Source organism: Thamnophis sirtalis, unplaced genomic scaffold, assembly GCF_051295495.1.
Source record: "Thamnophis sirtalis isolate CommonGarterSnake01/CBP01778 unplaced genomic scaffold, rThaSir2_p1.2 scaffold_4, whole genome shotgun sequence".
NCBI classification, from domain to species: Eukaryota; Metazoa; Chordata; class Lepidosauria; order Squamata; family Natricidae; genus Thamnophis; species Thamnophis sirtalis.
The window spans coordinates 118,803,895-118,864,842 of NW_028261384.1; the positions used below are offsets into that span (position 1 = coordinate 118,803,895).

Consider the following 60,948-nt stretch of genomic DNA (forward strand, 5'->3'; position numbering starts at 1 on the left):
CGAGATGATAGATAGATGTGTGAGATGATAGACAGACAGATACATATAAAGCTAGAGAAATAGATGAGAGAGAGAGATGATGGATGGAGAGAGATGATGGATTGGAGAGAGAGAGATGTGAGATGATAGACAGACAAACAGACAGAGATAAAGCTAGAGAAATAGATGAGAGAGAGATGATGGATGGATGGATGGAGAGAGAGAGGTGTGTGTGAGAGAGATGATAGTTGGATAGATGGATGGAAAGAGAGAGAAAGTGATGTACGAGATGATAGATAGATGTGTGAGATGATAGACAGACAGATACATATAAAGCTAAAGAAATAGATGAGAGAGAGAGAGATGATGGATGGAGAGAGATGATGGATTGGAGAGAGAGAGAGAGAGAGAGAGAGAGATGTGAGATGATAGACAGACAGACAGACAAAGCTAGAGAAATAGATGAGAAAGAAATGATAGATGATGAATGGATGGATGGCGAGATGGATGGAGACAAAGAGATGTGTGTGTGTGAGAGAGATGATAGATGGATGGATGGATGAATAGATAAATAGAGATAGATAGATAGATAGATAGATAGATAGATAGATAGATAGATAGATAGATAGATAGATAGATAGATAGATAGATAGATAGATTTGTGTGTGTCTTTAATCAGCCAGGTGTTTTGTTTTTTACTAAGGAACAGCAGGCGCACCAACTTCTCAGGGCAAACAGTTTCAAAACCTGGTTTAGTTCACCAATATGAAAAGAGCAAAGATTATTTGACATTTGTTCTACCAGTGCCTCATCTGATGCCTTCTAGATCTTTTGGACTTTTAAAATTCCTATCCCTCAACAAGATGCATGGGCAGCAACTGTGGATGATGGAGGCTGTGACCCAACATATTTGGAGAGCATGAGAATTGTTCTTGGTATTATAGGGGCTGTTATGATTTTCACAGCTGCATCATAGGCAGAAATTCAAATATTCCCCCTTTGTTATTTATGGCATTTGAGCCTTGCTGAAAGAAATAACAGCATCCAAACGGCTGAAACCCTTCCAAGATATATTTTTTTTGGTACTACTGTAATGTCCAGCACCCGGTGACACTTCACCCTACTAAAAAGGCTCCTTTTCCTTTGCTCTCTAAGAGAGATCAAAATAAAACCACCGAAAGGTGTCAACCTGGGAGATAAAACATATAAAATGACAGAGTTAAATTACCTTTGAGTGGGACTTACAATCTGCCACCACCTTACCCTCTTTGAATTTTAGTGCCAGGGATCTGAGGCTGAGCTCCGACAAATCACAACCTCACCTTGAAGGCAAGGCTGTTTTCTGCTACCCGTGTGTAAAGTAGCATTACCTCTGTGATACTCTCCCTGCAGCAGCCTGCAGCAAAGCCCACCAACCTCCTTCATCTCTGGCTCTTGCTCTTCCTCCCTCTTTCCAAATCCGCTCCCACCCTCCACTGCCGGCTGGCTCTGGCACCATCCAATCATTGCAGCCAACAGCAGCCAGCTTCAGCTGCCTGCCATCCGAGTCTGCCTGCATGCTGTCTGCTTTTTCACATGATGGGATGCGACCCTCCCGCTCGGTTGCACACGGCATGTCTCTGGCTGAGCTGCGGCAGCCGGCAGGCTTCGGGACATGCTTGTTAGCAATTTATGATCCTGCTGAGGATAGATGGCAGCCTGCGGGGCTAGGCTTCACGAGGAACAGGCAGGGCTGTGATCTCCAGAACAAAAGCAGGAGGGAACGAATTGTCTTCGGGAAGCATGGGGAGCAGATGGTTCTGTGGTGGAAATATTTAGTCAAGATGGAAATTGGGTTCAAAACAAGGAGCCAATGGGACTGGGAATTCATCCAGCTGGGTGTGTGATGTACACGTACTTTTACTTGGTGGAAGGATGTTCTGCCAAATAGGAATTCTTGTTAGCACACCTGTATGCCATTATTCTCTAAGCTCCCTGTTTTTTTATATTATTATTATTATTGTTATTATACAATTGTATCACAGCGGCCAGTTGTTTCGCCGGATTTGGCATTGGTTACTAGTCGGGCCCCACCCAGGGGCCTAGGACGTCATAACGTATTTTCGTAATATGTGTGCAGATCCAAGCAGTGCGGCTTTTTGCATTTGACTGATGGTGATTTTGTCCATTTTTAACTGTTTTAAATGTAATTCCAGTGCTTTTGGAATAGCACCCAGTGTGCCAATTACCACTGGAATTACCCCTGCTGGTTTGCGCCATAGTAGTTGAATTTCGATTTTTAAGTCCTAGTATTTTGCGATTTTTTCATGTTCCTTCTCGGTGACCCTGCTATCACCTGGTATTGCGATGTCTATGATTGTGACCTTATTTTTCTCAACCAGTGTGATGTCTGGTGTATTATGCGCCAGTATTTTGTCTGTTTGTATACGGAAATCACACAAGATCTTGACCATCTGATTTTCGGTGACTTTTTCAGGCTGATGTTCCCACCAGTTTGTTGCTTTTTTAATATTATAATTTTTGCACAAATTCCAATGGATCATTTGTGCTACTGAATTGTGCCGCAATTTATAATCAGTCTGCGCAATTTTTTTACAGCAGCTAAGTATGTGATCAACAGTTTCATCAGCTTCTTTGCAAAGTCTGCATTTGGCATCATCAGAGGATTTTTCGATTTTGGCCTTAATGGTATTTGTGCGGATAGCTTGTTTTTGCGCAGCCAGGATTAGTGACTCTGTTTTTTTCTTTAATGTACCTGTTGTTAACCATAACCAAGTTTGTTCACTGTCCACTTTATCTCCCCCCCCCCCCAGAAATTGGCCATGCAATGCTTTGTTCTGCCAACTCTCCATTCTTGATTTTATCACATCTTTTCTGTATTCTTGTTTTGTCTGTTGGGCCTTCAGTAGATTTTTGTTCTTCACTTCGATTAATAGATGTTCTTGACTTTCTTTTAAATAATCAGCCAGTGCATGTTTTTCTACTTCAACTGTTTGCTTCACTTGTAATAATCCTATATTATTTCTTCATTCTCAAGTTCTATTCCATCATCTTCTATGACCTTGCCTGCTTTGGTTCCCATTGTTCCCCATTTGTCAATTCCAAACTGCATACCAATGTCTTGGCTAAATTCTTTTGTGCTTTCAATTAATAAATTCAGTTCAGCTTTTGTTTTACCAAACAGCTACAAATCATCCATGTACACCAAGTACGAAATTTTCAGTCCTTTCTCTGCAAGTTCGTATTCATAGTTCACCTTCTTCAAAATGATTGTCAGTGGTAGCATTGAGAGTATAAATAGTGGAGGTGAAAGGGAATCACCCTAGAAAATACCTCGTTTAATTTCAACTTCACCCAGTACTTCTTCATTAGCTATAAGCTTCGTTTTCCAGAGGTTCATTGAAATTTCCATTAATTTTTATATGTTGCTGCTGATGCCAAAGATTTTCAGGCATTTCTTGATCCAGCTACGGGGAAGTGAATCAAACGCTGTCTTATAATCTATCCAAGCCATGAACAGTTTGGTTCGTCTTTTCTTTGAATTCTTTAGGATTAGTTTGTCAATCAGCAGTTGGTCCTTTGTTCCCCTTGAATTTTTGCAGCATCCTTTCTGTTCTACAGGAAGCAAGTTATTTCTTTCCAAGTATCCATAAATTTGGTTTGCAATGATACCAGTAAGGAGCTTGTATGTTGTTGGCAAACAGTTGATTGGCCTATAGTTTCCAGGATCCTTTCCTTTTTCTTTAGCTTTTTGGATCAAAAATATCCTTCCAGTTGTCATCCATTCATCATTTTCAGGTGTTTTAAAGATCTGGTTCATTTGGGCTGCCAATCTTTTGTGCACACTTGTAAGTGCCTTTAACCAGAAGCCATGTAACTCATCTGGTCCAGTTGCACTCCAGTTCTTCACTTTTTTTGACTGTCTTTGCACCATTTCTTTTGTTATTTTCACATCTTCCATTTTATGCATTATCATCATCATCATCATCATGGAAACTAAGTGGAGAGACTTGGCTCTAAGACAGATCTAGGAACAGTGGGATAAAAATTTCAGGAAAAGTCAGTTCTTTAAATACAGTTTGATAAGCTACACAACTAAGGGCCCCAGTGGATCCAATAGTAGTTATGTTTAGAGTAGATTTATTAAAGGAAAGAGCGTTAATGGGTTGACTCAAAATATAATTAAACCTGGAATAATTTCTGACCTCTATGGTCTGTATATTCTTAAGGAAGTATTGATGGTGAGATAGGATCACCTTTAGAACAGCAAAAAACCCAAAATTTTTGCAAGCTAGTAGACAAAAGTTAATTTGAATTTTCCTCCTAACCCTGAATGGGTACACTACATCTGGACTACAAAAATCAGGATAATCATTAACAGAGATAGAGAAAAGCTGTTTTGCTATATAATGGATGTTCTGATCTTTGCAACCCAGATATAATAAGCCTATTCTAACCGTTTGAGGAAAGGCATAATATATTAGTAGGTTATGAATTCTTGTGCACTTATTGGCAAAGGTATTTTATTATTTATGGATAGGATGGTATACAATTTTCTTATGAATTATTTCAGTTATGATTGGAATATGCGGATTCTGGGATTTGATGATTAGATTTGTTATGATTATAGAAAGATCCTGCATTGTTGGAGTTTAATAGATATATATTTTATGTATTGGTTCAAATTTAAAATAGACATTACAGATATTTGAATGTGTGTGTGTTTTAGTGGAAGGGTTATTGTGATGTATTTATGGCTTATATGCTTTATTTAGAATAAAATACTATGGCATTATATAATAATATTATTATTTTATTAATAGATATATATATAGCTTTTATATTTTAGTTTTGTATCCTTTTTTGTTCAACTAAAACAAGAGATTATTTAATCTATAATTGTATCCTTATTGAAGAGGGAGAAGTAACTTTTTTATGTTGCCCCCCTCTCTCCCTCCCTCCCTCCCTTTCTCTCTCTCTCTAACTTTCCCCATTGTTCTCACTCCCTTTTTTGTTGTAATTTTGCATTTTAATTTTTTATCTTTAAAAAACAATTCTTAAAATTCTAAAAATGATACAAATAAAACAAAGATTGGAATACACTTAGATTTAGTATTGTTGACAAGTAATGTGTTAACAGCAGGGGAAATTAACAGGTTTAGAGACAAGTAGAACTACAAGTAAGTGTTTTGACTGCGGCTTCCCGAGAGCATGAAGCCAACTCCTTGTCCCGACAAAAACCCCTTTTATTATGAAAATCTTTCAAGAGAGGATTTACAGTCACAGACCTTATCCGGCTTGGAGAGCTGACAGACCAATATCTGTAAAACATGACAAGGAGTCTCTGAGAGTCACGAACCGAGTATTCTAATTGTCTCCTGCAAACTCCACTCCCCCTTCGCTCCTCTTTTATTTTCTTTGGGAGGGGCCATTCATCATCCACCTGTGGCCTTACTCCAAAGTCGACCCCTGTTCTTTAGCTGTTCCCTTCGTCTGGCAACTCTGTGCATGCGCACACTGGAAACAGGCTCCAGCTGTTCATCTGCCTCACTGATGTCTGACTCTGAAAGCAGCTGATAACTGGCATACGGCTCTGGCCTCCTCTCTGCCTCTGACGCAGAGCCCTCATAAGAGCCTTTCCCAGACTCCAGGACTGGTCCATGTCCCTCCCCAACCTCCTCACTATCCGAATCTGCTGCCAGCTCTGCTGGCCACTGGCGGGCTACAACAGTAAGTCCCTATTTTCATATGTGGACTACTGTAGGTAGGTAGGCAGTTTGCCATCTACATGCAACATGCAACAGATAGGAACTGAAGGAAAAGGTTTGGCTCTCTTCTGCAACTATCAGCTCTTCTTAGATGGCTTTGGAAAAATTAGATAAAAATTTGGGAAGTTACAATCCAAAGTGTTTGAAGATGTGATACTGAGGGTAGCTGACTATATTCCTGGTCATTTCCCCTCCTATTGGCAAATACAGGTAGTCCTTTACTTACAACTAACCATTACAATTACAGCAAGTAGGGAAGGAAGGAGGGAAGGAAGGAGAAAAGGAGAGAAGAAAGGAGGGAAGGAAGGGGGGAATGTAGGAGAGAAGGAAGGGGGAAGGAAGGAGGAAAGGAAGGGGGAAAGGAAGGAGAGAAGGAGAGAAGAAAGGAGGGAAGGAAGGAGGGAAGGAGAGAAGAAAGGAGGGAGGGAAGGGGGAAGGAGGGAGGGAAGGAAGGAGGGAAGGAAGGAGAGTAGGAGAGAAGAAACGAGGGAAGGAAAGAGGGATGGAGGGAAGAAGAAGTAGGACCGTTGTAAGATAAGATGGATCTATGGGATGGTAAGAAAGCAATTTTCAAGTATATTGTCAACTGTAGGAAAAAAATTGTTATAAATACATATTTTTAGTAACAGTTATGAGATCATATAATTGTGAATGTATATATAAAATTGATAAAATAATTTTTTTTTAAAAAACCAATTACAATTAATTCCAAAATTTCCATCCCTAGGCAACGCAGTTGTTAAGTGAGTCATTCCACATTATATGTCCTTTGCTAAGCAAATCACTATAGTTAAGTGAACCATGCAGTTGTTAAGTGAATCTGGCTTCCTCCAGTGACTTTTCTTATCAGAAGCTCCTTAGGAAGGTTGGAAAAGACAATCCAGGATCCCGGGACACTGCAACCATCATAACCATATGCCAGTTGCCAAGCATTTGAAGTTTGATCACATGTATTGTGGGTATGCTACAGCAGTATAAGAACTAGTATGAGTCACTTTTTCAGAGCTTTTGCAACTCTGAATGATCATTAAATGAATGGTTAACTCTAGTGTTCGTTGTGACTTTTAAGAATTACATGACAGGAAGATATTCAACAACAGGGCCAGCTTTCCCCACCACTGAATTGTAATGAAAATTTGTCTCCATTTAATGTCTTTCTATCATGCAACCATTAAAGACATACATATTAGGATTTGGTCTGTATGATCCGCTAACACTGGGGATGGAACAGTTCAGCAGACTCATTGAGAAGGCTTGAATAGATGACATAAACCTCTGATCACATCTACCTTGAGATAGAGATAGTCTTCCTGCTCTGCTTCAAAAGCTCCATGTGCCAGTAGGTGCTGAACTATGCAACGTCTCTCCTTTTTCTTTAATTTGATTTATGGAAATCTGCCCTCCTATTAGTCACTATGTAGAGCTGTTCCTCTTCCCTCTAGTTATATTTGGAGGTTTGTGTCCATGAGAAGTGCATGAAGACCTGGCTCTGCTAGATGGTTTGGGGCCCAATGGGGGAACTTCATATTGGAGATGGTTAATTAATTAAATTGAACCCCATGTGTCCAGCGCCACTCTTTGCCATCTTGTGCCCAGGATTTTATTTGTTCGTGTTTTTTACCAGCTGTGGTTTTTTTATGATGTATGATTTTAATGTTTTTCAGTCTTTCTCTGTTGTAAGCCTCTCAGCATAATTGGATACGAGATGGCCAGCAAATAAATTTTATAAACAAACAAACAAACCAATAAAGCCTTGCTGTGGTCAGGGAGACTAGTGAACAATGGGTCTTTCCCCCTCCAATGGTGGACCAGTCAAACCAATCTTTCTTTTTCTCCTCCCCCCTTCCCCTGGTCCTCCGTCACAAATTATGTTAGTTTCCCCTTCTAGGCAAGTGCCAGGGAAAAAATGGTCTGTGTATATATATTTTCCCATTTAATTTGCTGGATGGAAGAACATCCAGGATGAAGGGAATCAACAGAAAATGGCTCCAACAATTGAATCCATCGGTTCACAAAGGCAGTTCCATGAAAATAACTGATGCTCACTTTCCAAGCACAGGTAATGGTTAACATTGTTGCCAGAAGAGAATAGAAACAGATTGGGAAGTGACCGTGGAGGTCCTAATCCAATCTCCTGTTCAAACAGGACATCTATACCAGTGTTGGTGAACCTTTTTGGCACCGAGTGCTGAAATGGGAGCACGCGCATGCACTGGAAACTGGAAGAGCAGCTCCCCTGAGTGCATATGCACACCAGGAAGCTGAGCTTCCAGTTTCCAGTGCATGCGCATGTGTGCTAGTCACCTGGTCTTCCAGTTTCTGGTGTGCACGTACATGCAAAGACCAACTGGCTGGCGCACATGTGAGCGCTGTAAACCAGAAGCTCAGCTCTGGCCTTCCGATTTCTGGCGCTCCCGCACGTGTGAAGAACAGCTGGGGAGTTCCATGTGTGTGCCAGAAACCGGAAGCTCCATTGCCCACTGCTCTTCCGGTTTCTGGCACTCCCACACATGCAAACACCAGCATACAGGAACCTGGAAGAGCAATGGCCGACAGCTGGCATGCCTGGAGAGATAGCTCTGTGTGCCACTTCCGACATGAATGCAATAGGTTCGCCATCACGGATTCGTGATTTGTCCACATTCTGGACAAATAGCTGTGTCCAATCTCTTCCTAAAAACCTCCAGTGATGGAAGGTTGAAGGAAGAAGAAAAGATTATCTTGACTACCTTTCTTAAGGTATCTTCTTTTTCAACTGATGTGAACAGCAGAGACAGTTCCTTAAGGCTGCCATACAGAAGTATCCTTGATGTCCATATAAGGAGAGAGAAAATCTTTGTTCCAATTTTTCCTGCTACTTGGTCATTCCAACTTGCCATGTCACTCTTTTTTGCCAAGTCTCCTTCCCTTTTTTAAAAGCTATAAATCTGAAGGTTGTTTCAATCCCCCAAAGTGTCTCCAAACCACAAGAGATTGTTCATAACGGTTGATGGTACTTCACAGGCTTCAGGTTCAGCACCAAGAGTGTTTAATTTCAAGAGACAGAAGCTCTAATCCAATGTTTTTCAACCTTGGCAACTTTAAGGTGGGTGTATTTCCACTCCCAGAATTTTCCAGCCAGCATGACAAATACTGCTCTAATTCATTCTACATTTATAATTCAACCAGGGTTAGGTGATCACCCAGAAATATGATTAAGACAACATTGTATGAATAACCTCTAACCCCTATTATTTATACACAATTCTAATCACTGGCAACTTCCTAGTTTCCTGTTATACATAATTCAACAGGAAACAAAACACATCAATTTATATGTCATGCTTGAATTCAGAAGATGGATTTTTACGCAAGAAAGGGGGAAACACTTGTGAGAGGCTAAAAAAGCATTTACATCTATAAGAACTAAATCCTATGAATCAGGAAAGCTCACTCCTGGATAAATTGCAAAGACTGGAGCCTAAGATAGGCTTTATGGTGAAAGAGGATAGCTATTCTTTAGATAATGTTTTTCAGCTGGAACAAGAAAAAGTGGACTTCAACTCCCAGAGTCTCCATCCAACATACTGGAGTTTAAGTCCCCACATATTAAAATTGATAAGGTTGAGAAACATTGCTTGCTGGAAGTAACTAACTGTACATTCTTGCAATAGCAGCTTCGTTTCTCAGAAAGTAATGGAGTGGGTTCAAACTTACACAGAAAGCACAATCTTCAATGAGGAAATAGTTTTTTTCTCTCCAAAATATCTGAAAATTGGGGTTGCATAAGGGCACTCAAGTGCTGTACATATTCAGAGACACCTATTCCTCTGTCGTGTGCCTTATGAGCTTTGAAGCTTTTTGTCACATGCATTGATGTAGTTTGTTAATTTTGTATTTCTGTCCAAATGGTTTGTACACATATTAAGAAATCTTGGCAATCCCTGATCTTTTGATCTGGGCTTTGCTGTTGTCCACCAAACAATGACCAACCAACACCCCCCCCCCCAAAATCATTTTATATAATTCACTACATTGGCTCAGAATTGCATTTTGCTTTACATATTGTATTTTATGTATTGTATTGAATTATATATATATTACATATATACATATGTACATATACATATATATATACGTACATACACACATAGATACATACATATATATATAATTTTCTGTTCAAACCCAGAAATACGACGAAGCCACTAGAAGATGATGCTAAAGCAAATATAATTACTGCTATTATTAATGCAAAATGTTTAGCTGGAAAACATTAACAGCTGAGCCTGAGAAGAAACGTCTCAAGTGGGAGATATTGCAAGCCATTCAGCAGCCCTTTTAAACCTAATTGATATGGCTGAGCTGAACTCTCCGTTACCATGGAGATTAAACCAACTGGACTTCTGGGGGGTATCTAAGTTGCGGTGGAATCATCTACCCTTTCCCAAAATGTCGTTTCTTGTCTCTGCCCACATTGAAAATGTCCTCTGTGAATCATCTGTATCTGTAAAAATATTACAGAACTCTTTATTCAAAGATGGCTGCCCACTGCCCTTTTCTAAGATGGTGGCCTTCCAAAACAAGGCAGGCACCACCTACCCACAGTCAAAAGGGTGGTAGAGCTTTAAGGTTTTTGAAAATGAATGGGAAGTGTTCATTCCTGGATGAGACAATGAGTTTTTGATGATCATCCTGTGCTTCCCTTGAGCAACTATATCTACTATGCAAAGAGTTTGCCCTAACAAGTAGGATGCTATATCTTTTCCTTTAAGCAACATGAATGTACTTCTTTCAAAGTCTTAATTGGAGTGTCAAGAGGGAGAGAGACAAAACAATGCTTACACACTATGATAGATGATAGGTAGGTAGATAGGTAGGTAGATATAGAGATAGAGCTTGAGAGATACATGAGAGATGAGAGAGAGATAGTGATGGATAAATGGAGATGGGTGGATGGATAGATAGCTAGATTAGATAGACAGACAGTGTGAGAGATTATAGATGACAGTCAGTTTCAACATATATGTGTTGCAATTCAAAGTCCAGCCCGTCTCAATTTCTGATGGCCATATGAGGGCACAACTAGGGACAGAACGGGGCTCTGAGCCTTGCTCCTAAGAGGAGAGGGGCTGGAGGCGAGACTACCAGGGACTTGTGCCCTGGATCTCCGGAGAGACACCTCCCTGGTGTCGGATTGCAAACAATGCCCGGCTTTCCTGTTCGGACTTTGACCTAAGAACAGTGTCAGTGTCTTCAAAGGATGCAAGCCATGGAATGAGAGCTACAGCCACACTCGGACTTATCAATCAATCAGAACAGAGCTGGAAGGGACCTTTGAGGTCTTCTAGTCCAATCCTCTGCTCAAGCAGGGGCCCCTATACCATTTCAGACAAGTGACTGTCTAGACTAGACTCTTCTTTAAAAACATGCAGTGATGAAGCACCTACAACTTCTGAAGGCAAGCTGTTCCACTGATTGTTCTCACTGTTAGGGAGTTTCTCCTTAATTCCAGATTACTTCTCTCCTTGCTTAGTTTCCATCGTTTCTTGTCCTGCCCTCTAGTGCTTTGGAAAATAAGTTAACTCCCTCTTCTTTGTGGCAGCCCCTTAGATACTGGTATACTGCTACCATGTTCCCCCTAAAACTCCTCCTTTTCTCTACACTAGCCAAACCCCAAATCCTGCAAAAGTTTTTCATATGTTTTTGTCTCCAGGCCTTTAATCATCCTAGTTGCCCTTCTTTGCAAATCAAATTATTGGGTGTTTTTAAATAAAATAAAAAATCCGACTAAGATGCATGTCTGCATATAAATATATGTATGTATACTGTATACAGTTTTATGCATTTATTGAATTTCCACAGGTACGCCGCCCATCTCTGAACAGCGACTCTGAACGGCTTGCAATTAAAAGTCCAGGCACATAGGTACACACCGGCGTTCTCCCTACATTGGCCACAAACTCCTCTCTGCAAAGGACTTTTCAGAACTCGGGGAGTTAAAAATAACAGATGCACCTCAACTTTCTTTCTTCACACTCCCTGCGTCACTCCTCTTTTTCGTGAGTTAAAGAGTTCATCAAACCTCTGCATCTCTATATTTGGAATATGCTGTTTCGGAAGCAAGTCATTTCTTTACAGCACTGCACTCTGTAAATCTTTGCCTCTCCACGGCCCATATTCCATCTCTAGATTTGCTAAACGTTTTAAGGGCGTCGTATCTCTACGATGCTGAAGTCAAAGCGCGACGAGAGGGGCGGAGCTTGTGCCCTTTTTCAAGATGGAGGAGTCCTGCACGTGGGAAGAGGAGAACCCTGCTTCTAGCAGCGACGGCGGCAGCGGCAGCAGCGATGAAGTGGAGGAGATGGAGATGGAGGAAAAAGAGGAGAAGAAACAAGGGAAGTCTCAAGCAGGAGTTTATGTGCCGGGGAAAGGTCCCCCACCAGCCCCTGGAGAAGAGCTGGTGATGGACGAAGGCGCATATCGACTCTACCATCGGGCAGGCACGGGTAGGAAGAATCAGGCAATTCTCACGTTAGGTTGGAGAAAGGCGTGATCACGGGCAAAGGGAGGGGGGAGAAACGGAGTGTGAATCGCTAATAATGCAAACTGAAAATTAGGGTTAGGCATTTGCTAGCAATCTAAATGGAGGAATTTAGATAAATTTAATATAAAAATAAATATAAATAACTAATATACAATATAATATAAATAAACAAATAATTAAAGAAATATACATAAAGATTAAAAAATTAGGGGCGTGCATAAACGTACCAGCGTCCCTGTCCTACTGTCCCCATTTATTTGAACCCATTTCATGTGTTCTTATTAATGTTTATTCCTATTCCTGTTATCTTGTACATGAGTGACAAACTAAGTAAACAAATTTAGGAATTCAGCTTTCCATCTTCCCGAGGTCGGTAAAATGCGGACCTAGATTGTTGGGGCAATATGCTGACTCTGTAAACTGCTTACAGAGGACTATAAAGCACTGTAAAGCTGTGTATTAAGTCTAAGTGCTATTGCTATTGTTAACTGAGTAAAGTGAGGTATAAGTGCTATTGCTAATTGAGTTTAGAATTTGTGTTCCTGCTACCAAAGTGTTGGTGATAAATATGTCTACGATCCTACTGAGAAAACGATGGCTTTTACAATCACACTTAACTGTGGGAGTCCAAAACTGATGATAGTTTCCCCCTTGCTGTGGCTTGAAGTTTGTTGCACTTCAGTTCCCATAATTCCAGGGATCAGTTTTGGCTGGCTGGTAATTGCATGAATTGAACTGCAGAGGGTCAAGAAAGGATCAGATAGCAAAATAAAAGTAATAGAAGTTCCATTTAATCCTGAGGTATCAGGCAGAAGACAGGGTAAAGTGCCTTCCAAATACTTGGGAATGTGTAGAATCTGTATTGCAAATAGAACCTGAGAGCTATTTTGTAAGACTATATACTCGTATGTCTGATAAAATGCAACACAATGTTTGCATATTAAGAAAGAAGATGAGGCTAAATTGTGAATAGGATAGCAAAAATTAGAAGTAAACATTTAGATAAATGGCCCAGATAAATGAAGTCCTTCTGTTGCTATGAATTCAGGGGCTCCTTGCCTGAGCTTCGACATCTTGCATGATGCCCTTGGAGACAACCGAACTAGCTACCCACTGAGCCTTTTCCTCTGTGCGGGAACACAGGCCGAAACTGCCCAGGCGAACAGGTGAGTGCTTGGGATGGATCAAAGCATTCGTTTAGCAACTGTTCAAAGTGACAGTCGAACTGAAAAAAGTGATCTTCTACCAATTCTCACAGTTATGACTGTCACAACTTCTCCGCGGCTACATGATCAAAATTTGGGCATTTGACAACTGGCATGTATTTATGACATTTGCAGAGGCCTGTGGTCATGTGATCACTATCTCAACTGACTTAAGACAAGAAAGTCAATGGGGAAGTTGAATTCACTTAACAACTGTGATTCACTTAACAACTGCAGGAATTCGCTTAACAATTGTGGCAAAAAATTGTAAAATTGGGCATGGCTCATTTAACAACCGCCTTGCTTGGCCTCAGATATTCAGGAGCCAGTAATGGTCCTAAATTGAGGACTACCTTATTGTTAGCTAAACTAACAATCAGCTGAATGAGCAGAAAATAGAGTCTTCCATAGTCTTAATACCTACTAAAAGTATTTGATTTCAACTCCCATCCTTCCCAAACCACAAGCCCCACCGTATGATGGGGCTTGAAATCCAGTACAACTGGATTTAGGTTGGGGAAAGGTAACAATCTTTTCAATCAATTTAATCACGTTTTTCCTCCCTCCCACCCTAATGAACACACAGGTTGCTAGTGATGAAAATGCACAATCTCCATGGGACCAAGTCAGCTGGCAAAAGTTCTTCTGATTCAGAGAGTAGCAACGAGAGTGAAGATGAAGATGATGAAGACAAGAAACCCCAGCTAGAACTGGCCATGGTTCCCCACTATGGAGGGATTAACAGAGTGCGGGTATGGAATGTTTCCCATTTTTGCTTCCTTTGATAAAACTATTTTCCCCTTAAGGCTACCCTGCTATTTCCCCCCTTTTTAGGTGACAGAGCTGGGAGAGACTCAGGTAGTTGCCGCTTGGTCTGAGAAAGGGCAGGTGGATATATATGATCTTCAGCGCCTCTTAGTGGCTGTTTCTGACCCCCAAGCGATGACAACCTTCTTGCGAGACGAGCAGGCCAAGATCAAGCCCATCTTTTCATTTACTGGACATATGTCCGAGGGCTTTGCCATGGACTGGTCCCCTAAGAAACCAGGTAATGGGAGAATGGGAAGGGAAAGATAGATGTAGGAGATGAGAATGTATGAAGTCTGGATCATGATATTTTGGATATTGTTTGATTAGGCACCCTTTTGACTGGAGACTGCAATAAAAATATCCATCTATGGACACCCAAGGAGGACGGGTCGTGGTTTGTAGATCAGCGTCCTTTCACAGCCCACACAGCATCAGTGGAAGACATACAGTGGTCCCCAAATGAAGCTACAGTAAGTTATCGCTAATTCGGTGTGTGCAATTTTGCAAATAATCTTGCCTATAAGGAAGAGGATGTTTCAATAAACTTCATTTATTTTAAGAGACACCATAATAATAATAACAACAACCACCACTGGGATCATCAGGTTCAGAAGGTTTTAGAGAATGAGAAAGTCAAAATCTTGTGGGATTTCAGAATTCAGACTGACAGGCACTTGGCCTACAACACACCTGACATAATAATAGTTTGGTATGATTCATTGACATTGCAATACCTGGTGATGCGCGAAGTGAAGATAAACAGCAAGAAAAAAAGCACAAAGTACCAGGACTTGCAAATTGAAATTGAGTGACTGTGGAAAAAGAAATCATGTGTTGTCCCAATTGTAATTGGAGCCCTTGGAGCAATACCCAAAGGGATACCTCACTATTTGGAAATTTTAAATTTATCAGACCTGAACATTCTGATTCTACAAAAAAAACACCCTACTTGGAACAGCTTATATCCTCCGACGTTACCTTAACAGTTCCTAGGTCCTTGGTTAGGACTTGAGCTGTTGAGCTACCAACCAGCCCCAAAGGCTGTGAGTCTCACCAAAGATTAACCACATTAATAAAATAATATTATAATAATAATAAAATTAATAGTAATAGTAATAGTAATCAATGCCAAGTCCGGCAAAACAACTGGCCGCTGTGATACAATTCTGTTGTTGCGAATAATAATAAATAATGCCATTGTTTCTCCATCTTGGAAATTTTTAAGATTTCTGCACCTCAGGTTCCAAAATTTCCTAGCCAGCATTGTGTAAACTTTGGGACCTATTGATTTTTATTTGGGAATAAATATAACTGAACACATTAGGACACATTTCCAAGTAAGAATGCCTAACTGTGCTGCATTTTGTTGCATTTTTATTTCTTTCTTTTTCTTTCTGAATGAGCTTCATGGGATACACCAAGGCACAGTGGCTGAGCTTGTCGATCAGAAAGGTTGGCAGTTCGATGTTTCGAATCCCTAGTGCCGTGTAACAGAGTGAGCTCTCATCACTTGTCCCAGCTTCTGCCAACCTAGCAGTTCGAAAGTGTGTATACAACTTGCAAGTAGAAAAATAAGGGCCACTTTTTGTGGGAAGGTAACAGCATTCCGTGCGCCTTCGGTGTTTAGTCATGCCAGCCACATGACCAGAGATGTCTTCGGACAATGCTGGCTCTTTGGCTTTGAACGGAGAGGAGCACTTCCCCTTAGAGTCAGGAACGACTAGTACATATGAGCAAAGGAAACCTTTACACACCAAGAAGGTGTAGATAGATGAAAAATCTATTATTATTTGTATAAAACAACCCTTTGGAATTGTGGAAATTCCAGGGAACTTTGATTCAGAGGTCTGTTCATTTATTAAAGACATTCACATGCAAAAGTAAATTAGATCTCTTCTTCCTTGAGGAATATGCAGCAGAGAGAAACCGCAGCCTATTGCAGACGTAAGAGAGCTTAGATCGCCTTGTTGAGAAGGAAATGTTTTTTTGTATCCCTGGGTTAGGTTTTTGCTTCATGTTCATCTGATGCTTCCATCCGCATCTGGGACACACGGGCTGCACCAGGAAAAGCCTGCATGCTGACCACCAGCAAAGCACACGATGCAGACGTCAATGTGATTAGTTGGAACCGAAATGAGCCCTTCATTGTCAGTGGCGGTGATGACGGGATCCTAAGGATTTGGGATCTGAGACAGTTCCAGGTGAGCCAATCCTGCTGCCAGGTGAAGTATGGAATAATCACAACTTATGATGCCTGAGGCATCTGGTTGGTTTGGACCTAACAACTACTATAGAAGTGATGCGACCTTGGTGACTTTAAGATGTGTGGACTTCAACTCCCAGGATTCTCCGGCCAGCATTGCTGGAATTCTGGGAGCTTAAGTCCTTGAAGCCACCAAGGTTGAGAAACAGCCATGGGGCATAAATTGAATATTGCACATTCATTTTGTGATTGCAACATCCTTTACATTCCCTCTCCCTCTAAAATCTGACTTCTACTGAATTTGGAGGCTTAAGACTTGCAGATGCCACTGTATCTTTTTTGTGCCTTAAAACTCCCAAAGTGAGCTTTATCCCACTCACCTGGAAGTATGGCTCTCAACATGCCCCTTAAAAGCTGATGTGGCCCTCAAGCCAATAGAAGGCACATTCCCTCTCTCTCTCTCTGCTCTCCGCCCATCCATCTTTTGTTATCATAGTGGTACATTCTTGTTTTTTCGTTGTTTATTTTATTCTATTATTTTACCTGATTTGTTTACATTCTTTTAATTTTTTTCTTTTTTATTGTTGCAAGATCCTAGAGCAGTGTTGGCTAACCTTTTAGGCAGAGTGCTGAAATGGGAGCACACGGACGTGCACACAAGGGAGTGCCGGAAACCGAAAGAAGAGTTTCCCAGCACACACATGCGCAGTAGAGAGCTGCTCTTCCGGTTTCCCGTGTTACAACATGCATGAAGGCCAGATGGCCGGTGCAGACGTGTGCACCAGAACCCGGAAAAGCAATGGGCAACAGCTGGCATGCCTGGAGAGATAGATCTGCATGCCATAGGTTTGCCATCATGGTCCTAGAGTAGCTCCATGATGAGATAGGTGGCAATTAAATTTAATAAATTATAACTTTTGCTTTCTGTGTTGTGTGATCTATGAGTAACTGGGTTAATTAATGAACTATTTCCCTGAACATGGGCACCCTCTGCCCCCATTCTTCCTTATTATCTTGGCTTATAATAATGGTCACTTTCCTCCCACAGAAAGGTTCAGCGGTTGCCACCTTCAAACAACACACTGCGCCCATCACATCAGTGGAATGGCACCCCACCGATAGCGGTGTCTTTGCTGCCTCTGGGGCTGATGACCAAGTGACTCAGTGGGACTTAGCTGTGGAACGTGACGAAGGAGGAGAGGTTGAGGACCCAGGCTTGGCTACCATCCCACCCCAGCTGCTCTTCGTTCACCAAGGAGAGAATGATATCAAGGAGCTGCACTGGCACCCACAATGCCCTGGCACCCTCATCACCACCGCCCTGTCTGGGTTTAACATCTTTCGAACCATCAGCGTCTGAGGAAGGCTTTCAAAATGGCCACCACCCTCTAAATTCAGGTGGCATTTGCAGAGGTGGTCAAAGGAGCCAAGATGGTGCCCACCTTTTTACATGCATGAAGAAGCTTATCATTCTGCTATAAAAAAGAAAAAAATTCAAAACAGGCTTTATGTCTATAGAACTGCCCTAGGGAATATGTCAGCTTCTATATATCTATTATATCCCATAATGTACACTGGGAACGGAAACTATTTTGAAATAGATGCAAAAAATATGTTTAAATTATTTTGGAAATAAAATTCTGTGATTAAGCACTTTGAATTTTGAGAAAGATCTGGGTTGGGTGCATTAAAGCCTCCATGCTTTGTTAGATGTTCAGAAAGGCTAAGAAGGCTGTACACTGGCGGAATTCAGGCGGTTCGGACTGGTTTGGGTGAACCAGTTGTTCAGATTTTGCACAGTTCGTAGAACTGGTAAAATCAACCACAGGCTAGTCCTGCCGAATATATTACCTTCCCTTTGCCAGGTGGTCCAAACCGTCCAGCTAACCTCTGTCTCTCGCCTGCTCTGCTTACCAAAGGTAAGCATGCTGCCCACTCACCGCCTACCTTGGTGCCCAGGGACATGCAATGCCCGGCCTTGCCCCAGAGCTGCTGCCTGCTCGCCCCCCACCTCAGCTTAGTTGGGAAATGGGCCATTCCCTGATCCTGTCGTGACCCACAGCCCCCCCCCCCCCCTGGCCTCAAACTACGCTCCCCCCCAGGGCCGAAGCAATTTATTTGGCCTGTGACCTGCTGCGCTAAGCTGAAGGGCTGCTGGCGGGGCAGCATGGGCACAGGAGGAACAAAGCGGTTCGGGAATGGGCTGGATGGTTCTTAACTGTAAGAAAGCCCCACCCAGAAAGCGCTGCAGCGGAGATCTTGCAGCTGCTTCTTCCCTTGCCAAGCCTCAGTGGCTCATGGAGATTCTCCATGTTCTCTCCAGGTTGGCAGCTTCTTCTCTTGCTGGGAGAGAGAACGTCACTTGTGCAATTCAGCAGCTGTGAGCCTACACTTTCCTCTAAATCCCATCCGGAAAGCACTGTGGCACAGAGAACCAGCATTCAACATGGCTCCTGCTTCTCTGTCTGCTTGCTTTCCGGAGGGGGAAAGCAGTGGCTCACAGCTGCTAAATTGCACAAGAGACGCTCTCTCTCCCAGCAAGAGAAGCAGTGGAGAGAAGCAGCTGCTGCCCCGGAGAGCAGAGATGGAGTGGAGCAGGCCCCAAAAGGCTGTTAGGTCGATCCTCGCCGATGCACACCCACATTTTCAGCGAACCGGTTGTTAAATGGGTTGAATTGCACTACTGGTTGTACACAGAAGACCTAGAGTGAAAGGAAATATGTCTCCAGAAAAGAGAAACAGGCTTCCTGCTGAAATAGCTTTATTTTGTACAGTTAGTCCTTGACTTACAACATTTGGGATGAGAATTTTGGTTCCACCACAAAACCGCGCTCGACTAAACCGCGCTCGACTAAACCACGTAGCTGAAGTCATCAACAGGGCGACAACAGCGCAGAGACAGAAGCACGCTGTAAATGCTAAACCTAAAATTAACGCCCCCCTAAACCTAAACCTAACCCCCCCTAAACCTAAACCTAAACCTAACCCTTAACCTAACCCTAATCCTAACCCTTAACCTAACCCTAAATCTAACCCTAACCCTTAACCTAACCCTAAACCTAACCCTTACCTTAAGTTGAATCGGCTTGCTTTCAAAGCGCTATTTAAAGCGCCCTTCTTTCTCAGCGCTGGCTGTTGTCGCCCTGTTGATGACATCAGCAACGCGGTTTAATCAGGCGCGGCTTAGTCGAGCGCGGTTTTGACGGGTCACGGAGAATTTTAATTTCTAGAGCTATTGTTAAGTGAGTGATGCCTGAATTTAACCTTTTCCCGCTCCACAGTCGAGTCAATTACTGCAGTCACTAAGGGATTCCAGCTTCCTCCATTGACTTTGTCATAAAACAGCTGGGAAGGTCACAACACTGCAACTGTTGTAAATAGATGTCAGTTGCCAAGCACCCAAATTTTGATCACGTGACCATGGAGCTGCTGCGATTGTTTGTAAGTGCGAGGATTGGTTGTAAGTCACTTTTTTCAGTGCCAGTGTAACTTCAGTCGCTAAATGAATGGTTTTAAGTCGAAGACTACTTGCATAGAGCAACGTTTCTCAACCTGGACAACTTTAAGATGTGTAGACTTCAGCTCCCAGCATTCCCATTCGAGAAACATTGGTATATACAGAGTAAACGCTGGCTTTTGTGTTGTTTTCCCATTCTGCATTTAGTCATTAGATTCCAGCTTGTACTACTTGCACCACAATATCTTCTTTCTTTAAAATGCAAAGATACACCTGAAAAAAGACCAAATGTCTTTTACGTTGCTGCAGCAATTCTATCTAACCCAGGGATCCCCAATCCTCGGTCCATGGATCTGCCCAGAGATTGAAGATGAAATTGAGGCCACTCCCCTCTACATGGCTCCAGTCTCCTAGGTAACCCTGTGGGAGGAATAGATGGGATATTCTCAGACCCCACTTGCCTTGAGGCTGAGGTTAAATTGAGGCCACTCCCCTCTGCCTCACTTCCTGGCTCCCAGTTTAATCTCAGTCTTTCGGCCTAATAGGAGACTTATTTCTTGGCTTCTGATTTTCTTAAAATTGGTGTGAGAATTTTCCATCCTTACCTTCCCCACCTCCTCCCTTGTCTTCCGTGTGCTTGTGAATAGCTGGGCTTTGCAGGGGCACTTTAAGGCTCCAAGACCGCTGATGGTTGTTGGGGCGCCTCTGAAGCCAGGCGCCAGGAGATCTGAAGAGGCGCTGCATCCCCAGTCCATTGGGGGTCGCTGGAGCTCTGCCGGGCCTCTGGGGGCACTGGTGAGGCAGAACTAAAGGAATCGGGTCGTATGGTTGGTGGCCGCCATCTTGACCCTGTGCCGGCTTCCGGGAAGATGGACATGGCTGGGGCAGCCATTGGAGCTCCATAGGCAGCCATGTGCAGAGGAACTCACTCCGTCAATCAGGGAATTGCCTCCAGCTGCTTTCCCTGCATTCAGACTTCAAGCTGCGGATCGGCGGCACAATCGAGCCACGGATTGGCAGTACCATCGAGGCTACATGCACAGAGGCACGGGGCTCATCAAGATCGCTAGCAGCCTAAATTTAATTGTGAGGAGCGGAGGAGACCGTGGAGAGCCTTGTGAGATGGTCAGTGGAGCTGTGAGTACCTGCAGCACTGGGGAAGCCTGCTTAATGGCGGACACCACGAGACGACCAGGGACGGGACCACCAGATTCCCCTGTGGATCCTGAGCCTGACGAGGGGACCTCCAGGGGCCCCTCTACGACCAGAGAGAAGGCCTCGGGCAAGAGGCCCACCTCCAAGTCTGCCACAGCAGGGAGTTCTTACAAGGGGGATGAGGTTTTTCCACCAGGGCTTCCTCAAGAATAACCATTAGCCCTTCCCCCTCCAGGTTCTGTTCGCCCCTTAGGCTCATGTCTGTTACTGAATCACCCCCTAGATCTCGGAGATCTTCAAGAGGGTGTTTCTATGTCCCCCCCTATCATCCGTGAACACCCTGGGGCCCAGAGAGGGGATCCTTTTGGCAGACAGACTGTTGGGATGAGCAGACCTAGGCTTGCTCCTCAAGCTGCTGAGGCTGAGACGGTTTTGGGGCCTCCCACTCTTTCCCCAGCCTTTCCTGAGCTTACCAGAGAGGTTTCAGCAGATTATTGCCCAGGCAATTCTCCTGCGCGCTGCTTAGGGAATCCAAGCATGGGTTAACTTTGTCCATTAGCCTAGAGTTATGTAATTGTTGACCACGCCTCGTCTGACTGGATGGTCCAGTTTTTTAACTCAGTCCAGCCTAAAGAGACGTAAAACAATTTGCTCTAGGACTAATAGGCAAATTTCCTCATTCTTCTGGATTCCTCATGGGAATTTTTTGACTGCTTGGAGAAGAAATCAAGCGCGGATCCGTGCCTGGCTGGATTTATGGACAACAGTTCGCTGTCAGCCTGAAAGCCATTCGGCACATCTAGAAGGATTGCTGATCGTATTTAACTACCTGCGGGTCATGGTTGAGAGTAGGTTTGCCACTCTCCGTGCGCTGGTTAATGCGGCTGGGAGTTGGTTCGCCACTCCTGCACCAGTTGGGCTGGCCGTGACCCGCTAGAGCTAGCGCGGTATGTCTCACAGCCCGTTCGACACCTGGCCACTGCCTTGCCACGATTGCTGTCTGAGTTGGCACTGCGATGTTTGCATTGCCAGAAGACTCAGGCGGAACGGCGGCCATTAGAGCCACTGGTTTGAATTTTGCGCCAATTATATGGTGGTCGCCATTTTGAAGAAGTTGGGTGCGCGCCAAGCAGTGGCCAGAAGGGGCATGTCTGGCATTTCACACCTAAATTGCGGTGTTACGCCAACGGCTCCCCTCTCTCTTTCTCTCGCTCTTTGCTTGAGGAGGTCAGTGCGCCGCTGCTCCTCTCGGCATACATAGTAGCTCTTTCAGTGAACGGAATCAGCTTTCGCTATTGGAGCTGCGCAAGTGTTTTGCATTAAATTGTGAGATTGAGCCTTTCAACTCTTCCTGTGCTAATTATGGCCGATCAGTCCATCTCCGGAGGCACTGCTGGGTCTATTAATGTTTCCCCGCTCAATTCCAATGATGCGGAAGCCAGCGCCAGGCCAGGATGGGCCACCACCAATGCCTCTAGCCAGAAGCCTCGCGCCTCGTCTGCGGCGCCGATAGGGCTGCTAAATGTAAAGATAAGTCTAGACCTCTGTGGCCACAAGCAGGTCACCTCCCATGCTAGTTCCCCAGGGGCCTTCTCCCGTTTCTTCCTTGCAGTTGACCGGGACCCACAGTTGGTCCCCTGATCTCCCTTTACCCCAGGGAATAACATCTGAGGAGGGGGAATTGGGGACCCAATCCCCCCCTGGCCTTTCAGAAATCAGCCCAGCCTTGGCCCAGATGCTCCCACGTGTGAGGCCCACAGCTACTTTTACATCCACAGCTGCAGGCCTCAGAGCTGAGGAAGGCCATGAGCTCCATCAAATAATTTCAGCTGCCATCTCACAGGGGGTGGATGCAGAATTGCATCGCAGGGCCCAATTATCCAGACCGGCAATCCCGCCTAGGAACCTGTCCACCCTTCAGGTGGACCCCCCATCACCTCTGCCCTCAACGAGGATTCGGTGTTAGGCAAGGAGGGAGAAGTGATGGACATAGAATTTTTGGATGAGGGCCTAGCACAGAACCAACCTACCTCTTCCGGTTTGTTATGCCCAGCGTTAAGTCCCACTTGTACAAGGCAAAGGCCACTACCAACATGAGGCGGCGCCACCACTCAGGCTAGTACGGCAGTAAGGTTTGACTCTATGGGATGTCTGTTTGCAGAGCAGGTATAGTAACAAGATGTCATCCCTTTTCCGAAATTGTTCCTTGATGTTGTCCAAAAACAATGGATGCAACCAACTGCTGTTCCCCCACCTAGTAATGGGGACAGAAAACTCTATACTTCCATGCCAGAGCTGGATGGCATCCTTCAGTTCCCTACGGTAGATCCACCAGTAGCGGCTTTGGCTTCCCCAACCTTCTGTTTGAAATTTCGGAGGGCCTTAAAGTGGAGGACCATAGGCTGAATTGGTCATCTGCAAGACGTTCCAGGCTGCTGCTTGGGCCTTGTGGGCGGTCACGGTGGCCTCCTTCTTTAACAGGACCTCGTTGGTCTGGCTTAGACAGCTACAGAGCAGGCTTGCCCCTGATGATATGCGCCTTCACCAGGATGTCAACAAACTAGTGGCGGTGCTGGAATTTTCTTCTGATGCTTCCCTCAACGCAGCCAAGTTTGCGTCCCAAGCAGTAGTATCTAATGTGGGTCCCACCGCCTGCTATGGCTTCGCCATTGACAAGCAGACTTTCATTCCAAATGACGCCTAGCATCTACCCCCTTCAAGGGTGGGCCACTATTTGGTGCTGCGCTTGACCCTATCTTAATTGAGACAAGGGACAAGTGCAAAGTGCTTCCGTCCACCAACAGACGCACTGACAGAAGGCAGCAGCCTTACAATAGGCAGCAGTCCTTTTGTGCTGGGGACTCTGGGTACAATGCCATTCCTTACATTCCCCAGTATAACAGACCATATACGCAGCCACAGGATCAGAACCTGGACTGTTCCAGTGCCAGGGATAGGGGCTGCCAGCAGACCCAGAATCAACCCCAGGGCCGGCGGCCATTTCATGGCGCCAACATCCAGCCCTTTCGTAGATACCGGTAACTCACACGAGATGGGGCCTATTGGTGGGCGCTTAACAGCCTTCACTCACCAATGGGCAGAGACCTCCTCAGACCCCTGGGCCCTCCAAACCGTGAGGCTGGGCCTCACTCTAGAATTCCTCTCCATTCCTCCGATGCGTTTCATCAGGTGCCCAGTACCCAGGTGTCAGGTAAAGAGGTGTCTGATGGACACCAAAATCCAACATCTATCTATCAACGCCATAGGAGAGCTACCGAAAGGGCAGGAGGGGCTAGGGTTCTAACCTATTCCTAGTCCTCAAGAACTTGGGAGGATGACGAGCCATCCTAGACTTGAAAAGGCTCAATCTCTACCTAAAATACCAAAGATTCAAGATGCAATCACTCAAGAGCATCTTAGCGTCTATACGCCAGGGCGACCTGCTGACCTCTGTCGACATCAAAGAGGCGTACCTCCACGTGCCAATTCATCTGGCACACCGAAGGTTCCTGCGGTTCCACTTTGCGGGACGTCACCTTCAATATCAGGCTCTGCCCTTCGGCCTCTCATCAGCCCCACGGACCTTCACAAAGCTGCTGGCGGTCATAGCCGCTTCTCTTCGCTCAATAACGATAAGAGTCAATTGCTACCTGGACGACATATGTAATGTAATGTCACAAAGATCCTTACCGCTGGGTAACGTGCGACTCTTTCCCAGCTGCTCGGGAAAATGATATCATGTATAGACATTGTTCCCTGGGCACGGTTCCATGCTCGACTGCTCCAATAGTTTTTGCTCCCCTTCCAGAGGGCTCATACCAGTCATTCACAGATCAGGGTCCAGTTACCACCCAAGCCGTTACGGTCTCTCCGGTGGTGGACATCCTCCAAGCTACTCAGGGGATGCCTCTTCAAGGAGCCAGACCACATCGTGGTAACGGATGTGAATCTTTTCGGGTGGGGAGCCCATACCCTGGACAAAGCCGCGTAAGGTCGCTGGACAGACCAGGAATTAAAGAATATCATCAACTGGCTAGAGCTGCGAGCCATCCGCCTAGCCCTACATGAATTCCGGAACTTGGTAACGAACAACATGTACTAGTTCTCACTGACAACGTGGCCTCCAAGGCCCATGTCAACCGCCAGGGAGGCACCCACTCCAAGTCCCTGATGATGGAAGTGGAGAGACTCCACCACTGGGCAGAGAGCAGATTGCTATCAATCTGAGCAGAGCACATTTCGGGCATAACCAACACGCAAGCGGATTGGCTGAGCAGAGCTACCGTAGACCAGGCAGAGTGGCGTGTCCACCCCACTTTTTTCCAGGAACACTCTCACAGGTTCGGCCAACCCGATGTAGACCTCTTTATGCAGCCTCACAACTCCCAGCTGCCATGGTTTTACACCAGATATTGGACATCGGGGGCCCTTGGCTGGAGGGGGCTTCCTTTACGCCTTCCCACCTCTACCGATCATCCTGCTTGTCATTCAGAAAATCCTAGCAGAGCAAGCGGAGGTCCTCCTGATCGTGCCGATGAGGTCATGTCACCCTTGGTACGCCGACCTTGTTCATTTGTCTCACATCCTTGGAGAATCCCAGACAATCGGATCAACCTCTCCCATGGGGCTCTCATTCACCCGAACCCTCAACTGCTGCAGTTAGCTGTGTGGCATGTGAGTGGGCTATCTTGACTCAACAACATTTTTCAGATAAGGTCATCAACATGATTCAGGCGGCACAACGCCCGTCTACGACTCACATTTATGAGGCCACCTAGCAGACCTTCTGCAGGTGGTGCCGGACAGCCAGGGCTGACCCAATCAGGGCGTCCGTACCACAGGTATTGGAGTTTCTGCAGATGGGCTTAGGCAAAGGCCTGACACCCAGTACGCTTCGCCAAGTCACCGCCTTATCAACAGTGATTGGCAGTAGCCAGGGCCGTTCCCTGACAGTACCCAAGGGTCTGCTCATTCCTGAAGGGCGCAACAAACCTCAGGGCTCCGGCTGTGCATCGCTACCCTACCTGGGACTTATCCCTGATCCTCAAAGCCCTCACAACTGCACCATTCGAGCCCATTCGCACTATCAATCTCAGGTTGCAGACCCTCAAAACTGTCTTCTTGGTGGCCATTACATTGGCCAGGAGAGTGTCGGAGTTGGCAGCACTGTCAGTTCGCGCAGATCTCTGTATTTTTCACCCTAACAGAGTCGTCCTGTGGTTGGACCTGTTGTATAGGCCAGCAACAGCCTGTGCTGCGCCATGATTGGCTGAGACGCAGCACAGGCTGTGATTGGTTGGTGAATTTGACAGTTAATGACAGTTGCTGTCGGGAGAGTATAAATACCATGACCGTTTGCAAGGGAATCGAATCGCTGTCATCTTGTACTTAATAAAGATCTTGCTCTCTGTTCCATGGCTCCTGCGTCTTCCCTCACAATACACAAAACTGGCGACGAGGACTAGGGAACTGGCTCTGAGAACAACCTGTAACCGAAAACAAGCAACGTTTTAAAAGACGTTTTGACCCAGTTCAACGCGCCTCATCATCTCCTCAGCTGCATCCAGAATCGCCTCAGACAATCCTGATGGCCGGCATGCCAGCTTTTGCTCCTTTTGAAGTCGGAGGAGAGTCTTGGGAAGCCTTCTTAGAAAGGTTCGAGTGTTTTTTAATCGCGAATAATAGACAAGGCTACTCGCAAGCAAGAAAGTGCGGGTTTTTCCTAACCGCATGTGGCCCTGAAATGTTTGCCACTGCCAGGTCATTTGCTGCCCCAAGTGCCGTTTACGATCTATCCTGGCAAGAATTAACGGACGATTCACTGATTTCATTAAAAAGGCCGCCTAAGTATCTGAATGCCCACTCCTTGTTCCACACAACCGAACGATGTTGGAACTGTAGATGTAGTTGAGGATTTCCGCGAAAACCTCCCCGGATGAAATTCAGCTCAACGATTTATTCCATCCACCTATACTCAAACTGGCCACTCCGCCTTTATTATAAAGCCGCTCGTTCCGCTTCCCGAAGAGCAGCCCGAGACGCCTGCCTGCCTGCGAAGCCCTGCCTGCCTCCCAATGAGCAGCCCGGGAGCCCAGGAAGGACAAAGCCGTTGCCACTCAGAAGCCTGCGCTTGCTCCGAAACTGCGTTTCCACAAGCCACAATCCACTCACAAACCGCCTCTACACCACCACAAGCCACAAACCGCCTCTCCGTCCTAAGCCACTCGCTTGCCGCCGCTTGCCTCACCATCTACACTGCTGCCGCTGGCCCCGCTGTCCTCTTCCGCTAGCCTCTTTCGCATGCAAAGACGAGCCCATAGAATCTCGATTGCAAGTCCTGGGCCGAGTTACGGGCCGCATGGATTTATTTTTGGGTTTCCCCCCACAAATAGACTCACCAGCACAGCAACAACGACGAGGCCTGGAAGCATGCGCAGAACGCATGCGCAGAACTGGGGGGGGGAAGGAGAGTGTTGTATATGCAAATGGAGTGTTGAATATGCAAATGGAGTGTTGAATATGCAAATAACTGGGGGGAAGGAGTGTTGTATAGGCCAGCAGCAGCCTGTGCTGCGCCATGATTGGCTGAGACGCAGCACAGGCTGTGATTGGTTGGTGAATTTGACAGTTAATGACAGTTGCTGTCGGGAGAGTATAAATACCATGACCGTTTGCAAGGGAATCGAATCGCTGTCATCTTGTACTTAATAAAGATCTTGCTCTCTGTTCCATGGCTCCTGCGTCTTCCCTCACAATACACAAAAGGACCCAGCTTTCCTTCCGAAAATTAACACTTGGCTCCACAGGGATCTTCCTGGAGCTGAGCTGCTCAGACTGGCGGCGCCACAAAAACGTGTGAAGCAGAGGCTTGTAAAGGGCGCTGCTGAGCCACGTCTGCGGCCTGGTCGACTTAGGTGCCCATTGAGGATATTTGTAGGGCGGCCACCTGGGCTTCGCCCTCTCCTTTCATCAGGTACTACCAGCTGGACGCTTACACTTCGGCTGAGGCCTCTTTCGGTAGTATGGTACTACAGGGAGTGCAGGACACTTGAGGGGCACAGGCCCATTGATTCCTTCCCATGGACACTAGCTTTGGTATGTCCCATCAGTGACTCCTCCCACAGGTTACTTCGGAGAATGTCAGAACTACATTTCTCAAAGTCCTGTGGGATGAGTCGCTTCCCACCCTAATTAGAGCACCTTGCTAGTGTATAGGGTCCTGAGCCAGGTTTTAATGGTTGTTGGGTCAGTTGGGATTCTGGGGTTGGGGTGTTGTCTTTCCTTTACTCTTCCTTCCCACGTTCTTCCTTGCAGCACTGACCTTCGATTAAACTGGAGCTATTCAGAGGAAGTAGAGGGGAGTGGCCTCAACTTTAACCTGTCTGTGGGCAGATTGGACGTGAGAATAACCTATCAGTGACTCATCCCACATGAGAAACGCAGTTCCGGTAAGACCAACTGACTTTCTATGGACAGCAGACATGTTCAACCTGAGACATTTCTGATACTATTAACTGAGAACCACCACTACCTGATAGGAACTACTTGGAGTTTACTTCAACTTTTTTTAGAACATTATATTCTAAAGCACCGTGCATCCACATAACATATTAAGATGGCCAAGAATACCTTTATTTTAAAATATAATTTTTATTAAACATTATTACCTTTAAAAAACAGAAAGAAAAATACAACAACATAAGAAAGACAAATCATACATAACAATATAAAGTAAATATACAGCCTTTTGTATCGGCATTCATTAGTTATACATTTCTTTTTTTTTAAGCGTAAAACATACAGATACAAATACCGTTTTAAACATACAACATAACCCAGGGAACATCTTGGCTAACCTCGTTGGGGGGAAGTGCCACCTATAAACCATCTTGTATATGTTTTCTTTGAATGCTGTAGATGTTGTAAGTTTAATGGTCTTACTCCATAGATCCCACCATTTGCCCATTTCAATTTCATAGCCAAGGTTTCTCTCCCATGCTATTAGAAGGCTTTTGTCCATCTCTTCATTAGCATCTTGGCAGGTCAAAAATTGGTAAATCTTCGATAACATTTTCTTGTCTCCACCAAACAGGATCTTATCTAGCCCCTGAGGGTTTGGGTAGATCCCAAAACGTGCCTTATCACTTTTAAACCTGTTTCTAACCTGTAAATATTCCCACCATTCCAAATTCCTGCCCTGTTGCTCTAATTCCATCTTTGTTTTCATGTTGCCATCTTCTGTCATGATGTCTTTATATGTTACATTTCTTGTTCAATTAAATACACTCAGATGCGTTAAGGCCTCTAATGGTGCCAACCAGCACGGAATACCTTTATAGCTGCTATGCATAAATGTAATGATTATGGTCTTTAAGTTAGGACCACTTATTCAGTGACCAAAGTTACAACGGTACCTAACAAGGGATACCTACAACTGGCCCTCCCACGGTGAGGCTGTTGCAGTGTCTGTGGTCATGTGATCAAGATTAGACACTTGGTAACCACCTTTCAACTATGATCGCTGCAGCATCCTACAGTCAATCAGAATTTTCAACTTTCCCTGCCAGTTTCCCAAAAGCAAAGCCAATATGGAAACTGGCAGGTGGTTGCAGGTCACTCCCACAGCTGTTTCGCCTGCCCATGCTTCATAGCGCCTGCCCACAGTACCCATCCATGCTTTGTAGTGCCCATATGCCCACCAAAGCCCTGCTGACATGGAACTGTTTGCTTCTTCCCACGTAGCAATCAGATGGGTCTTCACTTAATCTGCTTGATGTTGAGGTCATGATGACACTAGAGACTGGTAAATTACTGTTGCAATTATATGAGACCACACTTTCAACAGCATCACTTAGCAACCAAAATTCCAATCCCCAATTGCCATAATTCAGACTAATGTCAACATAACAAACTTCCTCAACCCAGATGTATTGAGACTATAACTCCAAGCATCCCCAGTACTTTTACGCATGGTATCTGAGAATTCTGGGAACTCTGGAACAGAACTCCCCAATCTTTCCGGCTATGCAGAACATCAAGGGGGGGGGGGGGCGGGAGGAGAGGGGATGGATCCACAACAGCAGCTGGCAAGTGCGCATCCATTTGTATCAGTGGTAGGCATTTGCGCCTGCAAATGGAGCATGCACATACCTGCTCACCTAACTGGGCCTGTGTGTGCACATCACTTCCATGGTCTGGTTCTGAAAATCTCACAACCCAGTAGTGAGCCTTGGCCCGGGGGTGTGTGTGTGGATTTGGGGACCCCTGCTCTGGAAGACAAAGAAGAGGCGACAGTCCAAGCATACTGAATTTTTGTTTTACCAACACAAATAGTTTGTTGTGAAAGCGACTGCCTGTGAAAGTTCCTGCATTGGGGCTGAAAGGCGAAAACGGAAGCAGTATGCTCCGTCCCATAGTTGGGTAGGTCAGGCTGTCCTGACAAAAAACAGTCCAAGCACACCCTAACAATTCCAGACCTCACCACTGTTGAGAATGGCAATCCTAGGATCCAAGCCTTTTCTCCCTGTTCTCACTGCATCCCACTCCATTGTAGGGATGTATATGCTACAGTCCCTTCTTGTTCCACTGAACAGAGCAGGACGGTCTTCTTGACGTTGGTGCCAAGGCGTCCAGCACTGATGATGTCATAGAGAGAGATGGGGGTATCTTTGGAAAAACAGAGCGCGATGTAATGGGCATGGAACCTCATGGGATCGCCTATGAAGAGGAGAGGGAAGAGTTAGCAAAGTGGCACGGCTGGTCTCAGCATGGCGTCAACATCTGCTCATTAGGTAGTACGAAAGAAAACCTGTTTTATGTACTTCTCATCAATAGAAAAATTAAAAATTGTTCTTAATAGCCATTTGCCCTGCCAGAAAATTGCTGGAACAGTTTATTGAGGACTTCTTTATAGTCTGCATGCGCAAACTCATTCTTAAAAAACTTTGGGATAGGTGCAGTTAAATAGGCAACAAATAATATCCAGAGATAGTTAAATTAATGAAAAAAGAGGCAGATTATTCCTTAACACATGAGCTTTGGGGAATCACCTATTATAAATGCCTTTATTTGACAATCTTGTCTGCTAGATTATAAAGTCTCATATATCTGGAGAATACCAAATTCAGGAAGATGGATTGCAGCAGTTTTGAGGGAGGCTATTTCACTCCATGTTTGTGAAGTCCCCATTTCCACTCCAATATCCTTTTTACTTTTCCTGCCTGTACAACTCACATATAGTATGACAGTAACATTGTAATAAGCTATCATGTGGTTGTCTTAGCTTGTTAGAATAGAATAACGAAGTTGGAAGGGACCTTGCAAGTCTTGTAGTCCAACCCCCCGCCTAGACAGGAAACCTTATACCATTTCAGACAAATGGTTATCCAACATCTTCTTAAAAACTTCCAGTGTTGGGACATTCACAACTTCTGGAGGCAAATCATTCCACTGATTAATTATTCTAATGGTCAGGAAATTTCTCCTCAGTTCTAAGTTGCTTCTCTCCTTGATTAGTTTCCACCCATTGCTTCTTATTCAGGTGCTTTGGAGAATAGTTTGACTCCCTCTTCTTTGTGGCAACCCACTTGGAACAGTGCTATCATGTCTCCCCTAGTTCTTATTTTCATTAAACTAGACATACCCAGTTCCTGCAACCGTTCCTCATATGTTTAGTCTCCAGTCCCCTAGTCATCTTTGTTGCTCTTCTCTGCACTCTAGAAAGTCTCAAAATCTTTTTTACACTGCAGCAACCAAAACTGGATGCAGTATTCCAAGTATGGCCTTACTAAAGCATTATAAAGTGGTATCAACACTTCATGTGATCTTGATTCTATCCCTCTGTTTATGCAGCCTAGAACTGTGTTGGCTTTTTTGGTAGCTGCTGCACACTGCTGGCTCATATTTAAGTGATTGTCCACTAGGACTCCAAGATCCCTCTCACAGTTACTACTGTTGAGCAAGGTACCACCTATACTGTACCTGTGCATTTTGTTTTTCTTGCCTAAATGTAGAACCTTACTTTTTTCCACCATTGAATTTTATTTTGTTAGATAGTGCCCAATGTTCAAGTTTGTCAAGATCTTTCTGTAGATTAAGCCTATCTTAAGCCTGTTCTGGTTTATAATCCCTATGTGCTACAATCATTGATTTATAGCATAAAATATGGGGTAAGCCTAGGGTAGCGTGGCTTCAAACTTAGGCCACAGACAACAATGAAGGGACACGTTTAGCTATATTTGCTTTCACTTCCTCACAGATATAAAGTTTAAGTCATCATTCTTCACTTGAAGAGGCTCCCTCAGCAGACTCAATACAGGTAGTCCTCAACTTACAACCACAATTGAGCCCAAAATGTATGTTGCTAATTGAGACATTTATTAAGCGAATCTTGCCCCATTTTATGACTTTTCTCACCACATTTGTTAAGTGAATCACTGCATTTGTTAAATTAGTAATACAGTTAAGTGAATCTGGCTTCCCCATTGACTTTGGTCAGAAGGTTGCAGAAGGTGATCACATGACCCCAAGACACTGCAACCGTCATAAATGTGAGTCAGTCTTCGAGCATCCGAATGTAAATCACATCACCACAGGGATGCTGCAATGATCGTAAGTGTGAAAAACAGTCATAAGTCACTTTTTTCAGTGCCGTTGTAACTTCGGTCACTAAGCGAACTGTTGTAAACCAAGGACCACCTGTACTGTTCCCACACACAAACATTCTTGTAAAATCTCTGAGAAATCTGCCTTCACCTGGATAAACGAGGAAGTCACCTCCAAATTTGCTCCCAGTTGTGACATAATAACCTCGTTCCCAAAGGTCCCGGAAAATGAGGTAGCGCATTTCATGAAGCTCTTGTCCAGCATAAGGCCAGAGCTGGGAGGCCACATGCCAGTCTACTGTTTCTTCTTGAGTTATCTGACTCCGTGCAGTGGGGAGTTGGATCACCATTGATTCTCGGGGAAATACAAAACAGGAACCAGACTCTGCAGGCTCTGCAAGGAGATCTAGGAAGGGAAGAAGAGGTGATCTAATTTTTCTTTTGAATGTCTTCAGTAAACAAATAGATTCCTGCCCAGATACAATAGGCTAAAAAAACCAACCCCCATCTCTCCTCAGGATACTGCTGCTGAACCAAAGTCCCTCAAATTTCTACAATTACATTTTTCTCTGTACGCAGGTAGTCCTCAACATACAACCAATAGGTTAGCAACCATTCAAAGCTCTGACAAGACCTACCTGGGGAGATATTTACAACCTGGATTCAAAGTTCCAATGGATGCCTGTCACATGGCCCCATTTTGAATGCTCAGCAACAGCGTCTCAAGATCATGTGACTCCATTTTATGACAGTTTTGCCAAGAAGTGACGTTTACTTCCAGTTTTCAGCCAAACTGTGTCCACAGCAAGTCATTGCTAAATGATCCTGGTGTTTGTTTAATGATCACAGCTGCTTGCTTAATGACCACCACAAAAAAAAATCACATTACAACTGTGATGGGCAGTCTCTGTTATGGTTGTAACTAGTGGATTACCTACATCAGGAATGTCAAACTCGATTTCGTTGAGGGCCGCATCAGGATTGTGTTTGACTTCAGGAGGCCGGGGTGGGTGGAGTGGCCAGCTCGACATTGCTCGTGTCGGGGGTTCCTGGGGTGGCCCGAGTACTCCGCCAGAGAAAACGGAGCAGCCCTCCCGAGCTCCACTTTCACTGGCAGAGACACCATGGCCTAGTCTTTCGCTGTTCCAGGGCGGCCCCACAGGCAAGATCTAAGCACCTCATGGGCAGGATCCAGCCTGTGGGCCTTGGGTGACACCCCTGATCTACGTAGTGTAGGTTTTTTCAATCAAATATTGAAAAATAATAATTCGTTACTTTTGCCATGAATTAAATTCCACTTTGTATGCCCTGCTGTCTGTCACTGTAAATTCAAGGCTAGCAATGGTGACATCAAATAGGAGAAAGCATGGACAGAACTGCAGAGCAGGAGGTTCTATGGTATTATTAGTAGTAAATATCAACAGCTAAATTTAATGTTGGATCTACTGCTGCGATGGGTTAAAAAAATGCTCCTGGGTGTGAATATTATAGCTCATAGTGCTACCGTGTTTCCCCCAAAATAAGATCCAGTGTTATATTTTTGGGGGCTCCAAAATAAGCACTAGCGCTTATTTTCAGGGAAACACGGTTTCAGGGTGATCAATCCAGCTGGGCACCCAACCCCCTGCCACATGCACGAGAGACAGCAAACATGCAGGGACTGACGGACCAGCTGCAGCCTGCTGGCCCCTTAGCACACTCTGGGACTGCACAGCCCACACAGCACAGGTGAGTTGATTCTCTGTCCAAGCAGCAGAGGCAGAAGCACAGGGGAGGCAGGCGAACACGCAGGAACATGGGAAAGCTGAGAGACGCCTCCATCTGCTGGTTGAACTGGGAACTCCCTGTGCTGCATGGGCTATGACTACTGCCAAACACCGACATACCACATGCACTTGCCACCTCCTTCTGGCCACACCTCACCATCTGCTGGCCATACCCACCACCTTCATTAGGGCTTATTTTTGGGGTAGGTGCATGCTTAAAAAATCAGGCCTTTTTTGGGGGGGAGCACAGTAAGAGCTGTCAACCTCAGGAAGGTAGTTTGGGGACAGAAACATGTAGACACTTCAAACAGAATCCTTGGGATACCATAGTCTGCAGGATCCAATACTGGACTACTGCAATGTGCTCTACATGGGGCAGCCCTTGAAGAGCATTCGGAGACTTCAGCTTGTCCAGAATGCAGCCGCGCGACCGATTGTGGGTGCACCTCGGTACACCCACGTTACACCTATCCTCCGCGAGCTGCACTGGCTGCCTATTGGTCTTTGGATACGCTTCAAGGTGCTAGTCGTCACTTATAAAGCCCTTCATGGTATTGGACCTGGGTATTTGAGAGACCGCCTGCTGCCAATTACCTCCAATAGACCGATTAGATCCCACAGATTAGGCCTCCTCCAAATTCCATCCACTGGCCAATGCTGACTGGCGACCACCCGGAGGAGGGCCTTCTCTGTGGCTGCTCCGGCCCTCTGAAACGAGCTCCCCGTGGAGATTCGGACCCTCACCACCCTCCAGGCTTTCCGCAAAGCCCTTAAAACCTGGCTGTTCCGACAGGCCTGGGGCTGATGAGTTCCTGTCCCCGCTCGAATGGTGTGTCTGTTGAGTTGTTTTTAAAATTGTGGTATTGTTTGTCTATGTCTCCCCCCCCCCATTTGTATCCCCTATCCCCCCCACCAGACTTGGGTTGTGAGCTGCCCTGAGTCCCTTCTGGGGACTTATAGAAATATAATAATAATATTCTATAATATTACAGAAATATAATAAATTCAATTCAATTCAATTCAGTATAGTTTGGTCACCTTCTCTTTAGCAGGGTATGCTAGAGGATAGACACTCTGCTAGAGAGATTTCCCTGAGGATGGGCTCCACCACGAGTCCAAAAGCTTGAAGACGAAACCTCTGATCCCGGTGACCGACCCAGATTGGATCCTGCAACATTATCCTGGGACATGTATATTCCCTTTCATTTGTGACATCCTACTCTGCTTAAGCACTTCCTTCGTTTAACAATGAAAAAATGACTCAGGATTGGTCCAACCTGTCCAATGGTTTCAGGGTTTCTAAACTCCAAATGAAAAATAATAATAACCAAATGTACACACTGTCTCACCTCCTCCTCCTCCTCCTTTCCGTTGCCGTTTCTTTGCTCGGCCCTGGCTTATATGGTCTGCAAGAGACTCCATCATGGTTTTCTTCTGTTCTGCAGAGAGCCTCAGCTGCTCCTGGTAGTTCTCCTCTAGCTCTTTCTCGTAGGCATTCACTTTCTCTGAGAATAAGGCGTCCTGAGACACAAAGCAGCAAGCTCAATATACATAAGCAATCTTCCAGTCAGGTTGGCCATTCTGGTTAGGAATACTGGAAGGGGACATGATTACCATATTTTTTGGAGTATAAGAAGCACCTTTTCCCCCCTAAAAGAGCATGGAAATGTTGGTGCGTCTTATACACCAAATACAGCCATTTTGGGCCAATGGAAGCCCTGCCCCCGCATCACATTTTTGTGAAAAATGGGTGAAAAACAAGCCATTTTCCACCAAAACACAGGTTTTTTTTTACCTTCCCCCTTCTCCTAGAAGCACTCTGCCGACTTCAGCCGGGGTGGGGGGAGGGAAAAATGCCCCCGTTTTGGTGAAAAACATGGGCATTTTTGCCTTACCCCAACCCTGTTGAAGCCTGCAGAGTGCTCCTGGGGGGCAGGGAAGACAAAAACTTTTTCTTATTTACCTCGTTGAAATCATGGTGCATCTTATACACTGGTGCATCTTATAGTCTGAAAAATATGGTAGATCTAAAGTTGCACAGTAGTTAGTGCAGTACTGTAGCCTACTTCAGCTGACTGCTAGCAGCAGTTCAAATCTCACCGACTCAAGATTGACTCAGCCTTCCATCCTTCCGAGGTGGGTAAAATAGGACCCAGATTGTTGGAGGCAATAGGCTGACTCTGCAAACCGCTTAGAGAGGGCTGTAAAGCACTGTAAAGCGTATATAAGTCTATTGCTATTGCTATTGATAAACATCATTCCTTTCTCTGAGCTCCAGAATAATCCAAGTTAGAGGTCTAACTTGCAACTCTTATATGCAGCAAAATGAGGTACCTCTTTATACCGTGACCCGTCAAAAGCGCGTTCCACAAAAGCACAGTCGACGAAATCGCGTATGTGACGTCATCACAACGCAACGAAAAAGATCGAAAAATTGAAATAAAAATTAAATTACAGCAAGCCGATTCACATAAAGGTAAGGGTTAGGTTAAGGTTAGGGTTAGAGCATTAGCGTTACGTTTAGCATTAGGTTAAGGGTTAGCGTTAGGTTTTTCGTTACGTTAAGGGTTAGGTTTAGGGTTAGGTTAAGGATTAGGTTTAGGGTTAGGGTTAGGTTTAGGTTTGGGGGGGTTAGGGGAAGGTTTTAGCTTTATTTTTACATTTTTCGATCTTTTTCGTCGCGCTGTGATGACGTCACATACGCGCTTTCGTCGACCGCGATTTTGTCCTCCGCGGTTTTGTGGTAGAACCCTTTATACACCTTCTGCATCATACATAGAAACATCCATTGCCAACTGAAAAGTAACATAAAAGCAAAAGGATCTACTGAAATTGCTTTGGAATTTTTACTACCTTCTTTTTTTCCACAAAATTTTGGATAGCTCCCATTGGCAGCTAGAAATTATACACATCCTTTGGTCTTTAACTCTGCTGCACAAATAGGAAGAAATATAGTTTCTTAGGAAGAGAAACTATAAAACATAAACTGATGTCAACTTCTTGGCTATTCCAATTGTGATGTCTGAGCTTATATTACTTTACTGCACAGCTGGGGAGGAAGGGGAAGAAAAAGGATAAATGGGTGTTGAAAAAAAACCCAATACTACATCATAAATTCGTTGCTGGAAGAAATTACAAGTAATCTTTGATTTACAACATTTCTTTAGTGAGAGTTTGAAGTTACAACAGCACTGAAAAAAGTGACTTATAACTAGTTCTCAGACTTGTGACTGTCAAGAGAGTCCCAAGGTCATGTGGTTAAAATTTGAGCGCTTGCCAATTGGCATGTATTAATGACAGTTGTGGCATCCTGGGGTGTGTGATCACCATTTCTGACCTTCTTTTAACAAGCAAAAGTCAAAGGGAAATGCCAAACTTACTGATTGACTGTATGATTCACTTAATAACTGCAGTGATTCATTTAACAACTATGGCAAAAAAAAATCATAAAACAACTCACTTACAACCACCTTGCTTAGCAATGGCCTAAATTGGTGTTGTAAGTCAAAGCCCACTTGCAGAGGAATGTCTCAAAACATTGTAGACCAAGGGTGTCAATGTTCTGGCTGAGGCTTCCCAAGAGCATGAAGCAAACTTCTGGCCCCGACAAAAAACCCTTTTATTAATTGGCTGTGAATTCTGCTCATTTACACCCAGCAAAGTCTTTCAAGGAAGGATTTACAGTCACAGACCTTATCTGGCTTGGAGAGATGCCAAGCCGATCTCTGCAAAACTTGGCAAGGAGTCTCGGAGAGTCATGAAGCAATTAAGCAAACTAATTGTCTCCTGCAAACTCCACTCCCCTTTCCCTCCTCTTTTATTTCCTCTGGGAGGGGCGATTCATCGTCCACCTGTGGCCTTACTCCCAAGTCGAGCCCTGTTCTTTAGCTGTTCTCTTCGTCTGGCAACTCTGCACATGCACACACTGGGAATAGGCTCTAGCTGTTCGTCTGCCTCACTGATGTCTGACTCTGAAGGCAGCTGATAACTGGCATATGGCCCTGGCCTCCTCTCTGCCTCCGACACAGAGCCCTCATCAGAGCTTTCCCCAGACTCCAGGACCAATGTTCCCTCTAATTTTTTTTCAGTGTGAGCAGAAAAGTATAGTGTTTGAGCGGCATATTTTCACGCCTGAGCACCTGAATTTTTTTTCACAGATGTCACCTAAGACAACAACAAAATCAGTGTTATTTGAAACTCAGTTATGTTTATTCAAGGTACCCGCTTAATTAAAAGTGTTATATAATATCAGTATCACTTAACAACGGTCCTGCTTAGCAACCAAAATGTTGGCTCAGGAACTCTGGCATTGAAGCACGCAAGTCTTAAAGCTGTCAAGTTACAAGACCCTTGCACCCCTAACCCTTTAGGAAAAAAAAACCCAGGGGTCTTCAAACCTGACAGCTTTAAGCCTTGCTGACTTCAACTCCCAGAATTCCTCCTCCAGTCATGTTGGCTCAGGAACTCTGGCATTGAAGCACACAAGTCTTAAAGCTGTCAAGTTACAAGACCTTTGCACCCCTAACCCCTTAGGGAAAAAAAACCCAGGGGTCTTCAAACCTGACAGCTTTAAGCCTTGTGGACTTCAACTCCCAGAATTTCTCCTCCAGTCATGTTGCAGCAACGTCATCTGCGTGGATCTGCTCCATCTTCGGTTTTTTTCACAGGAGGCAGGGCTGCTGCTGAAGATGCCAACGAGTCCCCACCACCACTAGAATATGCATTTGTTTAGCATGACATAGAATAGTCTTTCAACCAGAAGTATGGAATAAAAGAGAGACTGATAAATATTAAAAAAAATAAAACCAAAAAGCAGCTATTTATTTGAGTTCTAGATAAACATTTAGTTCAGATTTAATAGTGTTTCAGAGATGTGGCTGTCAGCTATTTGTGTATTTATGTTATTATTATGGAAGGTTAGATGAGATTTCACCAACATTATTCACCCCCTGATTAATGCATTCATTCTAATAATCGAGTCTGACTCTGAATTACAAATCTATGTCTGAAGAATCTGGGTTAAATTTTGGATTGGAAATTTGGGGAACATGAAAGTTTATGCATAATTTTTGTAATTTTTTCATTGGGTCTTAATAATGATTTTATTCATTTGGGATTTGGGGGCCTTTTTTCATAGGCTTAACACAGCTCTAATTTTGTCATTAGGAGCAATGTAACATTGGCCATTAATGTATTGTATACAGGTTGCCTTAGAAGGTAATACCTTTTGTATAGTTGGAACTTAAGATAGGCAGACTTCATACAGATAAACAATTGAGAAATATTGTTCTTTTTAAAAAGCAGTGTTAATTGCTGCACCTTTCTCATATTAAGTATATTAGCTCAAGTTCATGTTAGGAAAAACTTTCAGTCTTAAAGGTTTGGTGAGGAGAAATCCAAAAATTCTTTTAAAGAATTTAAATTAAATTTGAGGCTGCCTCTGCTTTCGCTCTCCCTCCCTCAGTTGTGCAGCAGCGGCAGCTCTCAGCCTACGGCGGCAGCGTCACACAGGGTGTGGAAGGAGGAGGAGGAAACCAAACAGAGGCTTTTACCGGGTCTGCGCCCCACAGCCAGGACCGTCCTTGCACCTCAAGCCGCGTTTCTTCCTGCAAAGCCCTTCGGGCAACCCGAGAGTTCCGCTTGACGCCAGAAGGGCTTTGCAGGAAGAAACGCGGCTTGAGGCGCAAGGACGGTCCTGGCTGTGGGGCGCAGACCCGGTAAAAGCCTCTCTTTGGTTCCCTCCTCCTCCCCCTCCTTCCACAGCCTGTGTGACACTGCCGCCGTAGGCTGAGAGCTGCCGCTGAAACAAGTTTGGGGAGGTCCTTTGCGGGCGGCCAGTTCTAGCCACCTGCAAAGGACTTCCCCACGTTTGCTTTGAAAGAAATCTCTGCGCGGCAGTTAGAAACTGCTGCGCGGGAGTTTCTTGCCATGTGCACGGCCGCGCAGCCGCACACCTTAGAGGGAACAGTGTCCAGGACTGGCCCATGTTCCTCCCCAACCTCCTCACTGCGTGCGGCTCTTCCAAGCTCCATTTTTGCTGGCAGAAGGTTGCAGGAGGCCACTGCAGCCTAAAACATCTTGGAGCCCGTTTTTCCTGGCAGAGCGCTTAAGTCACCACAGGCACCCCTGACGTGAGTGAGGTCAGCTGACTATGCCCCCCCCCCCGCATACGTCCTCCCCATGAGGTCAAACCCAGCCCTGATGCAGCCCTCAATGAAGTTGAGTTTGATACCCCTGTTGTAGACTATTGATCTCTGCCCTTTGCAGAGTTTGGGAACAAGTTAGTTTATCCTTCACTTTTAAATCAAAAATTAAAGACTGCTTAAATCATTACCTGGTTCTTCCCATGGCCAAGGGACTGAGATGTTGGGCTCCTAACCAGGATTGCCAAACCCTTGTCCAATAACAGCTGAGCCTCTTCAGGGAGCAATTCCAAGGGTAGCCCAAGCCTCACGTTCTGCCGTGGCTTCCGAGGCAATGCGCCCACCAGCACGCCGACAATGCAATGTTCCTCTCGGATCCGCCGCACATCTGCGTAGTTCCACACAAATGCCTTTCCTTCCAAGAGGTGGATTCGGATCATGCCTGAGCCTGCAACATCAGAAGAGGACCGAAGTAAAAAGCTATTCAGGTATGGAAGGTGGAAGGTTCAGCAATTCATGGGGATTTCCCAGTAAGCTTTACAACCAGATGATGATTTTTTTAAACACAGATAAGAACTTTATTATAGCTTTAGACACCCTGTCTCCCTCCAAAAATCTAACCCACAAAAAATGCATGAGATTGAGATAAAAATACCTTCCCAGTTCCTGTAAGAGAACATTGGAGCCTCCCGTCCCAGCTCCAACCCTAAACTCAGCTATTTTATGGATGACTACATGTCCTTTATTATACAGGTAACCCTTGACTTACAATCACACCTGAGCCCAAAATTTCTGTTGCTAAGACAATAGCTAAATCAATTTTGTATTATTTTACAACCTACGCAGTTAAGTGAATAACTTCAGTTGCTAAATTAGTAACATGGTTGCTAAGTGAATCTCACTTCCCCATTGACTTTGCTTGTCAGAAGATCACAAAAGACGATCATATGATCCCCCCAGGGCATTGTAACTGTCATAACTGAATTTTGATCATGTGACCATGGGAATGCTGCAATGGTTGTAAGTGTGAAAAACAATCCTGTCACTTTTTTCAGTGCCGCTGTAACTTAGAATAGTTACTAAACAAATAATTGTTAAGTTGAAGTCCTTTATTTTCGACCTTTCACTTTTACTATACAACTGGTACTACTTCATACACACTCTTACAGCAGCAATCCTGTTTGATACTTGCTTCTAGTAATTTTACAGCTTCTTATGCTTTATTTGTATCCCACTTTTATTTATTTGTTAAAATGAACATACCCAATACTCCTTCCTCCTCCTGTTTCCCCCCACAACAACCCTGTGAGGTGGGTTCAGCTGAGAGAGAGTGATTGGCCCAAAGTCACCCAGCTGACTTTCGTGCCTAAGGCAGAACTAGAACTCTCGGTTTCTAACTGGATGCCTTAACCTCTAAACCAAGTTCGCTCCCAGTTCAAATGTTTTTATTACTAAACATACATTTTGTAAAGTTTTCTTGTTGGTTTTGCTCCTGAATTTTCCTTTGAAAAGCAAAGTTATAAACGAAGCCCCCCGCCCTCTTTATGCACCTCTTTCAGTTTTGCCCCTTTTTCTTTCCCCAAGAAAAAGACGCTCACCGTCGCTAGGCTCTCCTCTCCCTTCCCTTTATTGCGCTGGCGGCAGAGCAAGCTTCCCGCGTCCGTGCAGGCCGCGCAACCTGGCCCTCTCCGACCCCCAACCCGCACCACGCGGAGCTAAAGAAATCCTCCAATCACCTTTTTGAAAGCCAACGGCCGAGGGGATGGAAAGACGCTTCCCCGAACCAATAACGCAATGCAAGCAAAGGCCTCAGGCTGGTTTCTAGAGGTAAAGTAGGGAGCGGACCAAAAAGGGAACTGAGCGGGGGGAAGGGTGAGAAAGAGAGAAGAAGAGGGAAAAAAACACAGACACGCTCGCTTCCAGACACGCTCGCTGCAGAGACAAGCGAGAGAGAAGCGGCGCTCGCCGATCCTTTTGCAAAGCAAAGGAAGCAATTGCGAGAGAGACAGGAAGCCAGGAGGCGAGCGGGAGATCCCCAATCAAGGCGTGTTGATCCCAGCCGGGGAGGCGGGTCTCGCTCTGCCCTTCCTCGCCTTGCATGTCGCAAGAAACAGAGAGATCTCCTCCTGATCTCGTCTGCCTGCCCTGCAAAGTGATCCCACTCCACCTTCCCCTTCGGGGCAGCTTGCCCGTGGCAGAGGGGGCTCCCTTGCAAAGGGTGAGTGCGCGCGCGTGGCACGGGGAGATTAAAAGCAAGGGGGAAATCGGGGGTGGAGTGGAAAACAACCCGGATTAACGCTTGGTACGGGGGCCCTAACTTCTAGGCGAGGGTTGCAACCCCGAATTAATTTAAGCCGGCTTCTTCCAACTTCCCAGCATCCTCCAGGTGAGGTGGATTACAATGCCCTTCGTCTCCAGTCAACGTTGTAATCCAGGGCAACAGGATAGAGGCGGGAAGCCAATCAAGAAGTGCTTTCCTTGAACGTGTAGCTAAGACAACTGTTGAAGAGCCAATCATTTTTATAGACAGCTGCATTAAGCGTTTTTATGTAACCCGGGATATAAATTTGGCTTCTTAAGGCACGATAGGACCAAACTAGGTTAGCTAAATCTCGATTTTAGAAACCAGGAGATTTTGATTTCTAGTCCCACTTTAGGCACGAAAGCATTTTGTGGTGACTTCGGGCCAGTCATTCTCTCTCAGCCCAGCCCACTTCACAGGGTTGTTGTGGGGAAAATAGGAGGTAGAAACATTATTGGGCATGTTTATCTCCTTGGGGGTATTTATAAAAATAATGAAGGTGGAATATAAATAAATAGGACCGCTTAACAGATGAGTAACATCTTTGCCATGCTATCAAAGATTTTGTTTCAGAAATTATTTTCTAAGATTTTACTCCAATGTTACTGAATTGTTTTATTTTGGAAGAAATGTATTCTACATCTCCTCAGAGACGGTAAATCTGAGACCCAGAGCACCTTCTGAGTGGAATGGAAGCAACAAGGAAGAATTTGACAGGCCTTAAATTATACTGTATTTATTTTTTACTGCATTGTCCTTTGACATAGAAACTATACCTCTATTTCTTTTGGAAATTTATGTGGTTGCACAAAATTTCCCTGAAGTGTTTTGCTTGTCCTATTATTTAAAAACTCTTCTACCATTCCTCCAAATTCTGTGAATATTTAACCTGAAGAGGAAATTCTCGTTTTGTTTTCAATCCCCTTTGGGCAACACAAACTCAGTATTTCCCTTTAACCTCTTGGTCCATAACTTGCATTTTTGAATCATAACAAAATATCTGTCTATATACCGTTTATTCTGTTTGCCTGTACAGTGCTTTCCCCCTTCTAGTTGCTGGATTTTTCAAATGTAAATTTTGTTTTACATTAGTGAGTTCTTCAGAGCCAGCTGGAGAAAGGGGTGTGTATAAAATTTGTTTGAGTGACTCACAAGAGGATGTTAGATTCTCTGGACTTTCCTTCATCCAAATTGTTATCTAGTTGGAGAAGGGTAGAAATGAAGGGAAATTAACTTGGTTTCTCTGGACTTCTGATCTGCCCACGTTAGGTACATTTAGTGACAATCTTGCATTTAAAGTAAGTCGAGTCTAACCTGTGGGGAGAGAAGCAAAAATTTGGGAAGACAGATGTTCGCAAGAAACAGCTGGGAGAAAGCAGGCTGGACATAGAGGTGAAGTGGCTTGTGCAAGAGGTTGTAATCACGATAACAGGAAAGAGCTTTTTGTAATCATAGAGTAAGAGATTATTTTGTAATCGTACTTTCATTTGCTGCGAAGGTAATCAAAAGTTTTCTTTTTTCTTTTATTCTTTCTTTTTTTCATATTTGCTTTTTTTTCTTCCTTTCTTTGCCACTTTTACTCATTATTAATGTTTTGGTTTTTATGTTCTTTGTAAAACTTTTCATAAAATATATTGAACCGCACCCATCACCCCCCCCAAAGGGTGTGATCACTTTCCATTACTGAGAAAGGAAGGTTTTTGTACACAAGTTCAGAATGCAGTTATGCAGGAAATTCATATTTTTAAGGATTGCAAAAAAGGGGGAAAATGTTGCTCATTCTTGTATATTCTCTTGAATTCTTCCTAACTTTTAGCATTCAGTATCCGCTGCTGCTGCTGCTACATCTGTGGTTTACAGTGTGATCTTAAATTACTTGTGATGTACAGTATTCCTTTTTTTAGCTGCTCTCTTCTTTTCCACTTTTATGCAGTTTATTCCTGAAACATGTTTCATCAGTCCTGAAAAGTAAGATGTCTTAGACAGATATAAATGTTTCTTCTTAACACACTTAAATTGTCTTTTGCTTTTTAATACGACAAGATCAGTCTTTGGCAAAGTGTGCTTCAAGCTAATTAAAAAAGCACATATGTCCCTTGCTAGCGTGCCTTTTTCCCTTTCCTTATTATTACACAATTTATTACCCTGCTGATTCATTGCTGAAAACCATCCCAAGTGATTTCCAAGCAGACAGAAGTATGTAAGAGGAGATGTTGTACTTTTGCAAGCTTGGAGATGAAGTGATAAAAAGAAGCATTGCCAGATTTCATTGCTGATCTGAGCCATCAGAGATTGGGGGAGTGTGGGGGGTGTTGAGAGAACCAATCAGCACTTGGAGTCTTGATTGATCTGTCTTAATCTTTCTCAGTTGGGACTGCAATATTTGCTGTTGATTTTCCTTCTCAAGATTGATAGTCTTGCCTCTCTCACAAAGCAAGATGGCAGCAACTGGTTTACTTTGGTTGATTCCAAAAAGATGATGAATCCTGATTAACATTTAGATAGCCTGAGAGCTGTAAGCTACAGTGAGAAGTGGAGGATTGCCTCAGAAGAGGCCTCAGTTTAAATGAAGTTTTAGAAATCTTGCCTACCATACTTAGTTGGCCTTTATCACTACATAGGTAAATAATCACCATATCTCGCAGTGCAAATTAAATTAACAATACATTTTTATTTTTTACTTTGTAATGTTTCCTCACAAGGGCCATCTCTGCTTATTTTGGATCAACAGAGTGTTGACCAACTTGGTTGTGACAGGAATTCATCAACCAGTTTGTTGCCCAAGCCTGATGTTGTGGACTGAGAGAAAGATGACTGGCCAAAAGTTACCCAACTGGCCTTTTTTGGCTAAGGCAGATCTAGAACTCACAGTCCCCCTGGTATTTAGCCTGGTGCTTTAATCACTAGACCAAACTGGTTCTCCAAATTAACCACACATTTTACTGAAAATACTTGTTTTGGGCCAGTAATGGTTTTTAAATCTGTTATTAATCTCTTATATCAAAATAATAATCCTTTTTCCCTGTCATCAAGTTCTCAACCTCAGGTGGTCTGATCTACCTTCTTTACTTTTCTGTATCATGTGTAATTTATATGCAATCCAAAACCAGTAGACTACTTCCTATTTCCTTCTTCATCTCTTCTTTCTCAAAAATAAAGTGCAGGTGTCACTACCCTGTGCTCCGGATTTCCAATACTTCTCACTTTGATCCATGCAGATTGACCTAACTCTGTAATTTCTTGCCAGCTACAATGTCACCTGATGAGATTGTCTACTTGGCGGTCCTTCTCACCTCTATACCTGTTGGTTTCCTCTTCAAACAAGTTGGTAAGTGTGAAACCTGGAGAAAGAAATGCTGCTAGGCACCTCATAAGAAACTGTCCCGGGGTTCAGGTCAAAAGGCTTTGCCGTTAACTCCTTGAAGGGCTTCCTGGTTTGAACAAGTGAGTTGTGAGAAACACATCTCCAAAGGAACTCTGAGAAGATGGGATATGAGATGGAGTCAATCCTTTTAAATGGAAATGGTGAGAAATAATAATACATGGCTCTGCATATTACATATTGACTTATGATCGATGGCTTAGCAACCATTCCAAGATATGATCGGGTTCCAAAATTCTGACAGCCACAGAGTTCCCTCCCCTGGTCAAAGGAGTCTTTGTTGGTCACTCAGTAGCTGACTCACATTTAAAGCCTTTTGCCACATTCCATGGCCACATGATACTGCAGTTATAAATTGTTATAAATTTTGCTGAAAACTGAAATTTCCAGAGATTTTGGCAAAAATGATCCACAGCAAACAATGGATTTGTTTTACAGCCATTGCATTCACTTAACAAATGCTGGGGAAACAGATTGTAAAATCAGGTCAGTCACATTGGTGACCTGCTTTGCAACCATCATGACTTATGACCATTATGGGCAGATTCCATTATGGTCATTCGTTGAGGATTACCTATAGATACATTCCTGGCTATTTGCCATGATCCAAGAAGTCTCTTGGATGAGAAGTGAAATATTTTTAAAGGAAAACCTAAGGAAGTCCAATCATCTTTTGGAAAAATCACAACCATGAGTTGGGTGATTGAGAATCTCCATAGACAATTTTCTAAGTTTTATTTGATGTAGATTCTTAAAAACTGGAGCTGGGTAGGTTGTATATCCAGGCAAGCAAATAAAGTATGCCTCAAACTGTGCATCTTTAAACAATGGAAAAATGTGTTCCTCTCTCTCTTTTTTTTTAATAGGTCCAAAGACCAAAAAATACGGAGCAGCTGTTGTAGGAATTATACTTATTCTGGTGACTTGCCACATTCACATCCTTCATTCCCTTATCACCATACTGGGGACATGGCTTATTATCAATATCTCACCAAGGTAAAGTGACCTGAGAACTATTGAGGCTGTAAGATAGACTGGCAGATATAAAGGCATGCTCTAAAAAGCAAAGGTGGGATTATACATTTTCCAATTTTCCTAAAATCTAACTTGTTCCTTCTCCTCTCCTCCCCTTTCCCCTCCCTCCCTCCCTCCCCCCTCCCTTTCCCTCTCCCCTCCCCTCTCAAGATTTTGAAAAAAGCCCCTTAGTTCCTTAGATGATGATAAAGATCTAATGGTCATTTCAGCAAACTGGTTGAATAAGAAAGGGAAAAGAATGCAACTTCGCTGCCCTGCCATTATCTTAAAAGCAATTGATGTCTCTGTAGAGTGTTCACACAGTGGCTTCCTGATTTGTGTACATTGATTGCGCCAACGTGACCAGATGTGCTGGTGTCCTCAGGTCTTGTAGTGCTCTCCATAGTGTCTCATCACAATCAACACAATCAAAGGGTTCGTTGTAGTCAGTGAAGCCCTTGATATTTTGATATTCACGAGATTTTTCCATGTGTAGATTTGCAAAATGGCCCCTTCGAAAGCCGTCTTGCACATCTGGTAACTCCAATCTGATGGTTGGTGCTGTATATTGTTGTATAATTTTAAGCAGAATCTTGCTGATGTGAGGGATGAGGGATGAGTGCAATTGTTTGATAATTGGAGCAATCTTTAGAATTGTCCTTTTTTGGCAGTGGAATGACTACTTTTTCCAATCCTGTGGACACATGTTGGTTTCCCAAATTTTCTGGCACTGGTCTCTAATGTCGATGGGTGGTGCAGCCCTCAATAATTCTGTAGGAATAGTGTCAACACCTGGAGTCTTATTGTTTGGCAGCTGGTTCATTGCCCACATGATTTCTTCCTCAAGACTGTCCGGTTCTATTTCTACTCCTCTTTCCTCATCCTTCTGAAACTGGGCCCCTTTGCTACCTGCTTACAGCTATTCTGTATATTCTCACCATCTGTCCTTGATGCCTTTTTGGTCAGATAGTTCTTTCTCTTACTTGTTTTAATGATGCCTTTACAAGCAATAAATGGTGCTTGGATCTTTTTAACTTGCATAAATGCAGCTCCTTAGATTTTGACTAATTCATACATTCTGCTAACCAATGATTTGCTCAGTTGTGGTAGGTTATAATTTTTTGGTTTACATAAAACCGTAGGCCATGATCTCTATTTTTGCAGACCTATGCTAAATCAAAACCAAAACCAAACAAAGCACACCTTTAATGCTTAAACTCAATCTTAATGTTAGGATTTCTGGTTTCTAAAGGCTATCTATACCCTTAAGTGTGCAGGATCTAGTATTCAGTCCCTGGTGGTGTTCAAATAAACTTGGCTGAAACAGATTAAGTAGTTTCCACTCGCCACATGATCTCAGCAGGTTGGCTGGGAAATTCTGAGAGTTGCACAGTCCATACATCTTAAAAGTTGCCAAGGCTGAGAAACAATGAGTTAGAAGAGTGGTAAGTGTTTGTGGGTCAGTCATGCAAGGATACCCATGTGTGCTTTTGAAACTGATGTAGAAAAGGGATTAATAATTACAACCTCTCTTCTTTTTCTTTTTCTTTTTTTCTCTCTCTCTCTCTTTTTTAAACAGGGCTTGTCATCACCTGACGCTGGGATGGACATTTTCCTACTTACTTTTTTTCCGCACAGTTACTTACTTCAACTATCCAGAGCCAACACCATTCACCAATGCTGTGCAACTTTTGCTCACTCTTAAGGTATCAGGTTATTTTTGGGATATTGAGAAGGAAGGGTGTTTAGCTTGAAGAGGAAGTAAGGTTCTTCTTTCTGTTTTTTTTGTCTCCCAGCTGCTGAGCGTAGCCAATGAGGTACAAGAACTCATTCAGGCGAAGAAACAGGAAATGACAACCTTCACCAAATCTCCAATGATTGGTGCAGTTCTCCAAAAACCGGGGTTGGTGGAGATACTGTGCTACAGTTACTGCTATGTGGGGCTTATGACAGGTAAAATGAACTGCCTAATAGAAAATGAAATAGGTCTACAGGTATAAACACACCTGTGAGGCATTTTCCCTTTGACAGCCTTATGAGCAGTGGGTTTATGGGCATTTTAAAATGTTGGCATCTTCTCACCACATGTATAAATACCAAGAAGAAGGAAATTATTGGGCTGAAGAGCTACTCTTTATTGTTACAATTTCTTTTTAAAGGAAAAGATAGTTAAGAGATCAGAGCAAGTTGAAAATTATAAAGCCCGTTCAAGTTTTGCCTTCTCATCTACTTCTCACATCAGCCACCTATTGCTCTTGGTATTGTGCCTGGTCATTGGGTGGAAGTGTGGCCTCTCGTAATTTTTGCAGAAGTGTGGTTTCTGCAAGAAACTACCTTGCTGATCAGACAAAAATAGCTATTTCTTCCCTCTAGCCTACACACTTCACTTTTATAGCTTCTCCTTTTTTGTTTTGTGAGAATTTCATGAGAAATGGCCATATACTGATGCTTCAAACATGAAGGCAGGAAATTACACCAGAAATAAGATACCAGGCATTATGGTTTCTTTGCCAGAATCTGCAGGAAATCATAAAATTGTACAACTAGCAAATCCTGCGTGCTTCCAAATCACACACAACCTTAACCTCTCAAGTCTATCCAAAACAAGCCCTCAAAACATATTGCATACTGTCTCTCACAACTCTCCACTAAATTGCACCAAAGACAAATTCCTTGCGTGTCCAATCACACTTGGCCAATAAAGAATTCTGTTCTATTCTATTCGATCTGCAACTGTTCATTTAGCAATGAAAATTATAAAGGCACTGAAAAAAGTTATGACTGGTCTTTGCACTTACGACCGTGGCAATGTTCCCATGGTCCCTTGATCAAAATTCAGGTGCTTAGCAAAGGGCATGTATGCACAGTAAGCACCCTGGGGTCATGTCATTCCTGTTTTAGACCTTCTCATTGGCTCATTGATTCCACAAGCAAAGTCAATGGGGGAAGTTAGAGTTACTTAATGACCTGGTGTTTCACTTAATACGTTCAGTGATTCGCAGCAAAACATGGACATGAAATTGGACATGACTCACTGCCTTGCTTAGCAATGGAAATCCTGGTCCCATCATAAGTGGAGGACAACCTGTACTGGCTTTGGAATAAGGAAAATAATGTGAACACAACTAGAGGAAACCAGGTTATGGAAACAGTGTCTTATGCAGTGGTGGGATCCTGCCAGTTTAACAACCAGTTTGGTGATCGCTGTGGCACTTGCACAGTTTAAATAAATCTTCACTTCCGCGTTAATTCGGGGGAGTAACACCGCTGAGGTGTGGCAATCTGCTCTGCTGTGCAGATCAGCTGAGAAGATAAAAGTAGGAAAAGAGAGCGTGTGGGTGAGCCCATCTGATCATCGGAGTGAACCGGTTCACTCTCAGCTGATCGTTGGAGCTACCAGTTCACCCGAACTGGCCTCAACCCATAGAATCGCACCCCTGGCTTAAGTAATTCAACTGTATGTGTGACACTCTCACTTGTTTTATTTTTCTTCAGGCATACTTCTCCCTCTGCTTGTTGATCTTAAAATTTCATTGTTTCCTGTTTTCGTATCCAGGCCCATTTTATCGCTACCGTACGTATCATGACTGGTTGAGCCAGATTGATCCCTCTGTTATTCCTAGTTGGCGGCCGATGCTTTCCAGATCCAGAATGATCCCCATCTTTGGGATATTTTTCCTGGTTGTCTCCCACTTCTTCCCCCTTGATTACGTCCGAAGCGATGCCTTCTACGAGAGAGAACTCCCTTTCCGCCTCTTCTACATGATGCCCATTTTCTTTGTCTTCCGTATGCGTTTCTATGTTGCCTGGCTTTGCGCCGAGTGCGCCTGCATTGCTGCTGCTTTTGGTGCCTATCCAGTCACTGCCAAATCTCGGTCAGGTGGAGGACCTACAGTGGAATATGACCCTTTAAGTCGGTAAGTCAGAAACCTCTTCTTGGCTCTGCCGTCTCTGAAATACGTTTTCCACGCAGCATTAATAACAGTGAATTGTTACCACAGGCTTCCTAAAGAAGAAGTGCTTTCCTTGGGCTACCTCTCACCATAAAAACCACCACCATTAGCAATAACACTTAGACTTATATACCACTTCACAGTGCTTTACAGCCCTCTCTAACCGGTTTACAGAGCCAGCCTATTGCCCCCAACAATCTGGGGTCTCATTTTACCCGCCTTGGAAGGGATGGAAGGCTGAGTCATCCTTGAGCCTGGTGAGATTCGATCTGCCAAACTGCTGGCAGCAGAAGTAGCCTGCAGTACTGCACTCTAACCACTGCGCCACCGCAGTGCGTTAGATATAGTAGAGCTAAAACATTCCACCTTTTGCACCAATCTTTGTAGAGGCTTTATGTTGGCCTTTTCTTTATTTTTCATTGAAATGTACAAATTGGGCCTTTGAGTTCTACAGATCAATTTGGGAGTCATGAGAAGCTCCTTCAAATAAGTGCTAATTCAAGCATGGAAATGAGATTTCCAGATTCTCTCAGGATGCTGATCCCTTTCTGGTTCATATGATTGTTACAACCCAGTTCTAATTCTTGGATGAAACTTAGCTGACGTCCCTGTAATACAGAGTTGGTTTAGTTCCAGGCCCTTAGCTTGTCTGGTAGTACTGCTTGCTCCAAAACTAAGGTACAGCCACTATGTGAACCAGTGGTGGAATTCATTTTTTTTTTTACTACCGGTTCTGTGGGCGTGGCGTGGCTTGGTGGGCGTGGCAGCGAAAGATACTGTAAAATCCTCATTCCCTCCCGATCAGCTGGGACTCGGGAGGCAGAGAATAGATAGCGGTGGGGCCAGTCAGAGATGATATTTACCGGTTCTCTAAACTACTTAAAATTTCCACTACCGGTTCTCTAGACTTGGTCAGACCTGCTGAATACTACCTCTGATCTGAACTCCTTGAGAGAGAGAGAAATGAAATGAAATAGCATTGGTTGTTTCCATGTGAGTTTTGCTAAAAACTGCTTATAGAAGCTACATCCAATGTTGCGCAGGACTAGCATCAATTGCTTTAGGTTACTAAATTTACTTTTGGACCATACAAAAAGTAAAAAACTAAATCCTGCTGCCAAATATGTACATGTAGTCCTTGACATACAACAGTTTGTTTAGTGACCATTCAAAGTTAAAACAGCACTGAAAAAAGTGACTTGTGGTCATTTTTCACAGTTACAACCTTTGTTGTCAGATGTTTGACAACTGATTCATACTTACGATCATTTCTCTGCCTTAAGGTCATGTGATCACCTTTTGAATAAAAGCAAAGTCAATGGGGAAGCCAGATTCACTTAACAACCACGTTACTAACTTATCAACTGCAGTGATTCACAACAACTGTGGCAAGCAAGGTAAGAGCTGAGGTGGCACAGTGGTTAAATGCAGCACTGCAGGCTACTTCAGCTGAAAGCAGTTCTGCAGTTCGGCAAATCTCACCGGCTCAAGGTTGACTCAGCCTTCCATCCTTCCGAGGTGGATAAAATGAGGACCCGGATTGTTGTGGGCAATATTCTGACTCTGTAAACCACTTAGAGAGGGCTGAAAGCCCTATGGAGCGGTATATAAGTCTAACTGCTATTGCTATTGCTATACTAAAATGGAGCAAAACTCACTTAACAAATGTTTCCCCTACAAGAGAAATTTTGGGCTCAATTATAAGTCAAGGATTACCTGTATAGACTTCATTTAATTTTGTTGTTTACTTCTTAATTTTTAAGAAGTAAACAACAACTTATTTTTTAAAGAAGTCTGAAGATCACAAACAAAATATTCATTAGTAATACAGAGTATAACATAATTTAGCAAAGTTGATCTTTTCATGATGCTGCAGATAATCCTTGACTTATGACCAATCATTAAACAACAATTTGATGTTTTGGAAGTCTGTAAAACACTCCTGTCTATTGTAAAATGTTGCATAGCACCATCTCACCTAATCCCCCCCACAGTCATATTACCACATTTCAGGCACATGGCAACTTGTTTGCACTTACAAATGCCCCATGAAAAAATGAAGACTCCTGCCTTGGGCAGAGAGTTGGGCTAGAAGACCTTCAAGGTCCCTAAAAGCTCTGTCATTCTAAATAGCTGAGTATAAACTTACAGGTTTTTGTTTTGTGTGTGTCTATACCATTTTGCATTCCAAACCACAAGGTGCTCAAAACAGATGGTATGTTGTCCCATTATTCAACACAGTAGGAGGAGAGCTACATTAGTCTATGATAGTCCTGATCAGAATTAATTTGTTTGAAAAGACATTGCCAGATTCCTTCTGTTAACAAACTAATTGACATTTTTAAGGTCAGTCCCATACAGAAAACATTTTTAGAACAGTTCTGGACATTAAAAATGCATGAAGGAATTGATTTTTCTCTCTTCTCTTGCAAGCAGATCAGCTGACGGGGAAGCATCCAGTGTTGCCTATGATTATGAGACAATCAAAAACATTGATCCACATGGAACAGATTTTTGTGTCAAAGTAAAGGATGGCATGCGCTATTGGAACATGACTGTCCAGTGGTGGTTGGCACAATACATCTACAAAAGTGCACCTTTCCACTCCTATGTCATGAGGTGCGGCAAGCGACATCAGGTTCAAATAAAGTGTCATTCGGGGCAAGAAATAGTCTTTGAGGATGAAATGATGGGCTGATTAACTAGGAGGCATGAAGTCAGTTGGGTATGAGTGTAGGTTGTAGAAATGATGTTGTGGGACAAGGATTTTGGGACAGGAACTGCTTGTTTTGAAGGCTCGGGGTGAACACTAGGCAGATTTGGGATGAGATGAAGTAGTGACCTGCCATCAAAGAAACGTAAATCAGAAAATCTAAGTGATTTATGAAAAACTACACTTTTAGGTAAACCCTACAGAATTATGCATGCAATGGGTATGTCTAATCTAATGAAAATCAGGACTAGGGTAGACATGATACCAGTGTTCCAATATCTCGGGTTGCCACAAAGAAGAGGGAGTCAACCAGGGGTGGGTTTCAACCGGTTCGCACCGGTCCCTGCGATCCGGTTGGTCGCCGAACCCGGAAGTAAGTAACTTCCGGGAACGGCAAAGCCCCCCCCCCCCCCCCGCGCCCGCGCGCACCCGCACACCCACGCCCGCTCCTTACCCGGTTTTTACGAATTCTGCGCTTCCATGCATGCGCAGAACGCATACAGTGCCTGCGCGATCCTCCAGGAGCAGCTGGAGCATCGCACAGACACTAGTACACATGCGCGCACCGCATTCGTGCGCGAGGACGCCGCATGCGTGCGCGAGGACACCGCCGGCCTCGTTCCAACCGAACCGGTTGGAACGGGGTGAGAAACACACCCCTGGAGTCAACTATTCTCCAAAGCACCTGAGGGTAGGACAAGAAGCAATGGGTGGAAACTAATCAAGAAGAGAAGCAACTTAGTATTGAGGAGAAATTTCCTGACAGTTAGAACAATTAATCAGTGGAATGATTTGCCTCCAGAAGTTGTGAATGCCCCAACCCTGGAAGTTTTTAAGATGTTGGATAACCATTTGTCTGAAGTGGTATAGGGTTTCCTGCCTAAGCAGGAGGTTGAAGACCTCCAAGGTCCCTTCCAACTCTTATACTAGTCTAGTCTAGTCTAGTCTAGTCTAAATGCTATTGCTGTATTTACAATACAATAGCAGAGTTGTAAGGGACCTTGGAGGTTTTCTAGTCCAACCCCCTGCCTAGGCAGGAAACCCTATACCGTTCCAGACTAATGGCTATCCAACATCTTCTTAAAGACTTCCAGGGTTGGGGCATTCACAACTTCTGGAGGCAATTTCTGTTCCACTGATTAATTGTTCTAACTGTCAGGAAATTTCTCCTCAGTTTTAAGTTGCTTCTCTCCTTAATTAGTTTCCACCCATTGCTTCTTGTTCTACTCTCAGGTGCTTTGGAAAATAGTTTGACTCCCTCTTCTTTGTGGCAATCCCTGAGATATTGGAACACTGTTATCATGTCTCCCCTAGTCCTTCTTTCTATTAAACTAGACATACCCAGTTCCTGCAACCATTCTTCATATGTTTTAGTCTCCTGTCCCCTAATCATCTTCGTTGCTCTTCTCTGGATTCTTTCTAGAGTCTCCACATCTTTTCTACATTGTGGTGCCCAAAACTGAATGCAGTATTCCAAGTGTGGCCTTACCAAGGCATTATAAAGTGGTATTAACACTTCACGTGATCTTGATTCTATCCCACTATTTATGCAGCCTAGAACTATGTTGGCTTTTTTAGCAGCTGCTGCACACTGCTGGCTCATATTTAAATGGTTGTCCACTAGGACTCCAAGATCCCTTTCACAGTTCACTACTGTTGAGCAAGGTACCACCTATACTGTACCTGTGCATTTCGTTTTTCTTGCCTAAATGTAGAATCTTACTCTTTTCACCATTGAATTTCATTTTATTAGATAGTGCCCAATGTTCAAGTTTGTCAAGATCCTTCTGTATCTTTAGCCTATCTTCTGGAGTGTTGGCTGTTCCTGCCAGCTTGGTGTCATCTGCAAATTTGATGAGTTGCCCATTTATTCCCTCATCAAAATCATTGATGAAGATGTTGAAGAGTACTGGGCCTAAAACAGAGCCTTGGGGTACTCCACTGCATACTTCCCTCTATGAAGATGCAGTTCCATTGAGGACTGCACGTTGAGTGCGGTTGGTCAGGCACTTACAAATACTATACTATACTATAGACTGATTGAGTCATCCAGGTGAGATGGGTAGTATAGACAATTAATAATTTTTTTAAAAAGTTGCATAATCTTCGTGTACTGTAGAGCAGTGCTCCCCAACCTTTGCAGCTTGACCCAGTGGAGGGGCGGGAAGAGGACAACTGAGTCGCACGAGTGGTAGGCCAGCATGCACGCACAGCTCGATTTGCTCAAGTGGTGGACCAGCACACACATGCATGTATGCTCAGCTTAATTTGCACAAGTTGAGCTGCACATGCACAGCAACCCACCAGATGTGCAGCCCAGTTGCAACTAGGCCACAGCCTGGTAGTGGGCTGCAGTATAGGGGACCTCTACTCTAGAGATGCTAGGTTTCAGCTCCCATTGTTCTCAAGCCAGCATAGTTTGACTGGGATCTTGAAGTCCAACACTTCTGTAGGTTGTGAGCAAAATTTAACAAGAGTCGTGAGTTGGGAATGATGGGGGGGGGGGTATGAGGAATTTGGGGATAGGTAGGTGCTTGGATTGCTTTGAGGGGATGAATTTGAACTGATCAGACTTTTCTTTTTAGGAGTGCCTGGACAATGCTTATCTCGGCCTACTGGCATGGGATCCACCCTGGGTACTACATCAGCTTCCTTACCATCCCGCTCTGCCTAGCAGCTGAGGGGGCCATGGAGAGTGGATTCTTGAAGCACCTCTCCCCGTCTGGGCGTCTTTGGGGTGACTGGATACAGTGGTTCCTGAAGATGAGGGCCTATGACTACATGTGCATGGGTTTTGTGTTGCTTACCTTTGAGGATACCATTCGCTATTGGAGCTCGATCTATTACTGTATCCATGTGGCAGCTGTGTTTTTCTTCCTGCTGGGAACGCTGTTGGGGACCCAGAGGAAACGGGGGCCCCCAAAAGATAAACAGGGTGCTCCAGAGAATCCCAAGCAACAGGAATGAGAGGGCAAAGTAATGTTGCTGTATACCCACAGCAAGGAATTCTACCATAGACACCGGAGGCTAAGGGAACAAATAAGACTAGTAAGTCTAGTTTTGATATATGTCATGACTGTAGGTGGGGATTGAAGGAAGTAATCTGAGATGTAACTTGGAAAATCCTACTTTTGGTCTGGTTTGTGACAAGGCGATTTAGAAATCCTAAAAATATTGCCACCTAGGCTATTCTATTCAACACCAGGGGATTCTGAGAAAAGGAAACTTCTCCAGATGTTAACTTCTAACCCAATGTTTCCCAGTCTCAGCAATTTTAAGATCTATGGACTTCAACTCACATGGGGAATTCTGGGAGTTGAAGTCCATCCATCTTAAAGTGGTTGAAGCTGTTCTGACCCTCCCTTTTGTTAGGTTTCTTTCTACCTTTCACTCTACTTCCATAAAGTTTAGAAATCTTCTGACTCCTCTATAATCTTGCTTTTCTTTTCATTTATTTTTAAGTCCAAACCTCAGCCGTTTTATAGGATAGAATAGGGTAACGGAATTATAACCCCAACAGGTTATGGAACTTCAACTCCCGAGAACTCCAGCCAAGTTTAACAATATTATAGGCAATGGAATATATACTATAACTGCATAGCATTGAGAGGATCGCACATTCTCTCTCCTTTAACCAGTAGGATTTTTAGTTCTGTGTTACACATTCTGTAACTAGCTGATCCCTGATTTTCACTGTCATTTTTATTTTCTTTAAATGTCATAGTAGCCTTGAAAATATCTGCATATCTAGTGGGATTTTTTGAAAGGGTGAATTTGGGACTTTGTCCTTTGGGTAGATAAGATATAAGGCTGTCATTTGAGCTGCAAAAATCAGGATGTTCACTAGAAGACAACTTCCATCCAATGATCATCCAGATTTTGGCAACTCAGATTTGGTAATTATACAGAAATGCTAAGATTTAACAACAACAACAACAAAAAGCTCCATCCAAATGTTTTTGATCACCTGTACAGAGAGATGTGCAAAAATGTGTTAGATCTCACAAAATCTTGAATCAGTGACCCTGTTGTTAAAAGAGGTGAGATTCTGGAATGTAAGAAGATTTTTACAGGGCTGGAACCTGTTACACAAAAGTGATAGAAACACGAAGATTAGTTTGCTAATATACAGGTACAGGTGGGGCTGGTGAACTAGTAAAGAAATCAGATGTTGCACACAAGGACTGCCGTATTTAAGTATGTTACTTTTAAATATAAGGAACAAATGCATGTTTGGGGGTTTGTTTGTTTTTAGCCACAATATTTGGGGCTGAAAAAAAATTAAACTTTTTAGGGCATAGAGGGCTGTGTCTTATGGAACCTAAAATGTGTACACTGAGTATAAAAAGGTGGGTTTTAGTTTGCAAAAGGTAAACAAATATATTAACTACCAGAAAAATGATTGCTCAGGTAATACGTTTATGTCTTAAGGAAAACTATACATGAACCTGCTTGTGTTTGCGTTATTTTTGGTCCAAACTAGTATTTTATTGGAAAATACTTGGAAAATAAAAAAAAAAAATTTTTTTTAAAGAAACACACAAAAACATTAGTCTTTTGCACAGTTGTATCTTGCTGGTCCTAAACAAAGTAGCAGAAAATATACATTGAATTTGAGAAGAGTAGTCTCCTGTCCTTTACTACATGGAGCTGGATTTCAAGTGTCCTCTTCTTCCCAAAGAGCTAACCAAGATTGTGAAACAATCTTAAAACTTTTATACCATTTCTAGTTTCTTTCAACTATCACACTGGCTCAGTCATTAAATCGAACCTATACCATTTATAAATTGCGATTTTTGCCTTGCTCAAACCAAATCCACCCCACTCGGATCTTGTGTCGTCCTCAGCTCAGCCTTCTTTTTCCTGAAAGCCATTAGAACTACTCCTTCATTAAGCTGAATTCACCTCAAGTTCTCCATCTTGCTGGTTATAGAGCAGTGATGGCTAGCCTTTTTGTCATTGCATGCCAATAGCGTATGTGTGTGTGTCCACACCCTTAATACAATGTGCACATGACACATACCCCGCATGCCCCATCCCCCCTGTGCATGCACACGTGCCCCCCTGCGAATGTGCACATGACCCCCTGTGACCGTCCCACAGGCATGAGTGGCAGAGACCCGAAAATCAGCTGGCCAGTGGGAGGCCATGCACACATGCATGGTGGAGCTCAGCTCGGGCAACAACTTGCGTGCCCACAGAGGGTTCCGCATGCCACCTCTGGCACATGCCCCATAGGTTCGCCATCATGGTTATAGGGTGATCTCATCAGTGTCAGACCTGGAAGCCATCTTTTACTTTTGGATTTCAGGCCTGCCACACTTTCTACTGTGGGAAAAAAGGATGGGGGATTATACAGAGTATGGGTGATGTGTAGCTATAACAACATTCTTTCTTAGAAAATCAAGGTCGCTTTGTCCCTGCACCTGGACGCATGTGGATGGGAGGAGTCTTTCTTCGTGGCAATGGAGGATTGGACCATGTGACAGACTAGTGGGTGTTGGGGGCAGGGTCTTGAATTTTCAACTGGATGGGAAAATCTGGAAGCTTTCAGATGTGGGTTTTCCCAGATGTGCCAATATGACATCTCTAATAAAATGGTACTTTGAGGAACCTAAAGCCTCTGAGTTTTCTTTTGTTGGGGGTGTTACTTAGAACCCTAACATTCAGGATATTTTGAAGGACATTTAATGCTTTTCTTATCAGCCTGTTCTTTCCCAATGCCATCTCCAGAGGAAGGAGAGTAGATAAGTCCATACCTTAGCCTCTCTACAGGTTGGGTGGCTCTATTCTGGAAGTGGGTGCCATTTCAGAGTGGCCAAAATTCATAGCAGCCACTCCCAAATTGGCACCAACTTTAGGGATGGAATCCCCACTGCGTAGGAAGGCTGCGCAGTGCAGTGGATATTCCAGAAGATCTATAGTAAAAGGTATGTAACTGATAGGGCGGAGGATGTGAGACCCATTGGGATGGAAGCAGGTCCAAGGCATTTGAGAGATCCCAAGGGGCAGGAAGTGGGGCAAGGGGTACCTTGGGATGGGAGAGAATTTGGGAGGTCTGGGCAGCCAAGTGTGAGTTGTGGATGTACCACAGTCTGGGCCTGGGCCTGTGGTAGGGATTTTAGGGATGGGATTCCTTAAGTGATGTAATCACATGGATGCCTTGTTTAATGGCTGTCGCAATTTGTGACCATAATGGGCAGGCTCCATTGTATTTGTAAGTTGAGGACTACTTGTAACGAGAAGGCTCCATTACAGTTGTAAGTCAAGGACTACTTGGAAATGTAGAAACGGGTAACAATTTAGATCAGTTATTCTTAACCGGTGGTCCATGGATCCCTGAGTGGCCATGATCTTACAGAAGATCCACAAAGGCTTGAAAACAATGCTATGATTTAAATCTTGAGTTAGGTTTTGATGATCTGTTGTCATAGCATGACCATTAAAGATATTTAAAGGATCTTAAATAATACCTTAAATGAAGGTTACACCACTCCAAGATTATCTAATGTCATGCACACATTGGGGCAGGATATCAAAGCTGGACTGCGGTTCAAAGTTGCTGCTTCCTTCTTCAGCTCTTGCTACCCTCCCCATCTATATTTGTGAAATGAGGCCAAGCCAGAGTTTTCTACTCTGCACTGGATAATACTAACTCTGATGATAACTCTTCATGACTGCCAACAACCACGACACCAAGAGAACCTGCACAGGCATTTGTATTGCCACATGTTGCCTGAAAGAATGTGGAGGAGACAAAGATTTGTGTTGCTTGGAGCAGAAATGCAGGCTGATCCCACCCAACCAGGATCTATCTAGGTAACACCCATCCTATTGTCAAAAGAATTAATCTCCACCTATTGAGCTGCAAAAAGTGACCAGAATTTCAACCCCTCAAACACTTACTCTGCATTCCCTGTAAGATAAAATGTAAAAATATCACACAGCTCTGACAAGATGTATTTATCA

The 60,948-nt window shown here is 43.9% G+C and overlaps 3 protein-coding genes across 9 annotated transcripts; 2 read left to right on the forward strand and 1 right to left on the reverse strand.

The window, feature by feature from the left end:
• Nucleotides 1-11,982: 11,982 nt before the first annotated feature.
• Nucleotides 11,983-18,144, forward strand: GRWD1 (glutamate rich WD repeat containing 1). Its single transcript, XM_014066629.2, has 7 exons — nucleotides 11,983-12,235; nucleotides 13,322-13,439; nucleotides 14,065-14,230; nucleotides 14,313-14,526; nucleotides 14,616-14,758; nucleotides 16,292-16,489; nucleotides 17,540-18,144. The coding sequence occupies exons 1-7, from the start codon at nucleotides 12,007-12,009 to the stop codon at nucleotides 17,849-17,851; spliced, it is 1,380 nt and encodes a 459-aa protein (XP_013922104.2). The 5' UTR covers nucleotides 11,983-12,006; the 3' UTR covers nucleotides 17,852-18,144.
• Nucleotides 18,145-28,739: 10,595 nt separating this feature from the next.
• TSEN34 (tRNA splicing endonuclease subunit 34) lies at nucleotides 28,740-42,580 on the reverse strand. Of its 2 annotated transcripts, none has more exons than XM_014060733.2 (5): nucleotides 42,352-42,580; nucleotides 40,807-41,063; nucleotides 35,822-35,993; nucleotides 32,858-33,112; nucleotides 28,740-30,820 (listed from the first exon to the last, which is right to left on the reverse strand). In XM_014060733.2, the coding sequence occupies exons 2-5, from the start codon at nucleotides 41,053-41,055 to the stop codon at nucleotides 30,633-30,635; spliced, it is 864 nt and encodes a 287-aa protein (XP_013916208.2). In that variant the 5' UTR covers nucleotides 41,056-41,063; nucleotides 42,352-42,580; the 3' UTR covers nucleotides 28,740-30,632. The 2 variants fall into 2 exon arrangements, with proteins under 2 accessions (XP_013916208.2, XP_013916209.2); XM_014060734.2 differs by lacking the exon at nucleotides 42,352-42,580 and adding an exon at nucleotides 42,214-42,288.
• A 71-nt stretch (nucleotides 42,581-42,651) lies between these two features.
• On the forward strand, nucleotides 42,652-59,592 carry MBOAT7 (membrane bound acylglycerophosphatidylinositol O-acyltransferase MBOAT7). Of its 6 annotated transcripts, XM_014060727.2 has the most exons (9): nucleotides 42,652-42,833; nucleotides 44,851-44,885; nucleotides 46,165-46,245; nucleotides 47,166-47,295; nucleotides 48,893-49,019; nucleotides 49,110-49,266; nucleotides 50,870-51,230; nucleotides 53,700-53,885; nucleotides 56,565-59,592. In XM_014060727.2, exons 3-9 carry the CDS (start codon nucleotides 46,170-46,172, stop codon nucleotides 56,944-56,946), a joined length of 1,419 nt encoding a protein of 472 aa, XP_013916202.2. In that variant the 5' UTR covers nucleotides 42,652-42,833; nucleotides 44,851-44,885; nucleotides 46,165-46,169; the 3' UTR covers nucleotides 56,947-59,592. The 6 variants fall into 6 exon arrangements, 5 of the variants coding, with proteins under 5 accessions (XP_013916202.2, XP_013916205.2, XP_013916203.2 ...); XM_014060730.2 differs by lacking the exon at nucleotides 44,851-44,885 and having other exon boundaries at nucleotides 46,136-46,245; XM_014060728.2 differs by lacking the exon at nucleotides 44,851-44,885.
• The last annotated feature ends 1,356 nt before the right edge of the window (nucleotides 59,593-60,948 follow it).

Excerpts from the sequence above, each read along its gene's own strand:
- GRWD1 (XM_014066629.2), top strand. The coding sequence starts at position 12,007 with ATGGAGGAGTCCTGCACGTGGGAAGAGGAGAACCCTGCTTCTAGCAGC. Across the intron at positions 14,231-14,312 it reads GAGGGATTAACAGAGTGCGG|GTGACAGAGCTGGGAGAGAC; the intron begins GTATGGAATGTT and ends CCCCCTTTTTAG. Across the intron at positions 14,759-16,291 it reads GGTCCCCAAATGAAGCTACA|GTTTTTGCTTCATGTTCATC; the intron begins GTAAGTTATCGC and ends TCCCTGGGTTAG.
- TSEN34 (XM_014060733.2), bottom strand. The coding sequence starts at position 41,055 with ATGATCCGAATCCACCTCTTGGAAGGAAAGGCATTTGTGTGGAACTAC. Across the intron at positions 35,994-40,806 it reads TTGGCCATGGGAAGAACCAG|GACGCCTTATTCTCAGAGAA; the intron begins GTAATGATTTAA and ends TTTGTGTCTCAG. Across the intron at positions 30,821-32,857 it reads TGACTTCCTCGTTTATCCAG|GCGATCCCATGAGGTTCCAT; the intron begins GTGAAGGCAGAT and ends TCCTCTTCATAG.
- MBOAT7 (XM_014060727.2), top strand. The coding sequence starts at position 46,170 with ATGTCACCTGATGAGATTGTCTACTTGGCGGTCCTTCTCACCTCTATA. Across the intron at positions 46,246-47,165 it reads TTTCCTCTTCAAACAAGTTG|GTCCAAAGACCAAAAAATAC; the intron begins GTAAGTGTGAAA and ends TTTTTTTAATAG. Across the intron at positions 51,231-53,699 it reads GAATATGACCCTTTAAGTCG|CAGATCAGCTGACGGGGAAG; the intron begins GTAAGTCAGAAA and ends TTCTCTTGCAAG.